The sequence below is a fragment of the Hordeum vulgare genome, chromosome 1H (genome assembly GCF_904849725.1).
Source record: "Hordeum vulgare subsp. vulgare chromosome 1H, MorexV3_pseudomolecules_assembly, whole genome shotgun sequence".
Lineage (NCBI taxonomy): Eukaryota > Viridiplantae > Streptophyta > Magnoliopsida > Poales > Poaceae > Hordeum > Hordeum vulgare.
In genome coordinates this window covers 67,605,001-67,677,089 of record NC_058518.1, presented here as the reverse complement: position 1 = coordinate 67,677,089, position 72,089 = coordinate 67,605,001, and the positions used below count along the sequence as shown (strand labels likewise).

General features: G+C 44.2%; 4 protein-coding genes across 5 annotated transcripts; 1 reads left to right on the top strand and 3 right to left on the bottom strand.

Annotated features, from left to right (window-relative positions):
* The first annotated feature begins 33,685 nt into the window (after positions 1-33,685).
* LOC123424500 (subtilisin-chymotrypsin inhibitor-2A-like) lies at positions 33,686-34,306 on the top strand. Its single transcript, XM_045108123.1, has one exon. The coding sequence runs from the start codon at positions 33,825-33,827 to the stop codon at positions 34,050-34,052; it is 228 nt and encodes a 75-aa protein (XP_044964058.1). The 5' UTR covers positions 33,686-33,824; the 3' UTR covers positions 34,053-34,306.
* Positions 34,307-34,476: 170 nt separating this feature from the next.
* Positions 34,477-39,216, bottom strand: LOC123424489 (ribosome biogenesis protein NOP53). Its single transcript, XM_045108112.1, has 11 exons — positions 38,910-39,216; positions 38,274-38,464; positions 38,097-38,192; positions 37,878-37,958; positions 37,618-37,728; positions 36,735-36,841; positions 36,167-36,283; positions 35,955-36,077; positions 35,306-35,372; positions 35,163-35,239; positions 34,477-34,865 (listed from the first exon to the last, which is right to left on the bottom strand). The coding sequence occupies exons 1-11, from the start codon at positions 39,133-39,135 to the stop codon at positions 34,847-34,849; spliced, it is 1,215 nt and encodes a 404-aa protein (XP_044964047.1). The 5' UTR covers positions 39,136-39,216; the 3' UTR covers positions 34,477-34,846.
* A 4,926-nt stretch (positions 39,217-44,142) lies between these two features.
* On the bottom strand, positions 44,143-44,917 carry LOC123424480. Its single transcript, XM_045108101.1, has one exon. The coding sequence runs from the start codon at positions 44,852-44,854 to the stop codon at positions 44,162-44,164; it is 693 nt and encodes a 230-aa protein (XP_044964036.1). The 5' UTR covers positions 44,855-44,917; the 3' UTR covers positions 44,143-44,161.
* A 563-nt stretch (positions 44,918-45,480) lies between these two features.
* On the bottom strand, positions 45,481-51,266 carry LOC123424461 (mitogen-activated protein kinase 14). Of its 2 annotated transcripts, none has more exons than XM_045108090.1 (10): positions 51,110-51,266; positions 49,671-50,076; positions 48,708-48,835; positions 48,562-48,621; positions 47,758-47,907; positions 47,523-47,678; positions 47,210-47,421; positions 46,744-46,845; positions 46,478-46,638; positions 45,481-46,352 (listed from the first exon to the last, which is right to left on the bottom strand). In XM_045108090.1, exons 2-10 carry the CDS (start codon positions 50,065-50,067, stop codon positions 46,069-46,071), a joined length of 1,650 nt encoding a protein of 549 aa, XP_044964025.1. In that variant the 5' UTR covers positions 50,068-50,076; positions 51,110-51,266; the 3' UTR covers positions 45,481-46,068. The 2 variants fall into 2 exon arrangements, with proteins under 2 accessions (XP_044964025.1, XP_044964018.1); XM_045108083.1 differs by lacking the exon at positions 51,110-51,266 and adding an exon at positions 50,593-50,766.
* Between the last annotated feature and the right edge of the window lie 20,823 nt (positions 51,267-72,089).

Here is a 72,089-nt window from a genome sequence, read left to right as displayed (position 1 = left end):
TAAATTTTGACCGCTGCTAGTGATTCAATCATGGATCACTCTCTGTACCTCTCAACAAACTTTGAGTCAAGGCACACATCAGGTGCGGTACACAGCATGGCATACTTTAGATTCTACGGCTAAGGCATAGAAGACGACCTTCGTCTATTCTCTTTATTCTGCCGTGGTCGGGTTTTGAGTCTTACTCAAATTCACACCTTACAACGCAACCAAGAACTCCTTCTTTACTGATCTATTTTGAACTCCTTCAAAAACTTGTCAAGGCATGCATCTTGTTGAAACTTCTATTAAGCGCTTTCGATCTATCTCCATAGATCTTTGATGCTCAACGTTCAAGTAGCGCAATCTAGGTATTCCTTTGAAAAACTCCTTTCAAACAACCTTGTATGCTTTACAGAAATTCTACATTACTTCTGATCCACAATATGTCAACCACATATACTTATCAGAAATTCTATAGTGCTCCCACTCACTTCTTTGGAAATACAAGTTTCTCATAAACCTTGTACAAACCCAAAATCTTTGATCATCTTATCAAAGTATATATATTCCAACTCCGAGATGCTTGCACCAGTCCATTGAAGGATCGCTGGAGTTTGCATACTTGTTAGTATCCTTAGGATCGACAAAACCTCCTGGTTGTATCACATACAATGTTTGCTCAAGGAAACCGTCGAGGAAACAATGTTTTGACATCCTACATGCAATATTTCATAAATAATGCAGCAACTACTAACATAACTCTAACAGACTTTTAGCATCGCTACGAGTGAGAAAGTCTCATCATAGTCAACTGTTTGATCTTGTCGGAAACATCTTTGCGACAAGTCGAGCTTTTCTTAATAGTGACTAATCACCATCATCGTCTGTCTTCCTTTTAAAGATCCATCTCTACTCAATAGTCTTATGACCGTCAAGTAGTTCTTCCAAAGTCTACACTTTGTTTTCATACATGGATCCTCTCTCGGATTTCATGGCTTCCAGCCATTTGTCGGAATCTGGGCCCACCATCGCTTTCTCCATAACTCGTAGGTTCACTGTTGCTCAACAACATGACCTCCAAGACAGGGTTACCGTACTACTCTGCAGCAGTACGCGACCTTGTCGACCTACGAGGTTTGTAGTAACTTGATTCGAAGCTCAATGATCACCATCATCAGCTTCCACTTCAATTGGTGTAGGCGCCACAGGAACAACTTCCTGCGCCCTGCTACACACTGGTTGAAGTGATGGTTCAATAACCTCATCAAGTTCTACCACTCTCCCACTCAATTCTTTCGAGAGAAACCTTTCCTCGAGAAAGGATCCGTTTCTAGAAACAAACACTTTGCTTTCGGATCTGAGATAGGAGATGTACCCAACTGTTTTGGATATCCTATGAAGATGCATTTATCCGCTTTGGGTTCGAGCTTATCAGACTGAAACTTTTTCACATAAGTGTCGAAGCCCCAAACTTTCAAGAAATGACAGTTTAGATTTCTCTAAACCTCAGTCTATACTGTGTCATCTTAACGGAAATACGCGGTGCCATATTTAAAGTGAATGTGGTTGTCTCTAATGCATAACCCATAAACGATAGTGGTAATTCGATAAGAGACATCACAGCATGCACCATACTAAAATAGTGCGTGGCTATGACGTTCAGACACATCATCACACTATGATGTTCCAGGTGGCATGAACTGTGAAACAATTTCCACATTGTCTTAACTGTGTACCAAAAACTCGTAACTCAGATATTCATTTCTATGATCATATCGTAGACAGTTCATCCTCTTGTTACGACGAACTTCACTCTGAAACGGAATTGAACTTTTCAATATTTCAGACTTGTGATTCATTAAGTAAATACTCCTGTATCTACTCAAGTCGTCAGTGAAGTAAGAACATAATGATATCCACTGCGTGCCTCAGCACTCATTGGACTGCATACATCAAAATGTATCACTTCCAACAAGTTACTATCTTGTTTCATCTCAATGAAAACAAGGCCTTGCTCATGTGGTATGATTTGCATGTCACTAGTGATTCGAAATCAGGTGAGTAAAGATCCATCAGCATGGACCCTCTTCATGCAATTTATACTAACATGACTCAAGCGGCAGTGCCACAAGTAAGTGGTACTATCATCATTAACTCGTATCTTTTGGCACCAATGTGTAACACTACAATCGAGATTCAATAAACCATTGAAGGTGATTATTCAAGCAAATAGAGTAACTATTATTCTCTTTGAATGAATAATCGTATTGCAATAAACACGATCCAGTCATGTTCATGCTTAACGCAAGCACCAAATAACAATTATTTAGGTTCAACACCAATCCCGATGGTAGAGGGAGCGTGCGACGTTTGATCATATCAACCTTGGAAACACTTCCAACATGTATCGTCACCTCGCCTTTAGCTAGTCTCCGTTTATGTCGTAGCTTTTATTTCGCGTTACTAATCACTTAGCAACCGAACCGGTATCCAATACCCTCGTGCTACTAGGAGTACTAGTAAAGTACACATCAACATTATGTATATCAAATATACTTCTCTCGATTTTTGCCAGCCTTCTTATCTACCAAGTATCTAGAGTTGCTCCGCCTCAGTGACTGTTCCCCTTATTACAGAAGCACTTAGTCTCGGGTTTGGGTTTAATCTTGGGTCTCTTCATTAGCGCAGCAACTGCTTTGCCGTTTCACGAAGTATCCCTTCTAGCCCTCGCCTTTCTTGAAACTTAGTGGTTTTTCAAACCATCAACCATTGATGCTCCTTCTTGATTTCTACTTTCGCAGTGTCAAACGTCGCGAATCGCTCAAGGATCATTGTATCTATCCTTGATATGTTATAGTTCATCACGAAGCTCTCAAAGCTTGGTGGCAGTGACTTTTGGAGAACCATCACTATCTCATCTGGAAGATTAGCTCCCACTTGATTCAAGTGATCGTCGTACTCAGACAATCTGAGCACACGCTCAATGATTGAGCTTTTCTCCTTTACTTTGTGGTCAAAGAATCTTGTTGGAGGTCTCGTACCTCTTAACAAGGGCACAAGCATGAAATCACAATTTCATCTCTTTAGAACATCACTTATGTTCCATGACGTTTTAAAACGTTTTCGGTGCCTTGCTTCTAAGCCATTAAGTACTTTGCACTGAACTATCGTGTAGTCATCAGAAACGTGTATGTCGGATGTTCACAGCATCCACAGACGACGCTCGAGGTGCAGCACACCGAGTGGTGCATTAAGGACATAAGCCTTCTGCGCAGCAACGAGGACAATCCTCGGTTTTACAGACTCAGTCTGCAAAGTTTGCTACTATTAATTTTCAACTAAATTTTCTCTAGGAACATATAAAAAACAGTAGAGCTATAGCGCAAGCTACATCATAATTCGCAAAGACCATTAGACTATGTTCATGACAATTAGTTCAATTAATCATATTACTTAAGAACTCCCACTCAAAAAGTACATCTCTCTAGTCATTTGAGTGGTACATGATCCAAATCCTCTATCTCAAGTCCGATCATCACGTGAGTCGAGAATAGTTTCAGTGGTAAGCATCTCTATGCTAATCATATCAACTATACGATTCATGCTCGACCTTTCGGTCTCATGTGTTCCGAGGCCATGTCTGCACATGCTAGGCTCGTCAAGCTTAACCCGAGTGTTCCGCGTGCGCAACTGTTTTGCACCCGTTGTATGTGAACGTTGAGTCTATCACACCCGATCATCACGTGGTGTCTCGAAACGACGAACTGTAGCAACGGTGCACAGTCGGGGAGAACACAATTTCGTCTTGAAATTTTAGTGAGAGATCACCTCATAATGCTACCGTCGTTCTAAGCAAAATAAGGTGCATAAAAGGATTAACATCACATGCAATTTATAAGTGACATGATATGGCCATCATCACGTGCTTCTTGATCTCCATCACCAAAGCACCGGCACGATCTTCTTGTCACCGGCGTCACACCATGATCTCCATCATCATGATCTCCATCAACGTGTCGCCATCGGGGTTGTCGTGCTACTCATGCTATTACTACTAAAGCTACGTCCTAGCAAAATAGTAAACGCATCTGCAAGCACAAACGTTAGTTATAAAGACAACCCTATGGCTCCTGTCGGTTGCCGTACCATCGACGTGCAAGTCGATATTATCTATTACAACATGATCATCTCATACATCCAATATATCACATCACATCGTTGGCCATATCACATCATAAGCATACCCTGCAAAAACAAGTTAGACGTCCTCTAATTTTGTTGTTGCATGTTTTATGTGGTGACCAGGGGTATCTAGTAGGATCGCATCTTACTTACGCAAACACCACAACGGAGATATATGAGTTGCTATTTAACCTCATCCAAGGACCTCCTCGGTCAAATCCGATTCAACTAAAGTTGGAGAAACCGACACTTGCCACTCATCTTTGAGCAACGGGGTTACTCGTAGCGATGAAACCAGTCTCTCGTAAGCGTACGAGTAATGTCGGTCCAAGCCGCTTCAATCCAACAATACCGCGGAATCAAGAAAAGACTAAGGAGGGCAGCAAAACGCACATCACCGCCCACAAAAACTTTTGTGTTCTACTCGAGAAGACATCTACGCATGAACCTAGCTCATGATGCCACTGTTGGGGAACGTCGCATGGGAAACAAAAAATTTCCTACGTGCACGAAGACCTATCATGGTGATGTCCATCTACGAGAGGGGATGAGTGATCTACGTACCCTTGTAAATCGTACAGAAAAAGCGTTAGAGAACGCGGTTGATGTAGTGGAACGTCCTCACGTCCCTCGATCCGCCCCGCGAACAATCCCGCGATCAGTCCCACGATCTAGTACCGAACGGACGGCACCTCCGCGTTCAGCACACGTACAGCTCGACGATGATCTCGGCCTTCTTGATCCAGCAAGAGAGACGGAGAGGTAGAAGATTTCTCCGGCAGCGTGACGGCGCTCCGGAGGTTGGTGATGATCTTGTCTCAGCAGGGCTCCGCCCGAGCTCCGCAGAAACGCGATCTAGAGGAAAAACTGTGGAGGTATGTGGTCGGGCAGCCGTGAGAAAGTCGTCTCAAATCAGCCCTAATTGCTCCATATATATAGGAGGAGGGAGGGGGGCCTTGCCTTGGGGTCCAAGGACCCCCAAGGAGTCGGCCGAGCCAAGGGGGGGAGGACTCCCCCCCCCCCCAAACCGAGTTGGACTTGGTTTGGTGGGAGGAGTTCCCCTCCCTTCCCACTTCCTCCCTCTTTTTTTTTCTTTTCCTTTGATTTCTTATTCTTGGCGCATAGGCCCCCTTGGGGCTGTCCCACCAGCCCACTAAGGGCTGGTGTGTCTCCCCAAAGCCTATGGGCTTCCCCGGGGTGGGTGCCCCCCCCCCCCCGGTGAACTCCCGGAACCCATTCGTCATTCCCGGTACATTCCCGGTAACTCCGAAAACCTTCCGGTAATCAAATGAGGTCATCCTATATATCAATCTTCGTTTCCGGACCATTCCGGAAACCCCCGTTACGTCCGTGATCTCATCCGGGACTCCGAACAACATTCGGTAACCAACCATATAACTCAAATACGCATAAAACAATGTCGAACCTTAAGTGTGCAGACTCTGCGGGTTCGAGAACTATGTAGACATGACCCGAGAGACTCCTCGGTCAATATCCAATAGCGGGACCTGGATGCCCATATTGGATCCTACATATTCCACGAATATCTTATCGTTTGAACCTCAGTGCCAAGGATTCATATAATCCCGTATGTCATTCCCTTTGTCCTTCGGTATGTTACTTGCCCGAGATTCGATCGTCAGTATCCGCATACCTATTTCAATCTCGTTTACCGGCAAGTCTCTTTACTCGTTCCGTAATACAAGATCCCGCAACTTACACTAAGTTACATTGCTTGCAAGGCTTGTGTGTGATGTTGTATTACCGAGTGGGCCCCGAGATACCTCTCCGTCACACGGAGTGACAAATCCCAGTCTTGATCCATACTAACTCAACTAACACCTTCGGAGATACCTGTAGAGCATCTTTATAGTCACCCAGTTCCGTTGCGACGTTTGATACACACAAAGCATTCCTCCGGTGTCAGTGAGTTATATGATCTCATGGTCATAGGAATAAATACTTGACACGCAGAAAACAGTAGCAACAAAATGACACGATCAACATGCTACGTCTATTAGTTTGGGTCTAGTCCATCACATGATTCTCCTAATGATGTGATCCCGCTATAAAATGACAACACTTGCCTATGGCCAGGAAACCTTGACCATCTTTGATCAACGAGCTAGTCAACTAGAGGCTTACTAGGGACAGTGTTTTGTCTATGTATCCACACAAGTATCGTGTTTCCAATCAATACAATTATAGCATGGATAATAAACGATTATCATGAACTAAGAAATATAATAATAACTAATTTATTATTGCCTCTAGGGCATATTTCCAACACCGTCAACAAGAAAGATCCATCAGTATTGAGTTTGACCCGTCCTTTGTTAGGTCTCAACCAAATAGCAGGTTGCCTCGCTGATGGTTTTTTTATCCAACTCCTAGGTACAATCGTATAATGCCTACATGCATCTTCATAATGCAGAGGTAGGGCGATCCTCCTTTAAAAAGAACTAGGTATAGTGGTAAATCCACAACCTAATATAGGAGATTCCACCTTAATAGGATCCTTCTCCGGCTCGTTGGTAACTGCCAAAATGGACTGAACATAACTTTGGAGGAAACATACAGAAACCTCTACAAGATGCGGGTGAAGAGCTCCTGCGTGACACATTTGACGTGAATTGGAAAGATAGCGACGCCGTTCATGAAAATAGCTAACATGCATCATTTTAGATGGCAATGATAGCCCCTATGCGACCAGGTGGTTAAAACGAGGGGAACGGTTGTCAACGGGAAGTGTGGTTATGTTAAAGGAGGGGTTAAAGTAATCACTGCAGCTAGTGATGGGTCCCACTTCGCAGTGCATCGAGGTTAATGTTTCCCCATGACTGAACCCGTCATGTTCCCGTGCTCCCTTCTTCGTTGTGAGCGATAGAGCTTTCGGTGTGGGCTACGTCGTTGGTGGCGCTTTCGTTCACAATTGCCTCGGCCTATGTGGTGAGTGTATTCGGCACCCTACATTACCCTCCGTCTTGAATTAGATCTGACCAAGTGGGTGGCCTTTGTTTTTGACGGGATCTAGATTGGGGGGTGGAGGCGGTGGTGTTAGACTACCCAACTAGATGGAGCCGTCAGTGACTAGCTAATGTGCACCCTTTCCAACCTATGCGATGTGTGCCTCGTCTATTTTCTGTGCCTCTCACTGCCCGCCATTGACAAACAGTGGTAATGGTGCTCTGACATTCGAATTCACTGTTGAATTTGTTTCCATCTAAGGCGAAGCTAGTTGATGCTAGTGTGCGGTACATATAAAGAGATACAATTGTGAAATGGGAGGTTAAATTTGCACAGATTGGTCCACAAAAAATTTAGAGCATGGAAGAGAGGGTCGTGAAGAATGTGGTCGCGAACATTAGGGAGAGGATTTTTGGGGGTCTGGAGCAACAGGTAGCATTGTTAAGACTTGATAATCGAAAGGGTGCATATGTGACAAGTGCATATGTGAGAGTTGAGAATGTGAAAGTGCATTCATGCCCTTAATCGAGTTTTGGTGTTAATGACAACACATACATAGGAAACTAATCTTATTTGTTGAGTGTATCTCAGGATGGCTTTTCAAGTACTCTTAGTAGATCGAGAATTATGTGCCAAGGTGGCTTGAAAAGATCGGGACTTATATGTCAAGAAGGCTCGGGAATGAGAAAAGATGATGTAGCCTATCCTTTAATTTACTATTCTTGAGTATAGGGATCCCGCACTATTAAGAGGGGATCAGGGGTTTTTGCGATGAACTTGCTCAAACTACATCTCTACTTTTTTGCTCATACTACATCTCCACTGCTCTGCTTTGATCTCAAAACAGAACCAATGCCTTGGACATCCGGCTTCCTCCGGACGTCCGAGGGCCGGACGCCCGACCACTTTGGAAATCCGGAACCCTATACCAGAGCCAAAGTCTCGGACATCCGGCTCCCTCCGGACGTCCGAGGACCGGATGCCCGACCACTTCGGAAAACCGGAACCTTGCACCAGAGTCAAATACCTCGGACTTCCGGCCTTCCCCTGTCGTCCGAGGGCCGGACGTCCGACCACTTTCGGAAATCCGGTGCCCTTGAACAGAGCCAAAGTCTCGGACATCCGGCTCCCTCCGGACGTCCGGTCCCTGTTCGACTACACAGTGGCCAACTCATATGAACACTCCTTCGGTCGTCCGACGCCTGTCGGACGTCCAGAAACCGTCGGACGTCCGATCACTGCCAGACTTAAGTGACCCCAACGGTTACTTTAGTCTCCCCACTATATATATCTCCCTCCCACTTCGTGAGAGGGGGTTCAACACAGCAAGAACACTTACAAGAACACCTTCTTCCTCACTCACTCTTGCCTACACCCAAACTTAGATCCCAAGAGCATTTGTGAGCCCCTTTGAGTGTTGTTCCAATCAAAAGATAGATCGTCTCCTTCTCCTCCTCTCCACCAAAGAGATTTGTGATTTGAGCAAGTTTTGAGCAATCCCCGTGATCTTGTTACTCTTGGAGGTTGGAGACTCCTAGGCGGTAGGAGTCTTCAGAGAGGAATCAAACCTTTGTGATTACCCCCCGAAAAGTTTGTGAGGGTTTGGAAGCCACCTCAAGGCTTACCACTAGTGGTTGAGAAACGCCTTCGTGGTGTTGTCTCAAAGGGAGAATAGGGTGAGCCTTCGTGGCGTTGGTGTGCCTTCGTGGTAACATCCGCCCCTCTAACGGTGACGTAGCTTCCCTCCAAGGAAGTGAACACCGGGATACATCCTCGTCTCTCTTGGAGTTTTGGTTATCCCCAACCCTAACTCTCTAGTTGTGTTAATCCTTATTACGTACTTGCATTTGATTATAGTTTACCGGTTGCCTTACTTTACTCTTTGTCTTTGCAATTATTAGGCTCACTCTCATATTCCGCACCATTGCCTAAAATTGCTAAGTAACTATTATAATTTGGAAGTGTACCTATTCACCCCCCCCCTCTAGGTCCATCTCGATCCTTTTCAATTGGTATCAGAGCCTTGTGCTCTATTCTTGTGTCTTAACCTCCCTAGAGCGAGATGGACGGGACTCCCATTACTGTAGCTCCAGTGGAGAAGGACGGGACTTCCACGAAAGTCAGGTCCTTCACCTCTGAGGACCTGGAACAGGCCCTTGCCATGCAAAAAGAGGAGCATGATGCTTCTCTTGAGGCCTTGGTCCAAATGAGACTGGACTCATTAATCACGGGGACAACCATGTCTCCGAGGGCCTCAGGGCAAAATGTGCCCGGTTCTTCATTTGGCCAACAACCTCCAGGCAATAACCAAACCAGTGTTCCATGGCTTTATGCTATATCTCAAGTTGAGAAACCTAAGTACAATCCTGGAGGAAAACCTCCTTTGCTTGATGACAATTCCGATTTTGCTTTATGGAGAGTTGGTATGCAGGATCATCTTAGGTACGCCAATGATGAGATGTTGGACATCCTCGAGCATGGCTACCTCCCTGTAGATCCAAGGTGCCTCACTCCCAGAGAAACTTATGACAAGCATCTCAACGACACTACGATCACATGCATAAGAAAACGAATGAATGACAAGCAACGGAGACCTTACATACACATCACAAGCGCCATGGAACTGTGGGATAGCATTATAAGGACCAAGACCGGTACCTCCACTCTTCGGCTTGCTCAATATGAAATTGCCAAGGGGCAATTGCAGAACTTCTGTATGGAAAAGGGTGAATCTCCCAAGCAACTGCTAGAACGGCTCATGACTCTCGCCGCAGACATTGCGTCTTGTGACTGTGACAAGACGCAAGATGGTTTCAACCTGACCAAGAGATTTCTCGTGGACAAGTTACTTCATGCCCTTGCTTCGTACCACCATCAAATGGTATGGGACATAAGGCAGCACCATGGGTTCAAAGAAATGACCCCAAATGACATCATATCCACTTTCCAATTATTTGAAGAGTCAAAGGCAAATGCAACAAAGCACCTTGCCATGCATGGTACTTCAACATGAAATATCAATCTTGCTTTGAAAGCCAAGCATGAATGTGACGAAGAAGAAAGTGAAGAAGAAGAGGGTGATGAAGACTGCGAAGATGGTGATGATGCTGACTCTGATGAAAGCCCATCTTATGAGGACATTGCTCTCTTTGTAAAGAAGTTCAGTGCAGGAAAATTCAAGGGAAGATTTCCAAAGAAGAAAGTAAGAAAATGCTATAACTGTGAGGAAACCAACCACTTCTCCAATGACTGCCCTTATGAGAAGAGAGAAGATAAACCAAGGTTTCCGAAGAACTTTGTAAAGAAGAAATTGACAAACCCTATGAACTCCAAGCTCAAGAGGAAAGATGGAAGAGCAATGGTTGCACAAGAAGAATCAGATCCAGAAGACGTTGGTGGGGTTGCCGGAGTAGCTCAGGATACACAAAAGACCTTGAGGCTCGTCAACAAAAGTGGCTATGTTGTTCACTACAACTATATGAAAGACTACAAGGGAAACGCCCACAAGTGTTTCATGGCAAAGACTGCCATAGAAGATGAGGAAGACCAAAGCTCCCATGATAAGGTTAAGGTAACTCCCCGGTTAAACTCTTTCAGTCTAGTTTCTACCTCATCTGATGAGTACCTTGATGCGGAGGATCACTATGAGGACAATGACTTAGATCATCCTATGTTTGCCAAAATAAACAAATTTATGTGCTCTCTTAAAGGAAAGAAGCTCACAATGTTTCGCATACTTATGGAAATGGTGAGTAAGCACACAAATACCATCAAGGAACTCGAAACCCTCGTCACCGAGGAGAAGGAAAGGAATGAAATCCTTGAGTAGAAAATCCTGTATGAGGAAGCACAAAATGATGCATTATGCTCAAAAGTTGGTGAAAACCTTGATAAACATGCTAACGATCTTGCCTCCTTGAAAAAGGCTGAATCTGTGTGCAAAGAGTTATTAAATGATAAAAACAGACTTGTGAATTCTCATGCTTCTCTTTCTAAGGACTGTGAGCGCCTATCCTTGTCTCTCAAGGACAAGGAAGAGAAACTCACTGTTCTTACAAAGAGCTTTGAGGCACTCAAGGTTACTTACCTTGACACTCTAGCTAAGGCTTACTCCTCACCTATTATTAATGTTGATACCTGCACTGCTAACTCTAGTAGTGAACTGGCATCTATTCTTGAGGAAAACTGTTCGCTAAAGGCATAGCTAGATAGAGGTCTCATGACATGCGCACAAGGACAAAAGACTCTCAATGAGATCTTAAGTCAAAACAATGAGGTTTTTGCCAGGGAAGGGCTTGGATTTAATCCGAGCACCGACAAGAAAAGTGTATCTCCTCTCAAGTGCACCACCCTGCTTAAAGAAAAATTTGTACGGGAGGGACACAAGGAGAAAGGTAAGGTTGTGAGTGGGTCGGCCACTAGGGGTTTGCCCACTCTCAACAAGACAACAGAGTCCATGCCTCCATCCTATGTACTTCGCAAATCAAAGGAAGGAGAGGTTTATGCTAAATTCGTTGGTCCCCGTAATGCATTTCGGTTTTATGCTATTTGGGTCCCTAAGACTCTTGTAACTAATGTGAGAGGCCCCATGACGAAATGGGCACCTCAAACCAAGTCTTAATTCGTGTACATGCTGTTTTCTCCGGAGGAGTCAAATGGGTGATCGACAGGGGATGCACCAATCATATGACCGGAGATAGTAACTTGCTCTATGACTTCATGCAAGCCATTCGACCATACATGAGCATTGTATTCGGAGGAGGGTCGAAAGGGCAGGTAATTGGGTTGGGCAAGGTGGCAATCACTAATGACATGTCTCTTGCAAATGTCATGCTTGTCCAATCTCTTCAATATCATTTGCTTTCAGTTCGTCAATTGGCTTCCATTGGTTATGACACACTATTTGGACTAACGGATGTTAAAGTATTTAAGAGAGACACTCTCGAAGTGGCCTTTGTTGGAGAGTTGGATGGCAACCTTTACATGGTTGATTTCTCGAAAGAGAGCACTTTCCATACAACTTGTCTGATGGCCAAGGCTGACATGGGATGGCTGTGCCATCGCCGGCTCGCCCATGTCGGCATGAGAAATCTTCAAAATCTCTTAAAAGGAAATCACATCCTTGGACTAACTAATGTATCTTTTAAGAAAGATCGTGTGTGCAGTGCATGCATAGCTGGGAAGCAACATCAATCAAAACACCCACCCAAGAATATTGTATCCACCTCAAGGCCTTTAGAGCTCCTTCATGTGGATCTGTTTGGGCCTCCTTCATGGAATGGTCTTGGTGGGAAAAAGTATGGACTAGTCATTGTTGATGATTACTCAAGATACACATGGGTATTCTTTCTCAAGTCCAAGGACGAGACAAGATCACTTTCATTGATTTTTCCTAACAAGTCCAGCGCAAGTTTGACAAGGCCATCAAGGCAATAAGAAGTGATAATGGCTCCGAGTTCAAGAATTACACCCTAGAAGAATTTCTTAGTGATGAGGGAATTGAACATCAGTACTCCGAACCTTACACCCCTCGGCAAAATGGTGTAGAGGAGAGGAAGAACCGGACACTTGTGGAAATGGCAAGGTCCATGTTAGATGAATACAAGTCACCACATAGTTTTTGGGTTGAGGCTGTCAACACAGCATGTCATGCATCAAACTGGCTTTTCCTTCGACCAATATTGGAAAAGACTCCATATGAGCTCCTAACCGGGAACAAGCCCAATGTCAAGTACTTTCGTGTATTTGGATGCAAGTGTTTCATCCTCAACAAACGGGACCGGTTAGGAAAATTTCAATCCAAAACAACTGAAGGGATTTTTGTTGGCTATGGATCAAACTCTCACGCCTACATAGTCTACAACAAATCCAATGGATGTGTTATAGAAACCTGTGATGTGACGTTTGATGAATTTAACCTCCCATGGGGAGCAAGTTGATCTAAGTGATGCAGGTGAAGAAGATTCCTCGCAAGATATCTTGAACATGGGTGTAGGTGTACTTCTTCCCACGGAACAAGAACCCCATGATGATGATGAAGATGATGAGAGTATTTCTCATCCTCAAGACAGTTCACTGCCTGTACCTCCACAAGATACTAGCACACATATCATGTCAGTTGTTCAGGATCAAGTGGGAGAACATGTCTCTCACCCTGATCACACTCAAGAACAAGTTGACCTTCAAGAGCAAGACCAAAGTATTGATATGGTTGATGCTGAACCTCAACAGGTGCAACGCGAAGAGGAATATCTTCCACCGCACGTTAATGATCCATATGTTGAGGACGTTGATGATGGAAACAAAGTCGAACCTCGTGAAACCCTGACCTCCATCATGCCACGTGTGGTCGGTCGTGTTGATGTTGATCAAATCCTCACCCACGTGTCGGAAGGTAGAGTGACTCGTAAACAATTAACAAACTTTTGTGCTCACTTTTCGTTTGTCTCTAGTACTGTGCCACACAGGGTTCAGGATGCATTGTGTGACAATGACTGGCTCCTTGCTATGCAAGAAGAGTTAAACTGTTTTACATGCAACGAAGTATGGTCATTGGTAGAACGACCAACTGAGGAACACAATGTCATTGGAACTAAATGGATCTTCAAGAACAAGGAAGATGAGAATGGGACTGTCCTCCGCAACAAGGCAAGGTTAGTAGCACAGGGGTACTCCCATGTTGAAGGTTTGGACTTTGGTGAGACTTTCGCCCCTGTTGCTCGTCTTGAATCCATTCACATTCTATTGGCCTATGCTACTTTCAATGGTTTTACTTTGCATCAAATGGATGTGAAAAGTGCTTTCCTTAACGGTCCTCCACAAGAAGAGGTATACGTATCACAACCATGTGGGTTTGTTGACCCCAATCACAAAGACCATGTGTACAAACTTCACAAGGCTCTGTATGGCCTCAAACAAGCACCCCGTGCTTGGTACGATCATCTTAAGAAGTTCTTACTCGATGATGGCTTTGTGAGAGGGGTAAGCGATCCCACTCTTTTTACTAAGAGGGAAAACGGTGATTTGATCTTATGCCAAATCTATGTGGATGACATCATTTTTGGTTCTCCTAACATCCATTTATGCAAGAAGTTTGCGGCCTCCATGACCAAGACCTTTGAGATGTCACTCAACACAGACTTGAAGTTCTTTCTTGGGTTTCAAATACAACAATTTCAAGAAGGAATTTCCTTGTCTCAAACTAAATACCTCAAGGACATTCTAGAAAAATTTGATATGACAAATGCTAAACCAATGAAGACACCCATGGCCACAGATGTTGTTCTAAATGAAGACACCAACAGTATTCCTTTTGACCCATCTACTTACCGCTCTATGATTGGTTCGTTGCTTTATCTTTGTGCATCTAGACCGGACATCATGTTAAGTGTAGGCATATGTGCTAGATTTCAAGCTTCCCCTAGGGAAAGCCATCATACGGCGGTTAAGCATATTCTTAGATACCTTGTTCATACCCCAAAGTTAGGCCTATGGTACCCTAAGGATGCAAAGTTCGATCTCATTGGGTACTCCGATGCGGATTGGGTTGGTGACAAAGTGGGACGGAAATCCACTTCCGGTGCATGTCAGTTTCTTGGACGTTCCTTGGTAAGTTGGTCCTCAAAAAAGCAGAATTGTGTTTCTCTCTCCACGGCCGAGGCCAAATATATTGCAGCCGCAAGCTGTGCAACCCAACTGCTATGGATGAGGCAAACCCTAAAGGATTATGGCATCACCTATCGACACGTGCCTCTTCGCTGTGATAATGAAAGTGCGATCAAGATCTCCGAGAACCCCATTGATCACCCTCGCACAAAATACATTGATATTATGTACCATTTCTTGAGAGACCATGTGCAAAAGGGTGACATTGATATTGCTCATGTGGGTACCGACATGCAGCTCGCTGACATCTTCACCAAGCCGTTATGCGTAGCAAGATTTTGTCAACTTAGGCGTGAACTTGGTATCTTGGAGCTTGATAACATAACTTGAAATCCTGTACACATGCACACACTCACATTATGTTCTTGTCTTGACGTCGGCATGCATTTAGGGGGAGACACTAGCACTCACGTCATAACTTTTGTTTTAACCCTACAATATGCATAAATCAACTACCTTCCACAGGTAGTATATATAGTTCGTATAGGCAACACTGTTGGGTGTCCCTTGTGATAAACCATGTCAAATCACCTCATCATTAAGATCCCAGAAATTGCCTCTGCCTACTTCCATCTCGGTCGTCCGACGCATCTCGGACGTCCGATGGCTGACACACTCCGGACGTCCGGCACGTGTCGGTCGTTCGACGGCTGATGCCCTCGGGACGTCTGACGCATCGGGAGCCTATATAAATAGAGGGGCGCGGGCTAGGCCTTGCCCTAGCCACCACGCGCCCTCTCCCTCTCCCTCCACAGCCGCCGCCAGCCGCCATAGGAGGTGTACCCCGCGATTTCCTCTTCCGGTTGCCCTTTTCCTCCGCGGGATCCTTCTTCCGGCCATACCCTTGGCTGATTCCATTCCTTTCTCCTTCCGATCTGCACGTAAATCTCGGTTTCCCTCTTGATTGGTTACCCTCCTCACTAGTTCATGTGTTCGTTCATGTGTCTTGACCGTGACCGTTCCCCATTGGGTTTCCAATCGTGTAGGCTTTCCAATCATGCCCAAGATTAAGCACACTGCCCAGAAGAACTCTGCTGGCTCATCCGCTCGTGCCGCTCCTGGCACGGGGTCGGATGACACCGATGTACCACGTCGTCCCTTTAAACGGCTCGCTCGGCGTCCTCCTCCATAGCCCAGCTCCTCGTCTGATGGTTCTGACTTCGAGGATGAGCTTGCAGCGGAGGAACGTGCTGAATACGTTGCCGTTCCGAAGACTATGCCGAAGTCGGGGACTCGCAGGCCCTCATATATGCCATCGCCTCCTCCTAAACAGCCAGCAGGTGATGCTCGCCGTATCTCCTTAGAGCCTCCTCCCTCCTTGGGCCGTGAAGTCACGGACTTCACCAAAGAACCTAAATCCGCCTATTTTACTTTCCGTAGAGATGTCAACCAATTCGATGTTGAACGTGATTCTCTGGATTCACGGTTTCACACAAATGTCCAAGCGGACGTTTTCTCTACAGTCATAGTTCCTAAAGGTATTTCAGTTCATCATTGAATTGACCTTGAGCACATCCGCACTCACCCGGCGAAATATCCGGGTGCCATTGAGCTTCTTGAGTCCTCGGGGCTAGCTGCTCCCCTTGCCTTTAAGTGCGATTTTCACAGTGGTGCCATCCACCAATTCTATGCCACTTGTTACTTTCATTCTGATGACTCTGTTAGCTGGATGACCTCTGGTACGGAGTTTAGGGCCTTCCGATCATGCGGAGTTTGTTGCCGCTCTGGGTTTTCCCGACACCGGTTTCAAAATTCACAAAAGTCACCCTAACCATGCTCCCAAATCCATTGCGGCATGTGGTTGTCTTCTCAAACCACGTCATGAACTTGATGCTGATGAAAAACAGAAAGATCTCAACCAAGTGTCTATCTGGCAGTCTCCATACTTTATCATTTTTCAATGCCTTATTCGCACCATCTACCCCAAGATGGGTGACAGGGGAACCTGCAGCGGCTACTGCATTGATATCATGTCACACTTGCATGATTTTCCCAAGCGCAAGCTAAATGTGCCTCACTTTTTGTGGCATGAGATTCGGCTCGCTAGTCTTCAATACAAGCGAGCCTTCCCTCATGCCCCCTTCATCCAGGCCTTCATCAACTTTATTGTTGCTTTCCCGCTTGCTCCTACTCACACGCACCACAAGTGGGTCATCCCCACTCATATGGCGGATGACTATGCTCCTAGGAAAACCCCATCCACCTCCACTCATCGTGCTACTTCCCGGTCAGACACTCCTTCATCCAGCTCTGCCCCTCTCAGTCGCTTTGCCAAATTCATTGGCAAAGCCCATTCTGCCATGATGAAGGCATTCTCCTTCCAGTGCGCTCAGAACCACGATGTGGTTTCGCGCTTGATCTCCTCCAAGAATGCCCTCAAGGCTCGTCCGAGAGACTCGGGCACTCTTGATGTCAGTGATGATGAGGCTATTCCTGCCATTCCTCCTACTAATTTTGGCTTCCCATCTGGTCCTCAGTGGGCTGATTTTCTTGACGAGGCTGGTGGTAGTGGTTTGCCTGAGGATGAGGATGATGAGGATGATGGTGCTGATGATCTCTGAGCATGGTTATGTTTTCTGGTGCCTCCCTTTTCGGTACTTGATGCCAAAGGGGGAGTAATGTATCCTAGTTTTAGTCTTTGGAGTTTTAGCTTTTGAACTCAATTTGCATGTTTGAATAATGTAATGGATAAACGATTGTGATGCACCATGTATTGCTACCTATGAATGTCGTGCTTGCTATGATATCATCGTATGTTATTATGTTTTGTTCTATTACTTCATATGATGATCGGTTGCCATATGATGATCTATTATCTCTACTAAGTCACATGATATCTTCGATACACACATTAAGGGGGAGCTCCGTTATTTTTACCATGCACATACTAAGGGGGAGCTCCGTACCAAACCTCTCCAAAGCTAAATGTATGTTAAATCTTTTGAGAGCTATGTATATGTTGTCATCAACTACCAAAAAGGGGGAGACTGAAAGTGCGATAATGCCCTTAATCGAGTTTTGGTGTTAATGACAACACATACATAGGAAACTAATCTTATTTGTTGAGTGTATCTCAGGATGGCTTTTAAAGTACTCTTAGTAGATCAAGAATTATGTGCCAAGGTGGCTTGAGAAGATCGGGACTTATATGTCAAGAAGGCTCGGGATTGAGAAAAGATGATGTAGCCTATCCTTTAATTAACTATTCTTGAGTATAGGGATCCCGCACTATTAAGAGGGGATCAGGGGTTTTTGCGATGAACTTGCTCAAACTACATCTCTACTTTTCTGCTCATACCACATCTCCACTACTCTGCTTTGATCTCAAAACAGAACCAATGCCTCGGACATCCGGCTTCCTCCGGACGTCCGAGGGCCGGACGCCCGACCACTTTGGAAATCCGGAACCCTATACCAGAGCCAAAGTCTCGGACATCCGGCTCCCTCCGGACGTCCGAGGACCGGACGCCCGACCACTTCGGAAAACCGGAACCTTGCACCAGAGTCAAATACCTCGGACTTCCGGCCTTCCCCTGTCGTCCGACGACCGGATGTCCGACCACTTTCGGAAATCCGGTGCCCTTGAACAGAGCCAAAGTCTCGGACATCCGGCTCCCTCCGGACGTCCGGTCCCTGTTCGACTACACAGTGGCCAACTCATATGAACACTCCTTCGGTCGTCCGACGCCTGTTGGACGTCCGGAAACCGTTGGACGTCCGACCACTGTCAGACTTAAGTGACCCCAACGGTTACTTTAGTCTCCCCACTATATATACCTCCCTCCCACTTCGTGAGAGGGGGTTCAACACAGCAAGAACACTTACAAGAACACCTTCTTCCTCACTCACTCTTGCCTACACCCAAACTTAGATCCCAAGAGAATTTGTGAGCCCCTTTGAGTGTTGTTCCAATCGAAAGATAGATTGTCTCCTTCTCCTCCTCTCCACCAAAGCGATTTGTGATTTGAGCAAGTTTTGAGCAATCCTCGTGATCTTGTTACTCTTGGAGGTTGGAACTCCTAGGCGGTAGGAGTCTTCGGAGAGGAATCAAACCTTTGTGATTACCCCCCGAAAAGTTTGTGAGGGTTTGGAAGCCACCTCAAGGCTTACCACTAGTGGTTGAGAAACGCCTTCGTGGTGTTGTCTCAAAGGGAGAATAGGGTGAGCCTTCGTGGCGTTGGTGTGCCTTCGTGGTAACATCCGCCCCTCTAACGGTGACGTAGCTTTCCTCCAAGGAAGTGAACACCGGGATACATCCTCGTCTCTCTTGGAGTTTTGGTTATCCCCAACCCTAACTCTCTACTTGTGTTAATCCTTATTACGTACTTGCATTTGATTATAGTTTACCGGTTGCCTTACTTTACTCTGAATAGCTTACTCTTTGTCTTTGCAATTATTAGTCTCACTCTCATATTCCGCACCATTGCCTAAAATTGCTAAGTAACTATTAAAATTTGGAACTGTACCTATTCACCCCCCCCCCTTCCCCCTTTAGGTCCATCTTGATCCTTTTTAGAATGGTCAAGAGATAGTCGATGAAATCGATCGGCAAGACGGCTAGGTAAGCAAACGTACTACCTTTTATGCGGAGCTCATTGAGCTGAAATTAGATTGTAAGATTGGATATGTGTTGTCGAAGTTGGCTTCGCAGATGGTAGATGATGATTGGACTTCACAGAGACATATAACGTCCATGTGTATGGGAGAAGTGGCATTAATAGAGGGGTTGATGATGCACAAGATGGCTATGATGGTGCTGCAAGGGTTATTTTGGTTGATTGGAATTCAGTGGAATTAGAAGACACTACTGATTTGGTCATTGCAGAAATGGGTGACATTGAGATGGCCAAAAAAATTGGCATTCGAGTAGATGATCAAGATAAGGAAGAGAGGGATAAATCAAGCTTGCCTACTGATTCTAACAAAGATGCATGTTAAGATGTGTATGAAAAACTCATGAAAGATGTTGTAGATGACACACATGATGATGATCTTCTAAATGTCTATGATAAAGAAAATCACGTTATTGAAGTACGCAAGTTGTTCCCAAACATGAATGAGTTTAGAATGTGTTTCGATACTTATGCAGTCAAATATGAGTTTTATTCCAAGACTGCCTGGACAGATAGGAAGAAGTTTTATGCAAAGTGTAGAGGTTTTGATGGAAGCGTCAAGCCTTGCAAGTGGTACATATCTGCTAGACTTCAACCTGTTGGAAGTACCTTCAGGGTTAATCAAATCACACATTAGCATACTTGTATTAAAAGTTCACACAGTATCAACCATGACATCACAGCTTTGGATTGCAGAAAAGATCACTCCTATTTTAGCCAAGAAACCAAACACCACTCCAAAGAAACTGAAAGTAGACTTGGAAAAGCAGAGTACCCAATAAAGGTGAAGTATACCACAGTGTGAAAGGCAAAATAAAGGGCAATGAAACAATTATATGGTGATTGGGCAAATACATTTAGGATGCTTTATAACTTCAAAGCAGAGGTGGAGAAGAGTTCACCTGGCAGTGTTGTGGAGATAGACGCAAAGGTAACATAGGATGGCAGAGTCCTTTTCTCCAAGTTCTTTATGGCTTTGAAGCCTTGCATCGATGGATTCAAGGCAGGGTGTCGTCCATATTTGATCATATACTCATCTTTTTTGACTGGAAAATGGAATTTCAATTGGCTGCATGCAATGCTTTAGATGGACACAACTGGATGTTCCTTATTGCTATTGGTTTGTTTCAGACAAAGAACGAGGTTTCCTGGACATGGTTCATGATGCAGTTGAAAAGATGCATAGGGCCAGTGTCACCTTTGGCAGTACACACATATGCATGCAAAGGGCTAGAAAATGCAATCAAGAATGTTTTTCCCATTGTGAGAAAAGGGAGTGCTTTGGTCATATATGGATGAATTTGATTAAAAATCAGAGGAGAAGAGTTTGGCAGAATGTAGCCAGTAGCAAGATCTCACACCAAACAGATACATTCATATCATCTTGATAAGATAAAGACAACATGTAGTGAGTTTGGTCCATGGTTGAACACCTACCATTCTCTATTATGGTACATGTCAGGATTTAATGATGTCGCCGTGTGATCATATGAACAACAACTTGGCAGAATGTTTTAACAACAAAATAGAGCAGTTAAAGAACTTGCATGTGCATGACATGGTTGACCAAATCGGGATCATGATCATGCGCATGTGGAAATTTAGAAGAAGTATTGGTGATTGTGTGCAAGGGGATAAGCTTCCTGCAGTGGCACAACGGGTGGTGAACAGGAGCAGAAATCTTACACATTGTGTGTCGAAAAATATTCATTGTGGGGTGCTGAAGTTAGGGATACCAAGACTGGAAGGAGGCATGTTGGTAACACTGAGTTGCATGACTACACTTGCCTCGAGTGGGAACACACCGGGAAACCATGTGACCATGCCATACTTTTCTTGGCCTTCCAACCCAAGATAAGAATGCACCCATATTTGCATGAATACTACTCGGTGTCAAGATTCAGGGCTGCATATGCAACTCCAATTCAGCACTTACAGATCAATCTCAGTGGCCTGAAGTGTAAATTAAATTTACCATGTGTACTCTCGTACTAAAAAGAAAGGCTCGCAGGCCTAAAGAGAGAAAAATCAAGGCATAGTTTGAGAAGGGTAGGAGTGGTAAAAAGGGGAAGGGAAAGAAGGATACAAAGCCACAAAGGTCCCAAAAAGGTCACAAAATAGATGCATGTTATGCCTGGAACTTGGGAACCGAAAAGGATCTCCAAAATATCGTTACACTCTAGAAAGGCAAAAGTATGTTTATGTTTGTGTTTTTTATTTGGATGTTAAGGGAGTCCAAGAATAAGGGCTCCTTGGGACGCTTACCTATTTTCATGGGTCGGACTCCTAGGCCGTCTGGTAATCATCATTGGAATCCGTACTAGAAGACAACAATGTATGTAAGACAAACTCTTTCGAAGACTTGACGTGCACCCCACGGCCACTTGTTAATCGACATGTTTTCTCTTCTATGTAACTGACATTGTGTAACCCTAATACCCCTGGTATCTTTATAAACCGGAGGGTTTTAGTTAGTAGGATAGGTTAAGATCATGGCTCCTAAGGTTTAGACCACAACATACGATCTCGAGGTAGATCAACTCTGTACTCGGTACTCCATCATAAATATAAATAAGAGCAGGACGTAGGGTTTTACCTCCATCAAGAGGGCCCGAACCTTGGTAAACATTGTCTCCTTTGTCTCGTGTTACCCATCGATCCAAGGTTCACAGTGCAGTACCCCCTACCTGAGATCTGCCGGTTTTGACACCGACATTGGTGCTTTCATTGAGATTTCAATTGTGAGATTGCTAGAGAATCAATGGCCTATTTAATCATCAGCGACAACATCTGTAATAAGGACGTTTTCGTTCCTGGACAGATCTTCGCGATCGGCAGCGTCGTGCTGCATGCTGATCCAACCGGTCACCTAGACCGGATCAGAAACCTTGCCCCAACCAAGAGATCAGGTTAGGGAACTTAGAGTTCGTCGCCAACTCCTGGGGGGTCTTATTCTGACTAAGCTTTCCACTCCGACGCCCTGACATCGGGAGCAGTGGATCTCTCCCTTGAGATGGCTTTCTCCCTAGCTCTGGCCCCAAGGTCTGAACCGCACGAAATATTTAGATCATCTTCAGATGAATGCTACCTTGATGCGACTCCAAGTATACTCACAACTGCGGCACTACGGGTCGACACCATGAATTCCGAAAACATGGACGCCACAAGTGTCATGGAACAAAATGAGCTGCTCGACCAAATTGAGGACATGGGAATGTCCAACAACCAACCATCAGTCTATGAACACATCAACATTAAACCCGACGATAGGGAAATCCACATCCCACCTATCACGCACTTGGTTGCCACCATCGAGAAACCAGCTGAAGGTATGCCTTCCCAACCGCCGGAGCTTAGAACCGTCTATTTTCTGATCTCCAATAATCGGGATTGCCCCACTAGTTCGGTATTCAAGTTCCGCCCCGAACATAATCCGGGGTGCGATCGGTCATGTCCGGACAGTAGGTTGGACTCCAAGCCTAGCGTGTCGGACTCTACAATAGTGTTAGACACAATCGCCAAAACCGAGAATCCATATCCTACTAGGACACCGAATGTTTTCCCACCCATCTCCCAATTTAAACGCTCTCTCAATATATTGGAGAAGCCTAACATATGGGACCTAATGTGCATCAAGAAAGGGTCGGGATAGATAGCCCAACACTTTTGGGCTAGATTCCTCCTGATAATAAAACAAATACCAGACTACAATGGCCAAGAAATTATGGAAATCTTCCAGCATAACTGCCATGATGAAAGAATCTTAAATGCCCTTGCTCGTTGCCACATACACACCTTCGCCGAGCTCTCTACACTGACACGCAAATACTGTGGAACGAAAAGTACGTGGCACACTCAACAAATGTGAGTGGAATCAATCAATGTTGAGCAATGCACAGGAGGTCGGAGGAAGCGCACACCCCAACAACGGCCGGACGATCAAGGACCCACTAGGAAGAAGAATAAGCCCCTTGATGGATCCTGAACTGTCCTTTATAAAATATTAGACATCACATGCCCCATCCACTCCACACTGACCAACACTATCCCGACCCATAGCCTTCGAGCTTGCTAGGTCGTTAGGCAAATAGCAAAAAGTGGAGAGCCTATCCTCAGGGTCCAATCATCGAAAAAGTGTACATCCACACTGCCAAACAACAACATTGACATCTTCACAATTTATGAGACGTTCTCCTCAAATAATTAGAGGAAAAGAGCTTTCGAGAACTCGACCATGTATTCTAGGTGGCAGCAACGAACTCATGGACAATTACACCCATAACTTTCGGCGAGGAGGACCGGTCAGGAATTTGTTCTAGCCGAACACCTGTCGCTTTAGTCCTCAACCCCATTATAGACGGTTTTAAACTATGCGATGTACTAATGGGCGGCGGTAGCAGATTACACCTCATTTATGAGGATACCTTGGAGAAAATGTAGTTTGACCCATCTCGCGTCGAACAAAGCAGCACAACCTTTCGAGGGATTATCCTCGGAAGAGAAGCACGATGCACAGGATGAGTTTCTCTCGACGTGGAATTCGATACCCATGAGGACTACATGTCCGAAGAACTCGTCTTCCATATTGTACCCTTCCGCAGCACTTATCATGCTCTTTTGTGATGTGAGGCCTTCACTACATTTTAGGCCATAGCACATTACGGGTACATGTAGCTCAAAATACCTGGGCCCAATGGTGTCATTACACTTACAAGTGACCCGCACAAAGCTCTTTGGGTCAAAAACAAAACTTCAGCGCTCTCCCTCGAGGCACTTTCCGAAGCTCTTGCGGCTGAGGAATTAACCGAATTACGATCAGTGGTTGATAAGGATGACGAAACCCTCAGCAAGAGGCCCAAGTCCACATCCTTCAAGCCGGAGGACGAAATACTCAAATTTCAAGTACATCGAACGAATCCCAACAAAACAGCATCCATCAGAGCACAGCTGGACCATGTGGTCGATGAAGCATTGCACACAATTTGACAAGAAAACTGGGATATATTCGTCTAGCACCCTTCAGACATGCCACGAATCCCACGAAGACTGGCAGAGCATAGCTTGAATATAATTGTTGGCTTTAAGCCAGTCAAATAGAGGTTATGCTGATTTTCTGAACCCAAGCGTCAAGCCATGGGTACCGAACTAGCAAAATTGCTTGAAGCCATATTCATCTGAGATATCAAACACCCCGAGTGGTTGGAAAATTTGGTCATGGTACCGAAGAAGGATAAATCCTACAGGCTATGTGTCGATTTTAAAGGCCTAAATAAAGCATGCCCTAAGGATCCCTTTCCCTTACCCCGCATAGACCAAATAATTGACGCCACCGCTGGACACAACTCATTATGCTTCCTTGATGCCTACTCTGGATACCATCAGATCAAGATAAAGGAATATGATCAGGCTGCAACCGCCTTTGTCACTCCCTATGGGCCATTCTGCTTCAACACAATGCCTTTTGGGTTAAAAAATGTAGGCGCCACATATCAACGCATGATTCAGACATGCTTAGAAAAGAAAATCGGCAAGACAGTCGAGGCATACGTGAACGACGTGGTCACTAAAACTAAACACGTCTACGAGCTCGTGGACGACCTTCAACAAACCTTTGACAATATCCGGGAATACACTATACGGCTCAATCCGGAAAAATGTGTATTCGGAGTTCCCGCGGGTAAACTTCTCGGCTTCATCGTCTCCCATAGAGGAATAGAGGCCAATCCGGCTAAAATATGAGATCTATCCCATCTGGAAATTCCGTCGGAGTTAAAACACGTGCAAAAATTGGTTGGCTGTGTGGCAGCTTTGAGCCGCTTCATCTCTCGCCATGGCGAAAAGGCACTACCGCTCTACAGACTAGTGATACGTCTCCGACGTATCTATAATTTTTTATTATTCCATGCTATTATATTATCTGTTTTGGATGTTTTATATGCATTAATATGTTGTTTTATATTATGTTTGGGACTAACCTATTAATCTAGAGCCTAATGCCAGTTTCTGTTTTTCCATGTTTTTGAATATTGCAGATAAGGAATATTAAATGGAGTCCAAACGGAATAAAATCTCCGGAAAGATTTTTCTTGGACGAGAAGACACGCAACCGACTTGGAGTAGGGGGCAAGGCAATTGCCAGGAGGCTACAAGCCTGCAGGGCACGCCCTGGGGGGTGGTCGCGCCCCCCGTGGCTTGTGGGCCCCCTGCAGGTCTCCTAACCATAATTCTTGGCCTACAAATTCCCAAATATTCCCGTATCGCAAAAAAGAGGAACGAAAATACTTTTCCACCGCCGGGAGCCTCTGTTTCCGAGAGATCCAATCTGGGAGCCTTTTCTGGTAATTTGTTGGAAGGGAATTGATCATGGAGAGCATCTACATCAACTCCATTGCCCCTCTGATGATGTGTGAGTAGTACACCACAAACCTACGCCACATAGCTAGTAGCTAGATGGCTTCTTCTCTCTCTTTGATCTTCAATACCATGTTCTTCATGATCTTCATGGAGATCTATCCGATGTAATACTCTTTTGCGGTGTGTTTGTCGAGATCCAATGAATTGTGAGTTTATGTTCAGATTATCTCTGAATATTATATGAGTCTCTTCTGAATTCTTATATGCATGATTTCATATCTTTGCAAGTCTCCTCGAATTATTTGTTTGGTTTGGCCAACTAGATTGGTAATTCTTGCAATGGGAGAAGTGCTTAGTTTTGGGTTCAATCTTGTGATGTCCTCACCCAGTGATAGTAGGGGTAGCGAGGCACGTATTGTATTATTGTCATCAAGGGTACAAAGATGGAGTTTTCATCATATTGCTTGAGTTTATCCCTCTACATCATATCATCTTACTTAATGTTTTACTCTGTTCTTCATGAACTTAATACTCTAGATGCAGGCAGGAGTCGGTCGATGTGTGGAGTAATAGTAGTAGATGCAGAATCATTTCGGTCTACTTGACACGGACGTGATGCCTATATGCATAATCATTTCCTTGGATATCTTCATAATTATTTGCTTTTCTATCAATTGCTCGACAGTAATTTGTTCACCCACCGTATTATTTTCCTTTATGAGAGAAGTCTCTAGTGAAACTTATGGCCCCGGGGTCTATTTTCCATATTATATTTTCATATCTATAAACCAAAAATACCAAAAATACTTTGCTGCAATTTATTTACTTTAGTTTTACTTTCAAATCTATCAATATTTTATATCTATCTATATCAGATCTCATCCTTGCAAATAGCGTTGAAGGGATTGACAGTTGCTTTATAGCGTTGGGTGCAAGTGTTTGATTATTTGTGTAGGTACTACTATTGGAGCCTTGCTTGTTCCTTCTACTGGATTGATACATTGGTTCTCAACAAACTAAGGGAAATTCTTATCTACTTCGCTACATCACCCTTTCCTCTTCAAGGGAAAAACAATGCAAGCTCAAGAGGTAGCAAGAAGGATTTCTGACACCGTTGCCGGGGAGGATACATAGCAAGATCACGCTTACCAAGTACCCACAACAAACTCATCTCTTGCATTTACTTTATTTATCATTTGCCTCTCGTTTTCCTCTCCCCCACTTCTAAAAAGATTTCCAGAAAATACCAAAAAGATTTGCCTTTTTATTTGCCCTTTTTTCCGTCCGTGTTTTCGTTTGCTTCTCTTTTGCTTAGGTGCTAGATCGCTTAAACTCATGGCTCGCCTTGCCACTATCGCTAATATTCATGAGAATGAAGTTCTTAATTTTAAGCAAAGGGAGGGAGAAAAGTTAAAGGATGCTTGGTATAGAATTTGCAATGCTCAAAATAGATCTATTCGTAGAAAATCTACTACCGTTCTCCGTCGGAATTTCTATGTGGGTGTTTCTCCTTGGAATAGATACGTTTTGGATACCATCATGGGAGGAAATTTCTTGGGTAGCCACACATTTGATTCTTCTAATGCTATGACAAATCTGGTAGGTTCACCAAGGGCTGGAATTCAAGTCGAGTCGAGCCAACTCGGATCGACCCGCTAGAACTTGTTTCATTAACGAGCTAGCTTGACTTGGCTCGTTACTATAACGAGCTTAAATCCGAGATTGGCTCGACTCATGTAGCTCGCGATCTAGCTTGTTTAGCTTGTTAAGCTCGTTATGGATATGAAAATAAAACCTTATGAATATGATACACAATTATTAATTGGGAATGTAATATGTACATATTAAGCATGTACGGTGTTCACAAACAATTGTGAGTGGCTTAACTTATAATTGTTTCTACCTGATACATCTTCAACGTATTTACTTTTCCTAACACTTTTCCTCTTGTTTTGGGCTCTAATTCGCATGATCTGAATGAAGCTAACCCTCGACTGACGTTGTTTTCAACAAAACTACCATGGTGTTGTTTTTGTGGAGAAATAAAAGTTCTTGGAATGGAATGAAACTTTGCAAGGATTTTTTATATCAATAAAGAGAATTTCTGGAGCCAAGAGCCACCTAAGGGGGGCACCTGGGTGGGCACAACCCACCAGGGCGCGCCTGCCCCCCAAGCGCACCCTGGTGGGTTGTCCCCACCTGGTGGGCCCTATGACCCTGAAACCGACGCTATAAAATCACATTATTCCAGAAAAAAATTCAGGGAGAAAGAATTATCACGTTTCACGAGACGGAGCCACCGCCGTCTCGTGTTCTTCATCGGGAGGCCATATCTGGAGTCCGGTTGGGGCTCCGGATAGAGGGATCTTCGATCTTCGTCATCACCAACACATCTCCATCACCAATTCCATGATGCTCCCCGCCAGGAGTGAGTAATTCCTTCGTAGGCTCGCTGGTCGGTGAGGAGTTGGATGAGATTCCTTGATCCCTAGTATCCACTATGTTCTGAGATTGATGTTGCTATGACTTTGTCATGTTTAATGCTTGTCACTTTGGGCCTGGGTGCCATGATTTCAGATCTGAACCGTTTATGTTATCACCATTATATCCATGTTCTATATCCGATCTTGCAAGTTATAATCACCTACTACGTGTTATGATCCGGCAACCCCGGAGTGAGAATAGTCGTGACCACTCCTGATGATGACCGTAGTTTGAGGAGTTCATGTATTCACCATGTGTTAATGCTTTGTTCCGGTTCTCTATTAAAAGGAGGCCTTAATATCCCTTAGTTTTCAATAGGACCCCGCTGCCACGGGAGGGTAGGACAAAAGATTTCACGCAAGTATCAATCAGCTGCTTTAGTTGCTTGCCCATTTTCTTCAATTCACACTTGAGTTCAGCACTTTCCATCATCGGATCTGCTTTATGTGCCAAATGGGGGGTGTTCAACAGCAAGCGGCCCCCCAAAATTGAGCTCTTGGGTTGATGCCTCCAATTTCAACCTCTCAATGTACTCATCGAGCCACTCAAAATTCCCACATTTCTTCAAAACCTGAAAAACAGAGGTCGGCGGCGCATGCACCCTAGATCCACTGCCCAAATTCGACGAAAAAAAGAAAGAAATCGGGAGAAATTAGACCATGCGATTGATGGAGTACGCACATCTAACTTGCCCTGGTTGTGGCATGCTCAAGCATTGCATGAACTTGTGCCCACGGTTGCCATTTTCTTCCTTCACACAAGTCAAACACTTTAGAGGTTCCATGCGCGGGTAATCGGGACATCTTGCCAATGGCACTGGACCATACTGCAACCATGATTGGCGGGAGCCCGAAGTCGAGCTAGACATCACTCGTTGGGGGCGTGCTTCATTGCCGGAGAACAGGAAGAACAAGATGGGGTAAAGGAAAGGGGAAGGGCAAGCAATGGAGCTGGCTCGGGCTCCTGGCTGGCTCCGATCGGGGCACGCTGATGAGCACGGGCATGCTTATGTGGATTAGTTGTGGGTCCCACACGCATGTGAGTAAGTCGTGGATCCCATGTTGATGTGGATAACTGATGGGTCCCGCGTGTCATAACTCAAATCTCTAACCCGTAGTCTCTTGCATTTCATGGTTAAACAAGTCATGTCGCATAGGAGCTATAGTTGGCTTCAAAGATGTCGCACGAGAGCCATTTTTGTCAACTACGTCGTACTCTTTCCAATTCACCTCAAAGATGTCGCATAGGAGCTATTGACCCACAGGAGGCGCCGACTTATCGTGAACCATCTCATTTCGAATGTACCATATTCTCCATAATAGCATGCATGATTAGGAATAGGCGTTGCTCATCAGGTAAATTTCAAAGTGTTAGAAGGATCCACCCAGGTCGGTGTATTCATCATCTTTTTCAGGTTCAGCAGAGGCCAAACTTCACACATGGTGCACCACGGATTACATGCATTTTGACACCGACGCAAGACACGAAATGTGTCTTCTTTCTCGGTTGCACGTAGGGGGCACAAATCAACAAGCTCAAGTTTTCAAGTGTCTGTCTCTCCCACTTTAATTGAATCAGTTTCGACATAGGCGATCCTTGTAGAAGGTTAAATAGCAACTTGAATATCATCGTTGTGGCTTTGTGTAGGTAAGAATGGTTCTTGCTAGTTGCCCATAGCAGCCATGTAAAACATAGAGGACATCTAACTTGTTTTTGCAGGGCATGTTATGATGCGATGTATGTGATGTATGAGATGATCATGTATTGTATAGATTATCACGACTTGCATGTCGATGAGTACGGCAACAAACAGGAGTCATAGGGTTGTGTTTAATTTATTTGTGCCATTTGCTTTACTTTATCGCTATGACTAAGCAATAGTTGTAGAAGAAATAGTTGGTGCGACAACCACATGACGACACGATGATGGAGATCATGGTGCCATGCGGGTGACGATGGAGATCATGTCGATGCTTTGGACATGGATATCAAAAGCACAAGATGATGATGGCCATATCACGTCACTTATATGATTTGCATGTGATTTTTATCTTTTATGCATCTTATTTTTCTTAGAACGATGGTAGCATTATAAGATGATTACTCGCTAAAATTTCAAGATAAAATTGTGTTCTTTCGAAGTGTGCACTGTTGTGAAGGTTTGTCATTTCGAAGCACCTCATGATGATTGGGTGTGATAAACTCTATGTTCCCATACAGCGGGTGTAAGCTAGTTTTGCACATGCAGAACAGTTGGGTTAAACTTGATGAGCCTAGCATGTACAGACATGGCCTCGGAACAGGGGGGACCAAAAGGTTGAACATGAGTCATATAGTAGATATGATCAACATGGAGATGTTCACCATTGAAACCACCTCATCTCACGTGATGATCGTACTTGGGTTGGTGGATCTTGATCATGGCACACTGAGAAAACCTGAGAGATGTTGATTCGAGTGGGAGTTCTTTAGTAATATGATTACTTGAACTCATTATCATGAACATAGTCAAAATGTCTTTGCAAACTATTTTGTAGATCAATAGCTCGCGTTGTAGTTGCCCGGTATTTTGACACGTTCCTAGAGAAACTAAGTTGAAAGATCAGAGTAGCAATTATGTAGACTAGGTCCGTAAACTGAGGATTGTCCTCATTGCTGCATAGAAGGCTTATGTCCTTGATGCACCGCTTGGTGTGCCACCCCCTCCAGTGTCACCTATGGATGTTGTGAACGTTTGGCAAACGCATGTCGATGACTACTCGATACTTTAGTGCGCCATGTTGTACGGCTTAGAATCAAGACTTCAAAAGCTTTTTGAACGCCATGGAGCATATGTGATGCTCCAGAAGTTGAAGTTAGTATTTCAAGCAAATGCCCGAATCAAGAGGTATTAGACCTTCGATAAAGTCTTTGCCTACAAGATGAAGGAGAATAGTTCTGTCAGTGAGCACATACTCAGAATGTCTGGGTAGTACAACCGTTTGACTCAGTTGGGAGTTGAGCTTCCACAGAGACGGTCATTGACAGAGTTCTCAAGTCACTGCCACCTAGCTACAAAGGCTTCGTGATGAGCTATAACATGCAAGGGATGAACAAGTCCATCTCCGAGCTATTCGCGATGTTAAAAGTCACGGAACTAAAAATCAAGAAGGATCAACAAGTGTTGATTGTGAATAAAACCACTAGTTTCAAGAAGGAAAAGGGCAAGAAGGGAAACTTCAAGAAGAACGGCAAGCCAGTTGCCACTCCCGTGAAGAAACCCAAGGTTGGACCCAAGCTTGAGACTGGGTGCTTCTATTGTAAGGGAACTGGACACTGGAATCAAAATTGCCCCAAGTATATGACCGATGAGAAGGTTGGCAACGTCAACAAAGGTATATTTGATATACATGTTATTGATGTGTGCCTTACTAGCTCGTGTAGTAGTGCATGGGTATTTTGATACCGGTTCAGTTGCTCGTATTTGTAATTCTAAATAGGAACTACGGAATAAACAGAGGCTGGCAAAGGATGAAGTGACGATGCACATCGAAAATGGTTCCAAGGTTGATGTCATCCCATCGGCACGCTTGCTCTTTGATTACCATTGGGATTAGCTATGAACCTAAATAATTGTTATTTGGTGCGTGCGTTGAGCATGAACATTATATCTAGATCTTGTTTAATGCGAGACGGTTACTCATTTAAATGAGAGAATAATGGTTGTTCTATTCATATGGGTAACCTATGTTTTATCGTCATGCACCCAATGAGAATGGTTTATTCTTTTTGAATCTCGATAATGATGCTACACATGTTCATAACATTGATGCCAAAAGATGTAGACTTGATAATGATACTACCACTTTCTTGTGGCACTGCTGCTTAGGTCATGTTGGTGTAAAACGCATGAAGAAGCTCCATGTTGATGGACTTTTGGAATCACTCGATTTTGAATCGCTTGATACATGCGAACCATGCCTCATGGGCAAGATGACGAAAACCCCATTTTCCGGTACAATGGAATGGGCAAGTGACTTGTTGGATATCATACATATACTCATGTGTGTGGTCCAATGAGTGTTGAAGCGCGCGGTGAATATCGTTATTTTCATATCTTCACTAATGATTCGAGTACATATGGATATATTTACTTGATGAAACACAAGTCTGAAACATTTGAAAAGTTCTAGCAATTTCAGAGTGAAGTTGAGAATCATCGTAACAAGAAGATAAAGTTTCTACAGTCTGATCATGGAGGAGAATATCTAAGTTATGAGTTTGGTATGCACCTAAGACGGTGTGGAATTGTTTCACAGATCATGCCACCTGGAACACCACAGCGTAATGGTGTGTTTGAACGTCATAATCGTACATTATTAGATACGGTGCATTCTATGATGTCTCTTGCCGATTTGCCACTATCGTTTTGGGTTATGCATTAAAGACATCTTCATTCACTTTAAATAGGGCACCATGCAGATTATGTTGCGACGACACTGTATTAATTATGATTTGACAAGAAACCTAGGTTGTCGTTTCTTAAAGGTTGAGGTTGCGACGCTTATGTCAAAAGGCTTCACCCTCATAAGCTCAAACCCAAATCTGAGAAGTTTTGAGGGGAATAGGAAGTTGGAGTAAAAGAAAGTATCCCTTAACGTTTTTGGGGATCGGCTAGGTCCGTCGTAAGGGAATAAACCAAAAAAAATACTCTTTTATGACCTTTTAGGGATCGGTTAGAAATTCTCTAAGGGATATGAATCCCAAAAAATATGAAGCATTTTGCAGGAAAAGCCGTCAAGTTTTGATGCATCAATAAAAAAATAGTTTGATGCATCGATACAATGTTTGGTTCTTAAAAAACAACTTTGCTAAGGCCAGTTGGAGATAGTTGACCCGCGAGGTGTAGCACGTCAGTTCGTGTAAGCCAGCATGTGGTCAGGTGAGCATGAGCTGTATATACGACTAGTAGCAAGCCCTAATTAACTGCCTAGGTTGCTTGTTAGAATTATACTATGCCCTAATTAGCTTTTAAAAATAGCTTTAAGACCTAACTAATTGTTTAGGCTGCTTGTCTGACTTGCTTTTTTACATGATAATATGTATCTCATTTATAGAATAAGATCAAGTTACAAGACACGTAAACATCGATCTTATAAAACTGAAAAAATATATAAAATATCATCGCAAGTCCCTCTCTTTGAACACCACCAAAGCGAATACCAAAGAAAAGAAGTCAGATCACCTCTTTACCCGAACTCGACGCTGCTCCATCGCTGATCACCAGCTTTACGGACCTCCAAAGTAGTTTGACAGAAGCAAAATCATTATCGTCTGGACATGTCATCGAACTCCAGATCTGACACCACTTTGATCTCTCCTCCAATGATCGACGAAACATGAACCATGTACCTGTATATTTGACTGATTTGCTCCCCCCCCCCCCCCCCCCCCCAACACGCGCGCGCGCTCCCGGCGACTATATCCAAAAGAGCCAAGGTTAGCTCAAGGTCAACTGCAACCCTTTGATCATTGCTACAACCTGGTACTCCAGTCAGTTATCGATTGTCCGATCGCGGTGGTGCCGTGCGTGCGACGATGAGCTCCACGGGCAACGGCTGCAAGAAGGCGTCGTGGCCGGAGGTGGTCGGGCTGCCGGCCGATGAGGCCAAGGCCGTCATCCTCAAGGACAAGCCTGACGCCGACGTGATCTTGGTGCCTTTCGGGATGGGGGTGCAGCAGGACCTCAGGCTAAACCGCGTCCGCGTCTTCGTCGGCACCATCGCCAGCGTGGTGACCGTCGTCCTCACCCCCCAGCCTGGCTAGCTAGGGAGGTACGGTTATAGCTGTAGCTCTACATGTTCGTCTCGTGTTTGCTCCTCGCTCATGAAATAAATTCATAAACTGTGACCATCTTGCAAGTTGATTTCATGTATGTGCTACCCTATTGTTCAATGTTTATTTGTGAGCTTCAGTTCAAGACATGTAATGCTGGACACATTGAATTTGCACCTGACTGCAAGGGCAATGCATTGTACTTGATCATGATCCAGAAACAATCAAATACAGCTTCTCTTCCAGTTTACATTCCCTCGTCATTTTTCTCTTCTAATATTGACCACTGACTTAGCTGATGAGTCATAGTATACCCTAAAAATCATGATTGAATATGCATTCATAAAGATGTTCACGAGGTATATCAGTTTATCAACACAACTCGTATTGAAGTTAGACACGAGGCGAAGGCATATGGATTTTGACATTTTTGTGTCACCAACGTCAAAGAGCAGTTGGCAACAACTATGAGTTGATATACTTTCGCTCAGAACATAATTATCTATTACAGTCGATACAGAGATAGCAAGTCTGATGTACGAAATCTGCCCGAATGGCACCAAGGCCATTTTCGGGCAAGACATGCGGGAACATTCAAGCGATGCGACTCTTTTAACTCCCTCATCAATACTAACAAGGCAAAATTGTGCTGGCCTCCAGTCTATTTGTAGAACTACATTTTCCATCGCATTGTCAGCACTGGTCTACTCCATCAATTCAAGTCGTTTTGGACTTCCCAGCGAGATTGCCATGTTCCTCGCCGTGTTGGAACATGCACCCTGCATTTAGCGGCGAGGGCGCTTGCTGCTCATGGACAAATAACTGTGTCAGCACATCTTTTGCGAAGTACTGTACTAGCTTGTTGCATAATAAAGAGAAGGGGAACATATGGTTATGCTTAAAAAATGGAGTGCGGGGCATTTTAGACCTAGAGCTAACAAATGGACATGATAACAAGAAAGGTCGCTCAAGCTTTCTAATCAGTTGTTTTGTCCTTCAGGCAAACCAAAGGAGATAACAGTGCTTGCCAATACTTTGTAATCAGCAAAGCTACTGCAACTTTCAATAAATTACATGCAAGACTAGCAAAGAAAGACAGACCTTAATTTCTTGTTTGGTGCAAGTATGCCACGTTTTTCAATGCTCTTATAGCGATCCCTCGCTAGATTGCAGCACCCCTGCACAAAGATATAGCAGTTAGCCCCTACAGAGTTCTAGACATCAACAAAACAAGAAAATCTTACCTTCAGCTTTCTGAGCGAACCACTAATCTCCTCTGTCAACAGAACTTGAACGGGAGCAGGTTCAAACCTGTTGAATTCATATTTTAATTATTGTTGGAAAATCAAATATTCCTCGTCAAATATGACACCATGTGCAGAAAAAAATATACTTCAAAAAATATACCCCCAAAAAAAATAGTAACAGCATCAAATTTTACAGCATGGAACGTGTGGTAAATACAAAGACTCAATGAGCAGATTAATTATAATTTAAACCTCTACCAAAGCAAAACAGATTACGCTGTCAATCATAAGTTTCATGAAAATAGCAAACTAAGATATGTAGTCCAGACTTGTAACTGTTTGCAAAAAAAAACTGTCATAAGATACAAGACGAGCAATTATTTAGATGCACAATACCAGAAAGAGAGCTTTCTTGAATGAAATAATATCACCTTCATTAAGAAAACGAAAAATGAACTACTACTGAGTCTTCTGGAAACATTTGGCTACTAACTTGAATGTGAACCAATAACCTACTGTTTGATGATATAAACTAAGATTTCCGAAATCTCAAAGTCATTTTCCCCAGAAAAAACTCAAGAGAAGCATAGCCACTGTTATCAAGTCTATTCAAGACACAAGAATCAAATCCGTGTTAGAAATGTACTTGTGTCTACCCAGACGATGTGGGGCTGACTTGAGTCTTTCCTGCTTAGCCACAGTTCGCCTTGTGTGTTTTAACTCCTTTTCCTTGTCCTCTTTCGCTATCTCCTCTAATATATTTGGCAAGCTGCAAAAACAATAGCAAAAATATTGTAAGCAGACAGCTAAAGGGGGACCATTCTTGGGAGCTTGATGACACAGGAATGCGAAACCTGCCTATCTATTTGCTTTGAAAGAACTTCCAGTTTCTTTGCATCTGCTTCTGTCCTTAACCTCTCTTTACGACGAGCCCTTTTGTTCAGTTCCACTCTCGTAACTCTTTTTGTTTTCTTCCTGAAAAATAATAAATCATACAATTAAAAAATATAATCTATAAAGATAAACTGGCCACAACAGCTATTCAAATAATATTTTGCAAATTGACACTAAAGCAATCAACTTGAAATGTCAAAACAGAATGTTCAAAAAAGCACAAAATCTTCCAGTCGGCTTCTAAATGCGAGCTGCAATCCTGCTGCTGGACACTGCTAGCTTTCTAATGCTACCAGTGGAAGAATAAGATAACACTTAGCAGCACCCAACTTTCTGAAAAACTAACTCATTTAGCAGAATATATGAACATCTCAAATATAGTGAATGGCGGTGTGACACTAAGCTTCAACCATCATTAGGATGTACTACTCACACAAGCCGTCAGAATAGAAGTATGATGTACTGAAGCCAAAATGGTACAGCTTTACTTCTTAATAACTATAAATTTTTCATAACATAGTCAGACTGTAACCTCTCTCCAGTTAGAGAGTCAGCGTCCTGGTCTCCATCGCCTTCTGCAGCATCTACATCTCCATCAGCAGCAGCATCTCCATCATCAGCAGCATCAAGAAAAAATTTCTGCAGGCCAGTTGAAAGAAAAAAGGATAAGCATGTCAAATTACAAGAACACAATTCAATAATACAGCATGGAACGATACTATACTGTTCCGAGACTAAAGTTAGCAGCTGACAAGTACTCCGAAGTGGTTTTGATAAAATAAGGATAAAATTCCAACATATACACAGGTCATATGATTTGCAGAACATAACTTCCAAAAATGAATTTGTGCATCTTCTATTGATGTCTCGTTTTCAATATTCTTATAAATAAGATTTGTGCATTTCTTGTATAGTTAAACAAATTTAATTCAAAAAATATATATCCATTAACAGAATTCACGTTAAATTGCTTACATAGCTCGTTGCAGCCTAGATGGCATGATCCTGGGTATGCATATATGTGGATCGGACAACTTGTCATTTCATGACATACTTACCAAACACCTCTATAGACTAGAATGAAAAATCTCAGAAGGAAGTAGACACTGAGATAGCACCTTAAATACTAGATGAATTATCTCAGCCTGTATACTAATGTTAATCGTGCCCCGATGACAACCTTCGTCATACTACTTGGTGCAAGGTAGACCTCCGAGAATACGAAGGCCTCTTCCTTGGAACCTAACTCTCTAAAAAAATCATACCGTGTCTATGTTCATCAGAAGCAATATACCAATATAACGAGTGAGAAAGTATTCAAAAGCAGATATGGCTTCAAATAGAAGGTTGGGACATTGTCCAAATTCCAGTTATCTCCTGGAGGAGCTATGTGTAAGACGGGTCGTAGAACTTACGTCTTCTTCAGCTACTGCTTGACCAAGAACAGTAAGTGGCACTGGTGTGGGGCCTAACTCTTTCGTGTAGATCTTGCGCATTTCATCAGCAACGGCTAGAGCAAGAGCATCCTACAAACACCAATACAAACAACATGAGTAAAAGAACTTATTACTAAAAGCTCCCACAAATCCAACAGCCAAAGATTTTAGCAATTAAGAAGTGGATAATACTACAAATACAAATATCCTGAACTTAGAACATATCTTCAAGCGCATACTTGATGGGCTTCATGTGGAGGATTAAACGAACATCCTTGAGGCTCAACTTCAACCGCAGGAATCACAGATGTGGTAGACCTCTGCAAGAAGTAATCCATTAAAGCTGGACATTTTAAGCCCGACTGAAACGCAGAAACTACCAGATGCAGCATTTGGCACGAAAATATGTTTGTAAATTGGCACAATTATGACTGCAAGCTGTACACATTCAGACTTACATTTTTATTAAGCCTTTTCATTCCCTTTTTGGGCAAAGTTGCCCCTTTAGCATCTCCACCCCAGATGTCGAGGTTCGTCTCAGTTGAATCCTCTTCCTGTAAACGAAATAAATCCAGCAATTAGCAAGCTGGGCCTCAAAGAGAAAGGAAGTTGCACAACTCTCCAACGGTTAATACCATGGGAACACTTTTTTCTTCCCGTGACTCCTGCAGTTGCTTTTTCTTTGCGTGCTTCTTGAACTTCTTCTTGTCCTTCTTTGACATCAAAGAAGATGGAATTGGCTGTATATAAGGGTTCCGCTTCAACACGCTCTCATGGTGAAGGACCTTCTCCCTGTTTTTTTCAATCTTCCTTTTGACAGGGACATCTACAAACAACAACAAAAGTTCAGCGCCACGCCACCAGATGCATTAGCAGTATAACCACTGTAAGACATATGCAGCAATAGAAATAGCGATTTGGGCGATGTTTCGCCGCTTGTTGAACATTGCAACTTCTACAATACGGTACATCGAACATATCATGCAGTGATGCGGACATTTAGCCCCAATAGGAAACTGATGTAACAGCTCCATCATGGATACCAAGTACGAAGTGCTTAACATTGAAAGGAGTAGCTACAAGACTGGTAACTAGGCTAACAAACTAACAAAATCATAAATGATCAGCATTTTTCATGTCACTGCACTCTAGCATCACAAATTTACCCTCGAATTCGGGACTGATGCCTCAATCCTAGCCCGGAGCTAGATCGCCAAACCTCAGACTAACGTCGAGAGACGCAGAAGCACAGAGTTGACTGGCTGACTGACCTTTTGGGGCCGGGTCCGAGGCGTTGGCGGCGGAGGAGGTGGACGCGGAGGCGGAGGCGGGCTTGTCGACGAAGAAGAGGGAGTCGGACGGGATGGAGGGGATGGCGGCGGCGCCGGCGTGGGCGTCGCGCGTCTGCTTCTCGTAGAACTCGTCGATGTCGTCGGTGCTGATGTTGGAGCGCCACGCCTTCTTCCCTTTCCGCGAGCTCTTCGACGCCTTCCCCATCGCCGCCGGTTGCTCGCTCGCTCGCTCGCGCCGCCGCCTCGGGGAAGCGGGAGGGGTCTTGGAGGGAGGCGGGGAAGTTATTAGGGTTTCTGGCCTTCGTCGGGTTGGGTTATTTGGAGAGGGCTGGTGTTCTGCCAGGTGGGGTCCCTGGGCTGCGGGCCCGGCTCTGTGAGGCACCCTTTTGTTCACATTGAAAATGAAGGAAACACGTAGCAGTAGAAAATTTTCTTATGGTTTTTCCATAAAAGAAAGGAGAATTTCTTACGATGACACTATTTAAGCCTTTGGTTTAAAGGAACTAGATAATGCCCGACGCGTTGCTGTGGAAAACTTGCTAAAAGAATCATGAAAGTTGTAAAAAACATCTACAACTTATAAAAAAGTATGTAAGCTCACAAATGAAAAAATGTTAAAAAATGCATTAAAAAGAATGTCATTTTTAACAAAAATGTGAATGTGAACTACATATATTATCAATACAAAATCTAATGCAAAAAGCAGCTTAAGAGTAACATGCATGGATTAATAATGTGATCCTTGCATGCATAGAGTAATAAAAAATATTATGACTTACATTCATGAGTTGTTCATGTAACATACTTGCATGTGTAGAAAAATAGCTATTTAAAAATAAAAGATACAGTATATAGCAAAGAAAATGAAAGAAATTTTCCTTCGATCTCAGTATCAAAGGAAGAATGCAGGAATTCTATAATTCACTTGGACCTTTTTTTCATATTTCTATCGCATGAAGAACAAGATTAAGTTCCTTAGTGTTATATAGGGGCATGCTAATTATACCTTTCCATGTGGTTTGAGTTTGTTTTGGCTAGACATTTGTTAGGATACCGGTGTTTTTCCCTGTTCCTGTAAGCTAGGCATCCAAGTGTGCAAAATTCTTATGTTTTTTCAGTCCTTTGTTTTATACATGCATTTCTATTCAATTCTTCGTTTTTCCTTTCATGCATTTCTTTAGAACCATGTGAATCAAAGGTGGCCTTAGAAGGGGAAAAACATCATGCATTTATTTTGAAAACACTTGGAACCAAATGTTGAAAAACGATTAGATGCAACTGCAATGTTATAGATGGTCTGCGTCCGCCGACTGATCGAGTGAATGGATCAGTTGGGTCACGTCGCTCGTTCACACAAACGGCTTTCTTTCTTTCCTTCCACGTGTCACCTCTCTCGTACACCGACAAATTGTCATTGTTGATTTTGTGTTTCCTCTTGCGGCTCCACTATTGCTGCACATCCATCTTAATCTGCCAACTCCGCTCCCTCGTTGCTGTCCTCCCAACCTCGCGGATGGTGGTCCTTGGAGCTCACTGTATCACAACGGACACGACCACGATGCAGCTTAGATTCGAGATTTTCACCGTGCCAAGCCCGGGGAAGATGGTGGAACGAGGGTATCAGATTCGACGAGGCTTTGGCGAGTTGGATTCGTTGTCGACGAGCTCAATCAGTAAAGTTGATTCTAAAAATAAGGAAAATCATTCTGGTTAACCGACTGATCACGTGCAGCGGTGGGCGTAGCCATTGGATTCCATCTGATCCAACTGCATAGTTCACATCCGTTTTTGCTAGCCGTGACTAGCCATGTGATCTCATCTCGGACGTCTTATACAACAAGACTTATGTTACAAAAAATAAATCTGCAACAATACCTCTGTTATAAAAAATATCTGTAACAAGACCTCTGTTACGGAAAAAAATCGAAAATTGCAAAATGCTTCTCGCAACACGACTTGTGTTGGAAAAGTGTGAACGATGCTTAACCACAAGATCGTGTCAAATCTGATGGCTTTGTACTAGACGGATCTTTTAAAAAGATTCATCGACCCGACGCGTAGCACACTCTTAAAAATAAGGTTAGTGATTTGCATTTTTTTAAATTTATGTGTTTTCTTGACACGTTGCAAACTCGGGGTGAAACGTGTTGCAGTGACTTCATGGTGTCTACTTCAAACATTGTGTTTTTGTTATGCAGGGGATGAGACGTTTTGCAATGATTTTATGGTGTCTACTTCAAACATTGCGTTTTGAGTCAATTCCACTGCTGGTGTTACAAGTTGGCATGAATGTTCACTTTGATGCTATAAGTTGTGGGATACATCAAAGTAGTGAATTAACTTGGCTCGATTATGCATGTATGGTGGTTTTTTCAGTTTCATACCAACCAGACTAAGCAAGACGGCGTGGCCAGCGTGGCATGAGCTTTTACAAATAAGCCCGGCTTGGCTGTACAGGGTGGCGTTTTTTTTACGGTTCTGACATATTTCTCTTGCCTCGATTTCTCGTCTTATTTCTCTCCCCTCGATCATGTGAAGACCGTGACGGCGACGATCTGGAGGGTGTCGTTGACTAGCGGCATCGATGATGGAGCCCTGCCGGCAAGCTCCCGGCGAGACAGGCCCTGTATACGGTGAGCACGGCTTACACTTTCTCCATACACATCCCCTCGTCTCTCATAGGCAGCCATGTACATGTAGTGTGTACGGACCTGTATATGGTTCAATGACAATTAACATTAGATGGCGTGATGCTAAAAGTCTTGCAATGATATCTCCCTACAAAGTCATATGTAGTGCGCACAATCCATATGATTTCACAGTTTCACTTATCTAAACTTTTCGACAGTTGTTAACTGAAGATATGGACACTAGTTAATTGAATGTTTTTTACATTACGTAACTGAATTTATCGACACTTGTTAACTGATTTTTTTCGACGCTAGTTAATTAAAAAAATTAACACTTGTTAACTTGCGGCTTCGACAATGGAGCCCCGCCCGCTGCTCACGTGGACGAGGAGGAGCGGAGATAAGTCGTGTTCGACCTCGTCGTCGGGGTCGGTGGTGGCTGTTGCGTTCTTTGCCATTGTCGACATGTTCGGTGCGCGGCGGGCGATCAACTTCAGGGTGGTAGGCTGTTTTTTCTTTACATTTGTTAAGTGAATTTTTTCAACATTTGTTAACTGAAGATTTGCACAATTGTTAACTGAATATTTAAACAAGTTAACTGAATATGGGTGAACACACTATGTAGGTTGTGCTCTGTTCAGCTTTAACATGACTGGAAACTAGCTCTTTGCACTATATTTTTTGAACTGAATACTAATTATAATGGAGTGCTCATTGTTAACTGAATATGCTTGTGCATGTTTATCTGAAATATTTTGGCGCTACATGCATTGTAGGTGATTTTGATGGACTGTTCACTGTTGAGATTCATCACAAGGGATTTTCCTATGGAGCTGGCAGCAACATGACCTACGTGGACTATGAAATTGATTGGTTTGACAATTGTGATAGTGACTCTATACAGTTATGGATCTTGGACCTCTTCTAGAATCTGCTTTTGTTACAAATGCTAGAGATACCATACCTCCTCCCAGGGTTACAACTGCTATGGCAACATGCAGTGTTAGAAAAAGAGGAGTGACATAAGACATTCCTGAAGATGTTACGAAAGCAAGCTACCAGGCAACTCAAAATGCAAGAGGGAGAAAGAAGAGACCAACTAAAACAAGAAGGGGAAATGTCGTGGGAGTAGGCAGAGTGCCTGGGAGAGGAGTATGGAGAGGAAATGTGAGAGCGACTGGGATAGATAGTGGCAGAGGGACCGGGAGAGGTAACACTGGAGGAAGGACAGGACCAGGAGCTAGGTTGTGGAACATCATGTTTCCACCAGATGAACCAAGATCATATGTGCAAGCTGAAGAGTTCCCAGTGACACAAAATGCACGTCAAGAGGAGTGGCCTGATGATTTTCAGGCCTTATAGACCAAGCTGCATATCTAATTAGTTCATGAATGAACTGAAATGCAATCAAGTTCATGTATGTACTTTTGTAATCTACATTCTTATAACTAAATTACCTCTTTGCTTAAGATGAAACATGTCATGAGCTGAACATATGTTTTGCTTGGATGTTTAAATGAACATGTATGAGTTTGTTATATGCTTTTGAAGATGACCAGTGTTGGAATCTCTTAATGTGCACTATATGGTTTCTCTGAAATTGATTTTTTTCTGAAATTTTACTTCATTTAGTATTGACTCTTATTGTGCACTTTCTGATACAAACCTTGCTGTGGAGTTTCTCACAAAAATTATTCAAGATGCAACAGTTTTAGCAGTACGTGATGAAATGATCAAATGTATCACTTAATTTGTTTAGCAGCTATGCATATATATGTCATGTTCAGTGGTGTTTCACATCTGAATTTTAGACAGTTGTTAATTGGATTTTTCGACACTTGCTAACTGAATTTTTCGACACTTATTAACTAAAATTTTCGGCACTTGCTAACTGAAGATTTTGACCCTTGTTAACTGAAGGCGGTTTGGGTAAAAGCTCATGCCATGCTGGCTTGCTTAGTTAGTGCATGGTTCGTATCAAACTGAGAAAAGCACCGTACATGCACAATCAAGCCAAGTTTTTTCACCAATTTGATCTACTCCACAACTTGTAGCATTTTTTTTCGAGAAAACGCAAAAGAATTTGCGTTTCATTGCATTGAACAGGAAGAAGACATCGGGGGTACAACCTCGAGAAAGGAGGGACACACACACAGACACACACACACACACACACGACCGTCCTCACCAAGCGACTACAACTAGGTAAGGAGGTGCCCTCAGCTACAGACACACAACGATATTAGGCCTCGCCCTGCCGCCATTGCAAGACACCTCTAGGAACAATTGCAGCTCCAGGACTGCCCAGGCCAACGTACCTCACACCCATGTGCCTAGGATCGGCGGGTGAAAGGCAGGGCCTGATTGGAACTGGTGTAGCAATCGTTGGGGGAGGGCCGGCGCTGGCAAACAACCTGCTCCCTGTTCAGCCGTCTACGCCAACGGTGCATCACCAGCCACCATCTGCCGCATCAAGTACTCCGCTTGCAACCAAAGTAGCGCCCTCAAGAGGGTAACGACGTTGAGACGCCGCCACTGCCCGGTCCAGGAGGCCGGACCTAGGATTTCTCCCGATGCTTGAGGAGGAGGTCCGGTCAAGGGTCATGCCAACGCCTCCAAGGAGGTGACGGCACCCTCGGGCGTCGCCGTTGACAGCGCAGGCCGACGCTGCGCGGGGATTTCGCCCCGACCCATGAGCAAGGACCTCAGATGCAGATGCAGACCGGACATGACGAAGAACGTTGGAGAAGATGGAAGCACATGGATCGGGAAGCCTAGGAACGTCGATAGTCGCAGGTTTGGGCACCGGCCAGCGCAGCGCCAACAGGCCGGCCACCACCGGGAGCGCGTCCAGGAGGCGACAACGATCACCTGCACCGCGCCGGCCCGCAGCCTCCGCCGCCGGGATTCGCCGTGGCACATCATCGCAACAACCGTCAGGGTCACCGCGCGCGTGCACAACCCAGCGGCAACCACCGGCGGCGGCTGGGAGGGGTGGGAGGAGGGAGAAGGGTGGGTGGGGGCAGAGTGGTTGACTCGGGCCAAGGCGGGCCCGCACGGCCCAGATCTGGGCGCCCCCAGCTCTGCCGCTCGTTGCAGCGGCCGGCAACCGCCGTAGCAGCGCCTCCGCGCACACGCACCGCGCCATCTCGACCTCTCCTGCACGCGGACAGCTTTCCGGCGCGCCACCACACGCCCCAGCGCGCGAGCACGTTCCCACCGCTCCAGCGCGCGAGCATGCGAACAAGGGCCCCGCCACCGCCGTCCACCGACGAGGGCTTCGCCCACCAGCATCCTCCGGCGGCGGCGAGGGGAGGGAGGGGAAGGAGGGGGCTTGGGTGGCGGCTAGGGTTTCGCCGCCCGAGTCGCCCCAGGGAGCGACGCGGGGGCCGACGGGGGCTCAGTAACTCTCTTTTCTCATCCACCCACAACTTGTAGCATCAAAGTGAACATTCATGCTAACTTGTGACACCAGCAGTGTAAGTGACTCTTGCGTTTTTGTTATGCAAGTGTTTTTCCTATGATGTAAATGTTTGCTCCCATCCTAGGTACACACGACAATTTGCTGCGACCAAGTGACACCTTAGTGATTGCTCATATGTTGCCAAACAGTTTTTTTTTCTGGTAATATGCAGTTCATACTTTAAACACATGAATTTCAAATGAATTCTACTCCCTCCGTCCCGTAATACAATAACATTTTTAACACTACATGTTCTTATATTATGGGACGTAGGGAGTACAAAGGAAAAAAATGCATTAAAACACACTACAGATTAATGGAATTGGAGAGATGGGCCAAACTCCAAAGCATCGGTAACCAGGAAAGCTTCTACTTGACATGCTAGAAACGAGGCACTAGTTAATTTCTAATTTCTTGAAAGACAGGACAGCAAACATGTTGTGCAATTCAAGAAACATCGGTCGCAACTCCGTTTTTACTCGGGCTACTAAATTACTGCATACATTATTACAAATTCCGCACAAAAAACCTGGGGGTTTCAATAGCGAGCAGGGTCCAAATAATGTGTTATCAGAAATAGCAGTGTTCAATAGTTCAATACTACAGCTGGATGACAGACTACAAGCAACAAGAACATACTTTAAAGTCAATTAATCAACTCCGTGTTACAACATTAGATAGTGTACAGTGGGCTCTCAGAACCTCCCTCAGGACCACCAGCTTGAAAAAACAAATTGAGGAACACCATCAGTAAGGTCAGTAACAGTCCCTTGTCGCGAATGCCGCTCGAAGCTTCAGTTTTTGGTTATACTTGTTGAACAGCTGAACTGGATCTACCCAATTGCAGGTAACCAGAGCAGAGTTTGAGCTTAACAGGAGACTAGCCTGCCGCAACGACTTAGCATGCGGTTCTATCGTCTCCGGGAGATGTAAGCGTGACAGATAATATAACTCTGTACAGAATGCCATGTTTGAAGGTGTGCCCTTGGAATGAGTAACCCTTCCTGATCCAGTGACAAGGATTTTCTGACATTGGAAGAGAAGTCTACCAGTGCCCGTTGCGGCCATCCACGGTTGCAGGTAGTTTATTTCCTGTATATGGCTTTGGTGGCCCAGCTTGGCTCACGTCGATCCTTTCAGCTTCACCTGTTTCGCTCTTGCAGGTGTTATTTCTTCTAGGGTATGAGCTGCCTGAAGGAACGCCGTTTGGAACAATTCCTTGGCCTGTGATAACCCTTCGCTGTTCATATTGCTCAGTACCAGATGTTGAACAGTTACCATAACGAAGTGCCGAACCAACCACTTTACCAGGTCTTGCGACAGCAGCACCTGTATGATGAAGTGATGTATCAAGTTAGTCTTGAGTTAGAGGCCCGATAGATACAGTTAGTGATACAGTCATGCAGGCTTGTTTGCAGATTCAAAAGTAAGTATTGGATGGCCCAGGTGCTTACCTTGAGGAACTCTGTTTGCACCAACTGAAGCAGTATCTCTGCGTGGCTTTTGTGTATTATCTCTGATTATACACCTGGAAAGGTCATCGGTAATGTTGGCTGCACCCTGTGGTCGGCTATCTGAACCCTGTGGTCGGTTATCCGAAAAGATAACACTAGGCCTGTTAACAGAAAAAAAATAGATAGTCAAGAACCAGACGTCCAATTTGTGGCTAGAAGTGACATCAGTCCATCCATACCAGGTCAAAGCAAAGTCAATATCTTACCTTGGTAATGAATTATGTTGCCTCTCAGGCGGTGCTGCTGTTGATCCCTTTGCATAATGCTCTTCAAGGAATGTGAATTGTTTTTTGAAATGATCTACTGCACTGAAATCCAAATAGAGCAAACGATGTTAGTTCGATGAATTGGTCAGTATCTTATGCAGTGCCTGACTGACTCCAAGCAACACACAGAATAGGTATGCACTACCTAATCAACAATAAACATAAAACAAATTTTGCAAGCTTTATTTATCAATATCACCGTCACCAAAAGAGTAGGAAAATAACCATAATAGTGTCTGTATAAACACTTAATATTTATTCATGAACCTGCACAGACATTAATGGTACATTTTTTTTTAGAAATTCAGACAAAACTAGACTGGCTGGCAAAAATAATGTCACAACATTGTCTCAGGAATTAAACTAGTGAAGAATGTTAAAGTAATGATGAAAGAGAAGTTCTCACCTTGGGTACATGAAACCAGTTGGCTCAGCCCCCTCAAGGAATTCCCTCAGCATGTTTGGATGATATTCCAGAATTTCTCTGTATATGAGTTCCCTTATGTCGTCCTTCGTAATTCTTCGCCTCTCAAACTCGAATTCAAGCTTAGTGATGGGCTGTGCAGAAGGCTCCCTATCCACACTAGCTATGTTCTTGAAATAAAGATCAGCAAGAGCCTGTCAACATGCCTAATACATTAGCTAGTGGTATTCAAGGTTATAAGTAAAGAAGAAACACAGGGAAAATTGTCGGCAGGCATGGTACTAAAACAAACTACCTCTTCAGCACTTGGCCGGTCTTTTGGATCAAATGCTAGCATTCTCTCCAACAAATTTAATGCAAGTGGATCTGCATTCGGAAACTTCTGCGTAAACGGTACAGGCTTTTTCCGCCTCATGCTGCTCAAGTAGCGCCTGGCCTTCTCATTTCGAATCTGTAGGATAGCTACAAACATCAGAGGATTACATTGGAAACAACACGTTGTTTTATGCCAACCACAGTACCATACTGACCCTAGCAATTGTTTCTGGAGAAGGCGTTCCCAGGAGGTCTGTGATTATGTCAAGTTGATGCACCACATTTTTCCCAGGAAAAAGAGGTTTGCCAGTTAGAAGTTCCGCAAATATACATCCAATACTCCATATATCTATTGCTGGTGTGTACTGCAAGGTATTGAAGAACATAATGTTATACAGCGCTCAAGATATTCCAGAACATGTTTAGCTGGATTAATCAAACCTAGACATAAGAGTACTTGAGTTACAACTAGAGATGCCCTTGTTTCTTTGACAGCTTAATTACGAAAAGAAATACAGAAAACAAGATTATTCATCAATGACATTGAAGCACTATGATTACCATGAACACAAGAACAATATGCACATTAAAAATTATTTGATCCGTTAGAGGGTGGAAGACAAAAAAAAACCATGAACTGTGCCCGATGTTGGAATGTGTTCTTAAACATTTAATATTAAACCATGCTGCCTGATTGGCATTGTTTTGCATAGCTAATATATATTTGAACATAACCTGTTAGGAAATACTCCCTTCGTCACAAAATAAGTGTCTTAAGCTTAGTACAAATTTGTACAGTACTTAAGATAGGACAAAGTTTAGACAGTAATTTTGGGACAGAGGGAGTAGGAAAAGAACTACTAAGGAAATGCCAGGGGGAGATTACTTTGCTTTGTGGTCACATAGGACAAAGCCTTAAACAGTAAACAAAGTAAATCAGATTATTGGAATAATGACGGGGAAAATAATGACAAATGCTGTTGATACCACGATTCATATGAAATTTAACATATACAGACCTTGGAGAAAAAAGATCCACATAGTTCAGGTGCTCGGTACCACCTTGTTGCGATATAATCCTAAAAACAGGATAAGAAATTAGCTGCTGTTGTCGATATTGAGTAACTAAAAGAAATGGGCAGCATGGTAGGGGGAATTGTAATACCGTCCAAAATATGGCAGTTGGAGTATCACTTATAGCTACCCTTGCAAGACCAAAGTCACATATTTTGAGCTTACAATCAGCATTAGCCAAGATATTCTTTGGTTTGAGATCGCGATGAAATACATTTGCTGCAAGAAGCTATTGGAAGATGCATCAGCCAAAATGATTTTTTTCTAAGTCTTATTTTATATTATTGCCAATCGACTCCTAATGCCACATTTGTATCTGTAGCAAAAGTACTTATACTCATTTGTTTAAATAATGTGAACAATAGGGATGCCAAAAAAAAGAACTGAAAAATACCTACTTGATCACAAATAGGTTATTTATATTTTAAAAGTTTAAACAGAAGTTTCTCTAGCCTCAAACATGCTTCACAAGTTAAGTATGCCTATCTAGTTGCTGTCTTTTGGCACAAAGAACAGCACCAATAGCATCCTCACTAGGACCACAGTTCTGTTGTAGCATCACAAGAAGCTTGGGAGCTACTGTAAATGATTAGCAGTAACTTTTCATCACAGCATTCACCAGTTACTAGGTGATTAAAAATTAAAAATAGAAGTATAGAACACACAACTCAGGCAAGTTTGCACAAGTTCAAGAAATTCACATGAAAGATCTGGATTTCCAAAGAATTCTCTGAGCACTATAGCAAACTGTGTGACCTGTATCAAAGTACTACACAGGTCCATATTTGTTCTCTTGACTATAAAGTTTGTGGAACATACTATAAGGTTTTAAAGCTTTTCACAAATGCCAACATGACCAATACATCGTCGTTAGCTACTGACATGTGTATAGTTTCGAATTTGACATGGTATTGTTATCCACTGACATGTGTATCACTTGTAAACACATTGACCATTCATGGCTGCTGCAGTTATTAGTAAAAATTGAGAGCCTGACATCCAGCTGTTGAAACATGCAAAAGAACCATCTTTGATGTGAAAATAAATCAGTTACCTGTATGTATGTATTTCAATCCCCGGAGCAACTGATACAAGAAAAACTGATAATGTTCCGGAGTCAAGTCATCATTTGCCTTTATAACTTGGTGCAAATCAGATTCCATGAGTTCAAAAACAACGTATATATCCTTGAACTCTCTCCTCGACGGAGGAAGTAGAATATGTTTAATTTCCACAATATCGGGATGTCTTAGGAGCCTAAGCAACTTGATCTCGCGGAGTATCCGTGTGGCATCAGACACATGCTCAAAGATGTCATTGATCTTCTTGATAGCAACTTTCTCACCCGTGTGAGTATCCAAAGCAGAGCAGACCACGCCATAACTCCCCTTTCCTATAACCTCTTCTATCTTGTATCTGTTCCCCTCACCATACTCGGTAAAAAAGTCCATTTGAGATGTCTGTGTCACAAAAAACAGAATATGGGTCAGCTTGAGCACTGATGATTTGTGTTCTTTAGTATGATATGGTGAGATGGTGACACTCAAAATAGATATTAGAGTCATAATTTGGCAAGCGACGAGGACTATGTACAAAAGGACACTAGCCAAATAGTAAGCCAAAATGACCACATGGGAAATCAAGTTCCATGGAGAGATCATACATCGCAAACTATAGCATGATCGAAACATAAAGTAACAAATTTTATCTGAAAAGTTGCTTGGAAGCAAATTAACAGCACTAGAACCACATGATGCAGCGAGGACGTCTAGGGGGCATTCCTTTCGTTCCCGAAAACAAGATGAAACTTTTTGCCCAACCGATGGAATTGTTGGGATGGCATGAAGCATGCGTACTGCCGCACAGAGAGGTGGGTAAAGATATGAAGACGACAGCATAACTACTCAAGTCAAGGCCTTAAACAAAGTTTGGCTCATATAGCTCGAACTGAGAGGGTTGAACAGTAGCACCATTACTGCCGGGCATCAGTTTACAAGAGGAACCGGCGAGGCCTGCAAAACCAAGCAGCCGGCGCCAGTTCTTTCCACCAAAAAGCACTCCAAATCTCTCGTAATAAAGCAACCGAAACTCCAAATCGAGTAGATCCGTCTAGCCGCCGGGTTCTACAGCGGGGAACAAGCCTGCGGCCAGGACAGCGCGGCTTCGCGGTTCGGCGAGCAAAAGCTCCGGACTGACCAAGATCCCGAGCCAAGAAGACCACCAATCCACTCCAAGAAAAGAAAGAACGCTGCTACTAACTCCCGGCACGGCGCTGGAGCGTGGGGGCCGGCGGCAGGGGCACTCGGCGGAACGGAGAGGGGGGCACGGCGTGCTTCCTCCGCGCCTGCCGCGCCCTCCCGGCAGATCTCTCCCGGGAGGAGAGGGGATCTTTCGCGCGAGAAAGGCGAGATCTTCGAGCACGCCCGATCCAGCAAGAAAGGGGGGAGGAGGAGGAGGAGAGCGGGGGCGTGGGGATGGGGGAAGGGAGCTCACTCGCTCACTCGCGCGCGCGACGAGGGGGAGGGGGCCGCGGCCGAGGGAAGGAGTCCTCGTCCAGCTGCGCTGCGCTGCGATCCAAGGCGAAGCTCGAGGACAGAGGGGAGGGGAGGGGGGCGGTGGTAGCTGGGCAGTCAGGAGAGAGAAGGCCTCCGCTTTCAGAATTTATATCCCGGGGTGTGTTAATTTCCTGACTAGATTTCCGGGTGGTTTGCTTCTGTTTATCTGCTTATCATATTTATTTTATTTTTATAAAAAGGGGGAAACGAAATCGCTTGGCCTCGTTTGGTTTGGAGGCGCGGCCCACTCGGATGGGGAGAGGCGGCCGTCAGGACGGTTCCCCTTTCCCGTTTCGCGTGCCGTTTGGCTGGCGAGGATGGAGGAGAAGCCCCGGGTATTATTATTTTTGTTGATTGATGACGACGGCTCGTTCGCACGGTTTGTTACTTTTGTTATTAGGTTGGAGGATGACGTGTCTTTGGCTTTCTGGTGAGGAGGAGGAGGTGTGATTAGGGGGCTGTGTGGATGGCAATTGGGGAAGTGAGATTGGGGTCGTGTGTGTGATTGAGCTTCTTGTCTTACTCGCTTTGCCCACCGTATCAAGTAAAGTGGATCGTTTATAGGTTGTTGTTAAGGCACGATTCGATGATTGATCCGTTCTCCGTTTTGTGTTCTGTTATTGCTGTTTGTGGTTGATTGATGGTGCGTTTACATAAAGCCGTCGCCAAACCAAAAAAAAGAGAAATACACGTGCTGGTGAGTCGGACGTGGTTTTGAAGAGTTAACCAGAAGGAAAATAGCCACTGCCTTCTAATTTTGTAGTGCAAATAAGTTCAAAATTTCCTAGATTGCTCCACGGAACATGGTTACTGGTTCTTTTTTGTTAAATATCAGATTTTAAACAAGTCATTCGGGGATTTATCGAGTACTGTACAAGCTAGTGAATAGTTAAATATCTCTAAAAAAGTTACGATGCCAAACCTTCCTTAATACATAAATTAGACAAAAGAAACAACGAGACAGATAAGATAAAGACAATCATTCTATACTTTCATGGTGCACATGTACTTCTTGTATATGATAGGACGAAGACCATGGCTTGTAAGGTTATTATGATAACGAACCATACTCCCATCATCATGATCGAAATACAATACATATCTGCATGCAAGCCATTCTCAATTGAACTTACCTAGTACGAGCATGAAAAACTAGAGTTAGAAAACTGAAGTGTCTTCAAATCCATCTGATGTAGACTTATAATCATCCGGCAGCGAACGGGCTGGACGACGATGTGGTGCCATCCTCGGGAACTCGGTGTGTGTGTGTGGGGTGGGGGAGGCGTGGCGGGCTTCCTGTTAGTATGTTGTGTCGCCTTCTTTTGGCGACTAGGGCTCGTAGAGGCTGGCCCAAATGAGGAGACATTGTGTGAGTTGGCTCGTGAGTCATGACCACGCACGAATCTGTGTTTGGGCTAAGGAAGTTGACACTTTTCTGGGTTCAAGCAATTTCTAGCAGGTTGGGAGTAGCAGTAAAAAGAACTAACTTTCGAGGGCAGGCTTGAGCCTACTAAAACTCGACTAGTAGATTTGTCGATGTAAAAAAGTAAGAGTTCTAGCTTGGGGTCAAGAAAAAAGTACCCAAAAGAGTTTTTTTTAAACACCCCATATATTGATTAAATAAACAAAAGGTTATTACAATCATTCATTACAACATACACCACGCAGGGCGGAACAGAGTTGACCATCAACCCGTCGGACCTACTACTAAAACTAACTTAGCAATATGAGGTGTCACCTCATTGACACGCCGATTTATTTTTGAGCAACTTAAATTTTGGAACATCTTGGCAATACTCAAAGCCTCTTTCTTTAGGTCAACGAGAGGGGATCTATGAAGCTTCTTACTTGCAAGGAAAGAATATATGAAGAAAGCACAATCAGCCTCGAAAATAATAGACTGGTGAAGGGTAATGCCAATATAAAGACCCTCTAGGCAGGCACGGAGCTGAGCTTCATTGACACTAGCACACTGACTAATAAAATCCCACGAGGACATGATAATTACGCCAGACGAATTCCTAGCAACAACTCCCACACTCACAACATTAATGCTCTCCACAGAACTAGTATCAACATTGATCTTGATATAATCCGCGGGAGGTGACTTCCACACCACATGCTCTTTCACCGGTGCATAATCCGCAATAACACCTCCCGCCTTTTTCTTACCTTTTTTTGCGAGAATCCAACTGAATAGCGTCGTGATTGGCCGTTTAAGAGGACCAATAATTTTATAAAATAAAACAAATTTTATTTGGGGAAAATGCTAAAGGCAACTTGGTGAGAGAAGAAAACATTTATATAAGAAAAAATACAGGAAATTAACATATCTTCTTTAGCCCCTTATCTTTTCACCAGATTAACTTTTGGGTTTTTTCTGCTTTTATTTTGTGATAACTATTATGTTCTTTTTTGTATACCTATAGTTTTTGTATGCTTGACCGTAACACTACTTCTTGGTGTTTTGTTGAGGACACATCATTTGCCCAATTTGTTAAGTCCAAGCACCATGTATCTTGGCTTTATATTAAACAAGTGTGTCAAAGTATGATGAAAAACTTCTTTGGATTGTAATTGAAGAAGTAAAATGTGTTCATGGTTAGACTTCTCATGGCGCTCACTTTGGTCACTATACAAAAAAATGCAAAAACAGTCTATTAATGCACGATACAATCATTGCCTCATTTTCTGTGTGTATTTTTGTTGATTGTCACATCCCTAGTTTTCAATTGAAGTTTAGCAAGTGCTCATGTTTTATTATTGCATTTAAAAGTGCAAATAGAAATCAAAGAAAAAAAAACTAGCACTTCTATATTTAACTAAATTCCAATAAAGCAAAAGTTCAATGAACCCAAAATGGTTTTCAGAAAAGCCCACCCTTTTTGATAAATAATGGAAACAATATTTCAGGGTGGAACTTATTTTTAAAATACATTTAGCATTTTATTTAAACCACAAAAGCCACTAGAATCACCCAAATATGTGATTTTAAATATTTCAGAATTTCATAAAATGTTGAATTATTTATAGGGGCTTGAAAATATTCCAAATAACACCCCAGAGTTTTATTCCCTATTTATAGGAATAGTTTGGAGCCAAAATAAAATCAAACAAATGTCAGAAATGATTTAACAGAAATCAAAAAAGAAAGAAAAATGGAAAAAGCTTACCTCACGCTCACCTTGGCCCAACCCATCTGCTCCTGTCGTCTTCCCCTCGCCAGTCGGCAGCAGGAGGTGGCCGCCGCTTCCTCCGGCGCGGCCACGCACCAGAGTGCCTGCCTGGCCACTCCGCCGCGCTAGTCGCGGAGGGATAAGCCTCCCGAGTCCATCCCAATCCTCTTCCTCTCCCCATTCGCTCTCGTGCCTCCCCTCATCTCGGCCGCCATTAGAGCCGAGCTCGAGGTAGCCGTCACCTCTGGCCACCGCAAGCTTCCCCGAGCACGCCATCCTCTCCGCCTCGATGCGCACGTCATCCACGCCAAAGAAAACGAGCCCCCGAGCCCTGCACCACCCTCGTCACCGTCGTCTTCCACCTTCGGCCGCGGGCAAGTCGTCGTCGATTCACCAGATCCAGCGCCTTCCCGAGCAGCCTGAGCCTCTCATCGACATTGCCGTGAGCTCCGGAGTGTCCCCCCCCATCTACCCCTCCCTCTCCTGCTCTCTAGCCCCATGGCCGTCGAACTCGATCTCCGATGGCCGCCATGGCTCGTTGCCGGTGCTCTCGGCCACCCCTAGCTCCCCTCACTGCCCCTGTTAGATGAGGTCGAGCCTGGGCTTCCTCCAAGTGCTCTCGGCACTCAAATCCGAGCCTCACAGCACGTTTTATAGCAACTCCGGCGAGGATCTGCCGTGGGTTTGGTCGCCGCCGGCGAGGCTCCGGTGGGGGCCGACGTGGACAGCTCATTAGAGCCTAATCCACTACTACGACAACAAAAGTTCTTCCCTGACAATGGTGCCAGAAATCCTTCCGTCGTCTCTTGAGCTTGCGTTGGTTTTTTCCTTGAAGAGGAAAGGGCGATGCAGCACAGGAGCAGTAAGTATTTCCCTCAGTTTGAGAACCAAGGTATCAATCCAGTAGGAGAATCTCGTCAAGTCCAGAGTACCTGTGCAAACACAAAAGAGCTTGCACCCAACGCTATAAAGGGTTGCCAATCCCTTCAAGATTGATTGCAAAGTTAGATCTGAAGGCGGAAAGTGCAACGAAGAAAAAGTGTAAGGCTGAAAATATGGTGTGGAGTAGACCCGGGGGCCATAGTGTTCACTAGAGGCTTCTCTCAAAATAGCAAATATTATGGTGGGTGAACAAAGTACTGTCGAGCAATTGATAGAACCGCGCAAAGTCATGACGATATCTAAGGCAATGATCATACATATAGGCATCACGTCCGAGACAAGTAGACCGATACTTTCTGCATCTACTACTATTACTCCACACATCGACCGCTATCCAGCATGCATCTAGTGTATTGAGTTCATGACGAACAGAGTAACGCCTTAAGCAAGATGACATGATGTAGAGAGATAATCTCAAACCAATGATGAAAACCCCATCTTTTTACCCTTGATGGCAACAACATGATGCGTGCCTTGCTACCCCTTCTGTCAGTGGGTGAGGTCACCGCACGGTATGAACCCAAAACCAAGCACTTCTCCCATTGCAAGAATCATAGATTTAGTTGGCCAGACAAAACCCACAACTCGAAGAGAATTACAAGGATATGAAATCATGCATAAGAGAGATCAGAAGAAACTCAAATAAGATTCGTAGATAATCTGATCATAAATCCACATTTCATCGGATCTCGACAAACACACCGCAAAAGAAGATTACATCGGATAGATCTCCATGAAGATCATCGAGAACTTTGTATCGAAGATCCAAGAGAGAGAAGAAGCCATCTAGCTACTAGCTATGGACCCGTAGGTCTATGGTGAACTACTCACGCATCATCGGAGAGGTCATGGTGTTGATGAAGAAGCCCTCCGTATCCGAATCCCCCCTCCGACAGGGCACCAGAACGTGCCCCAGATGGGATCTTGTGGAGACAGAAGCTTGCGGCGGCAGAAAAGTACTTTCGATGATCTCCTGATTTTTTCTGGGATTTTAGGGAATTTATAGGCGAAAGTCCTAGGGCAGAGGTGGCCTAGGGAGCCCACAAGCCAGGGAGACGCGCCCCCCTGGCCACGGCTGGGGGGCTTGTGGGGTCCCTGCAGGCCCCCTGCCGTGATTCTCAGGCTTCCCGGTCTTTTTCTCTTTCGGAAAAAATCTTTTTGGCAGTTTCGTTCCGTTTGGACTCCGTTCAAAATCCTCCTCTGAAAGGGGTCAAAAACATGGAAAAAACAGGAACTGACACTTGGCACTGAGTTAATAAGTTAGTCCAAAAAATATACAAAGGACATACAAAACATCCAAAGTTTGACAAGATAATAGCATGAAACCATCAAAAATTATAGATACGTTGGAGACGTATCAAGCATCCCCAAGCTTAACTCCTGCTCGTCCTCGAGTAGGGAAGTGATAAAGACTGAATTTTTGATGTGGAATGCTACCTAGCATAGTTGTCCTTTGCAACTTCTTTCATGTGGCATGAATGTTCAGATCTGTAAGATTCAAAACAATAGTTTGCTATTGACATGAAAAATATAATACCTCATGCAAACAAACAAGGTAATCATGAACTTTCAAAATAACAAGGCCAATGGAAAGTTATCCCTACAAAATCATATAGTCTGGCTATGCTCCGTCATCCTGACACAACTAATGTAAATCATGCACAACCCCGGTATTGGCCAAGTAATTGTTTTCACACTCTTACTTTCTCAAACTTTTTATAACTATCACGCAATACATGAGCGTGAGCCATGGATATAGCACTATAGGTGAAATAGAGTGTGGTGGTGGTTGTGAGACAAAAAGGAGGAGATGGTCACATTGACTCGGCGTATCAAAGGGCTATGGAGATGCCCATTAATAGATATCAATGTGAATGAGTAGGGATTGCCATACAAGGGATGCACTAGAGCTATATGTATGTGAAAGCTCAAAAGGAGAACTAGTGGGTGTGCATCCAACTTGCTTGCTCACGAAGACCTAGGGCAATTTTGAGGAAGCCCATCATTGGAATATACAGCCAAGTTATATAATAAAGATTCCCACTAGCATATGGTAGTGACAAAGCAAGAAGCTCTCAATCATGAAGAACATGGTGCTATAAAAAGATAGTAGCATTGTCCCTTCTCTCTTTTTCTCTTTTTTTTATTTGGGCTCTTTGGCCTCTTTTTTTATTATTTTGGGCTCTTTGGCCTCCTTTTTTTTATTTCCTCGCATGGGACAATGCTCTAATAATGATGATCATCACACTTTTATTTACTCGCAGCTCAAAGCTCAAAATGATGATGACTCTATAGAAAATGCCTCCGGCAGTGTACCGGGATGTGCAACGATCTAGCTTGGCGTATGACGTTGAAACATCTCGCTAGCTATCTTACGATCATGCAATGGCAATATGAGAGTGACGACACAAGTCATGAGACGGAACGGTGGGAGTTGCATGGCAATGTTGAAAGTGCATGCTATGCCCCTAGTTGTCTTTTGGTGTTAATGACAACACATACATAGGAAACTAATTCTATTTGTTGAGTATATCTCAGGACGGCAAGTACTTTAGTAGATTAAGATTTATGTGCCAAAGGTTACCTGGAAAGATTGATGATTTATATTTTGAGAAGGCTCAGGATTAAGAAGAGATGCTGTAGAATAGTCTTTTGAGTTTACTGATGTTGAGTATAGGGATCCCGCACTATTAAGAGGGGATCACAGGCTTTGCGATAAACTTGCTCATACCACATCTCTACAACCATATCAAACACCACATATTGTCCACTGTCTACAATTCAATATATGTCCAATTACCTCGGACATCCGGCTCCCTCCGGACGTCCGAGGGCCGGACGTCCGGCTGGCTTCGGAAATCCGCAGCCGGACACCAGTAGTTTGTAATGCCTATATCTCGGAAATCCGGCTTCCTCCGGACGTCCGAGCGCCGGACGTCCGGCCAAGCTCCGGAAATCCGTATGTCAACACCAGTAGTTTGTGTGCACTATATCTCGGAAATCCGGCCCCCTCTGGACGTCCGAGCGCCGGATGTCCGACACACATCGGAAATCCGAAAGCCACCACCAGTAGAAATTGTGATGTATAACACGGACTTCCGGGCCACTCCGGACGTCCGTAGGCTGATGAATTCAAATATGTTCAGGCACATCTACAGGCCTCAGACGATCGTCCCCTGTCGGACGTCCGGCCGCTGATGAATTCAGAAGAGTTCCAGGCATGCCTACAGGTCTCGGACGTCCGACCCCTTGCGGACGCCCGGACTTTCGACAAGTGTCGGACGTCCGGACCCTGTGTGACTTATTGCACCTCCAACGGCTGGATTTCACTCCACACTATAAATACTCTTCTCCCACCTCGTGAAAAGGTGTTCAACACAGCTAAGATACATCCAAGAACACCTTTCCTCTCACTCACTCTTGTCTACACTAAATCCTAGATCCCAAGAGCATTTGTGAGTCCTTTAGAGTGTTGTTCCAATCAAAAGATAGATCGTCTCCCTCTCCTCCTCCCCACCAAATTGATTTGTGATTTGAGCAAATTTTGAGCAATCCCCGTGATCTTGTTACTCTTGGAGGTTGGAGACTCCTAGGCGGTAGGAGTCTTCGGAGAGGAATCAAACCATTGTAATATCCCCTGGAAAGTTTGTGAAGGTTTGGAAGCCACCTCAAGGCTTACCACTAGTGGTTGAGAAATGCCTTCGTGGAGTTATCTCAAAGGGAGAATAGGGTGAGCCTTCGTGGCGTTGGTGTGCCTTCGTGGTAACATCCGCCCCTCTAACGGTGACGTAGCTTCCCTCCAAGGAAGTGAACATCGGGATACATCCTTGTCTCTCTCGGAGTTTCGGTTATTCCTAACCCTAACTCTCTACTTGTGTTAATCCTTATTACATACTTGTATTTGCTTATTGTTTACTGCTTGCCTTGCTTCACTCCTAATAGCTTACTCTTTGTCATAGCAATTATTAGGCTTACACTTATATTCCGCACTTTAGCCTAAAATTGCTAAGTAATTGTTAAAATTTGGATTTGTACCTATTCACCCCCCCTCTAGGTCCATCTCGATCCTTTTCAATTGGTATCAGAGCCTCGTGCTCTATTTGTGTGGCTTAACCGCCCTAGAGCAAGATGGACGTGGATCCAGCTGCAGTAGCTCCAGTGCAGAGGGACGTGACTTCTGCGGAAGTCAAGTCTTTCACCTCTGAGGACGTGGAACGGGCCCTTGCCAAGCAAAAAGAGGAGAATGATGCTTCTCTTGAGTCCATAATTCAAATGAGATACCAGCACTAACCACGGGGACAACCACGTCCCCGAGGGCCTCAGGGCCCCACGTGCACGGTACTTCATTTGGCCAACCTCCTCCGGAGAGGAACCAAACCAGTGTTCCATGGCTTTATGCTAAGTCTCAAATTGAGAAACCTAAGTACAATCCTGGAGGAAAACCTCCCTTGCTTGATGACAATTCCGATTTTGCTTTGTGGAGAGTTGGTATGCAGGATCATCTTAGGTACGCCAATGATGAGATGCTGGACATGCTCGAGCATGGGTACAATCCTGTTGATCCAAGATGCCTCACGCCCAGAGAAACTTATGACAAGCATCTCAATGACACTGCGATCATGTGCATAAGAAAGGGGATGAATGACAAGCAATGAAGACCTTACATTCACTTCACAAGTGCCAATGAATTGTGGGACGGCATCATAAGGACCAAGACCGGTACCTCCACTCTTCGGCTTGCTCAATATGAAATTGCCAAGGGGCAATTACAGAATTTCTGTATGGAAAAGGGTGAATCTCCCAAGCAACTACTAGAATGGCTCATGACTCTCGCCGCAGACATTGAGTCATGTGACTGTGACAAGACGCAAGATGGTTTCAATCTGACCAAGAGATTTCTTGTGGACAAGTTACTTCACGCTCTTGCTCCATATCACCATCAAATGGTATGGGACATGAGGCAGCATCATGCTTTTAAAGAAATGACTCCAGATGACATCATATCCACTTTCCAATTATTTGAAGAGTCAAAGGCTAATGCAACAAAGCACCTAGCCATGCATGGCACTTCAACATCAAAGATCAATCTTGCTTTGAAAGCCAAGCATGAGTATGACGAAGAAGAAAGTGAGGAAGAAGAAGGTGATGATGACTGTCAAGATGGTGATGATGTTGACTCTGATGAAAGCCCATCGTTTGAGGACATTGCTCTCTTTGTGAAGAAGTTAAGTGCAGGGAAGTTCAAGGGAAGATTTCCAAAGAAGAAGGTAAGAAAATGCTATAACTGTGAGGAAACCAACCACTTCTCCAACGACTGCCCTTATGAGAAGAGAGAAGACAAACCAAGGTTTCCAAAGACCTTTGTAAAGAAGAAGTTACCAAACCCTATGAACTCCAAGTCCAAGAGGACAGATGGAAGAGCAATGGTTGCACAAGAAGAATCAGATCCAGAAGATGTTGGTGGAGTTGCCGGAGTAGCTCAGGATACACAGAGTACCTTGAGGCTAGTCAACAAAAGTGGTGATGTTGTTCACTACAACTATATGAAGGACTACAAGGGCAACACTCACAAGTGTTTGATGGCAAAGACTTCCATGGGAGATGGGGAAGACCAAAGCTCCCATGATAAGGTTAAGGTAACCCCACGGTTAAACTCTTTCAGTCTAGTTTCTACCCCTTCTGATGAGTATCTTGATGCGGAAGATCATTATGAGGATAATGATTTAGATCATCCCATGTTTGCTAAAATGAACAAATTTATGTGCTCTCTCAAAGGAAAGAAGCTCACTATGTTTCGCATACTTATGGAAATGGTGAGTAAGCACACCAATACCATCAAGGAACTCGAAACCCTCGTCACTCAGGAGAAGGAGAGAAATGAACTCCTTGAGCAGAAAGTCCTTTATGAGGAAGCACAAAATGATGCATTATGTTCAAAAGTAGGTGAAAACCTTGATAAACATGCTAATGATCTTGCCTCCTTGAAAAAGGCTGAAAATGTGTGCAGAGAATTACTAAATGATAAAGACCGACTTGTGAACTCTCATGCTTCTCTTTCTAAGGACCGTGAGCATCTATCCTTGTCTCTCAAAGACAAGGAAGATAAACTAACTGTTCTTACAAAGAGCTTTGAGGCACTTAAGGTCACTTATCTTGACACTCTAGCTAAGGCCTACTCCTCACCTATTATCAATGTTGATACCTGCACTACTAACCCTAGTAGTGAACTGACATCTATCCTTGAGGAAAACTGTTCATTAAGGGCACAGCTAGACAGAGGTCTCATGACATGTGCACAAGGACAAAAGACTCTCAATGAGATCTTAAGTCGACACAATGGAGGTGTCGCAAAGGAAGGGCTTGGGTTCAACCCAAGTACTGCCAAGAAAAGTGCATCTCCTCTGAAGTGTACCACTCCTCTTAAGGAAATATTTGTACTAGAGGGACACATGGAGAAAGGTAAGGTTGTGAGTGGATCGGCCACTAGGGGTCCGTCTACTCACAACAAGACAACCGAATTCATGCCGCCATCCTATTTCCTACGCAAATCAAAGGAAGGAGAGGTCTATGCTAAATTCGTTGGTCCCTGTAATGCATTTCGATTCTATGCTATTTGGGTCCCTAAGACTCTTGTAACTAATGTGAAAGGCCCCATGACAAAATGGGTACCTCAAACCAAGTCTTAATTCTTTACAGGCTATTTTCTCCGGTGGAGCAAAATGGGTGATCGACAGTGGATGCACCAATCATATGACCGGAGATAGTAACTTGCTCTATGACTTCATGCAAGCCATTCGACCATACATGAGCATTGTATTTGGTGGAGGGTCGAAAGGGCAGGTAATTGGGTTGGGCAAGGTGGCAATCACTAATGACATGTCTATTGCAAATGTCATGCTTGTCCAATCTCTTCAATATCATTTACTTTCAGTTCGCCAATTGGCTTCCGTCGGTTATGACACACTATTTGGACTAACGGATGTGAAAGTCTTTAAGAGAGACACTCTTGAAGTGGCTTTTGTTGGAGAGTTGGATGGCAACCTTTACACGGTTGATTTCTCGAAAGAGAGCACTTTCCATACAACTTGTCTAATGGCCAAGGCCGACATGGGATGGCTGTGGCATCGCCGGCTCGCCCATGTTGGCATGAAAAATCTTCAAAATCTCTTAAACGGTAATCACATTCTTGGACTAACAAATGTATCTTTTAAGAAAGATCGTGTGTGCAGTGCATGCATAGCTGGGAAGCAACATCAATCAAGACATCCACCCAAGAACGTTGTATCCACTTCGAGGCCGTTAGAGCTCCTTCATGTGGATCTATTTGGGCCTCCTTCATGGGCAAGTCTTGGAGGGAAAAAGTATGGCCTAGTCATTGTTGATGATTACTCAAGATATACATGGGTGTTATTTCTCAAGTCCAAGGACGAGACAAAGGTCACTTTCATTGATTTTGCCAAACAAGCCCAGCGGAAGTTTGACAAGGACATTAAAGCAGTAAGAAGTGATAATGGCTCTGAGTTCAAGAACTACACCCTAGAAGATTTTCTGAGTGATGAGGGGATTGAACATCAGTACTCCGCACCTTACACTCCCCAACAAAATGGTGTGGCAGAAAGAAAGAACCGGACACTTGTGGAAATGGCGAGGTCCATGTTAGATGAATACAAGTCGCCACATAGCTTTTGGGCTGAGGCCGTCAACACAGCATGTCATGCATCAAACCGGCTCTTCCTCCGATCAATACTGGAGAAAACTCCATATGAGATCCTAACTGGGAACAAGCCCAATGTTAAGTACTTTCGTGTGTTTGGATGCAAATGCTTCATCCTCAACAAACGGGAACGGTTAGGAAAGTTTCAATCCAAAACAACTGAAGGGATTTTTGTTGGCTATGGGTCAAACTCTCACGCCTACAGAGTCTACAACAAATCCACTGGATGTGTTATAGAAACCTGTGACGTGACGTTTGATGAATTTAACCGCTCCCATGGGGAGCAAGTTGATCTAAATGCTGCAGGTGAAGAAGACTCCCCACAAGATATCTTAAACATGGGTGTAGGTGCACTTCTGCCTATGGAACAAAGACCCCATGATGATGATGAAGATGATGAGAACATCTCGCATCCTCAAGACAGTTCACTACCCGTACCTCCACAAGATATTAGCACACCCATCATGCCAGTTGTTGAGGATCAAGTGGGAGATGACACTCAAGAACAAGTTGATCTTCAAGAGGTAGACCAAAGTATGGGTATGCTTGATGATGAACCTCAACAGGTGCAACGCGAAGAGGAATATCTTCCTCCGCACATAAATGACCCATATGTTGAGGACATTGATGATGGAAACGAAGTTGAACCTCGTGAAACCTTGACCTCCATCATGCCACGTGTGGCCGGTCGTGTTGATATTGATCAAATCCTCACAGGCGTATCGGAAGGTAGAGTGACTCGTAAACAATTAACAAACTTTTGTGCTCACTTTTCGTTTGTCTCTAGTACCGTGCCACACAGGGTTCAGGATGCACTATGTGACAATGACTGGCTACTTGCTATGCAAGAAGAGCTAAACAGTTTCACACGCAATGAAGTATGGTCATTAGTAGAACGACCAACTGAGGAACATAATGTTATTGGAACTAAATGGATTTTCAAGAACAAGGAAGATGAGAACGAGACTGTTCTACGCAACAAGGCAAGGTTAGTAGCACAGGGGTACTCCCAAGTTGAAGGTTTGGACTTTGGTGAAACTTTCGCCCCTGTTGCTCGTCTTGAGTCCATTCGCATTTTATTGGCCTATGCTGCTTTCAATGGTTTTACCTTGCATCAAATGGATGTGAAAAGTGCTTTTCTTAACGGTCCTCTACAAGAAGAGGTATATGTATCACAACCACCTGGGTTTGTTGACCCTCATCACAAAGACCATGTATATAAACTTCACAAGGCACTTTATGGTCTTAAACAAGCACCCCGTGCTTGGTACGATCATCTTAAGAAGTTCCTACTCGATGATGGCTTTGTGGTGGGGGTGATCGATCCCACTCTTTTTACTAAGAGGGAAAATGGTGATTTGATCTTATGCCAAATCTATGTAGATGACATCATTTTTGGTTCTCCTAACATCCATTTGTGCAAGAAGTTTGCGGCCTCCATGACCAAGACCTTTGAGATGTCACTCAACACGGACTTGAAGTTCTTTCTTGGTTTTCAAATACAACAATTTCAAGAAGGGTTTTTCTTGTCTCAAACTAAGTACCTCAAGGACATTCTTGAGAAATTTGATATGACAAGTGCTAAACCAATGAAGACACCCATGGCCACTGATGTAGTTCTAAATGAAGACTCAAACGGTATTCCTTTTGACCCATCTACTTATCGCTCCATGATTGGTTCGCTGCTTTACCTTTGCGCATCTAGACCGGACATCATGTTAAGTGTAGGAATATGTGCTAGATTTCAAGCTTCCCCTATGGAAAGCCATCACACGGCGGTTAAGCACATTCTTAGATACCTTGTTGACACCCCAAATTTAGGCTTATGGTACCCTACGGATGCAAAGTTTGATCTTATTGGGTATTCTGATGCGGATTGGGCCGGTGATAAAGTGGGACGGAAATCCACTTCCGGTGCATGTCAGTTTCTTGGACGCTCGTTGGTAAGTTGGTCCTCAAAGAAGCAGAACTGTGTTTCTCTCTCCACGGCCGAGGCCGAATATATAGCAGCCGCAAGCTGTGCTACTCAATTGCTATGGATGAGGCAAACACTGAAGGATTATGGTATCATGTATCGACACGTTCCTCTTCTCTGTGATAATGAAAGTGCCATAAAGATCTCCGTAAACCCCATTGATCACCCTCGCACAAAACATATTGATATTAGGTATCATTTCTTGAGAGACCATGTGCAAAAGGGTGACATTGATATTACCCATGTGGGTACCGACATGCAGTTAGCCGACGTTTTCACCAAGCCACTTAGCGTAGCTAGGTTCTGTCAACTTAGGCATGAACTTGGTATCTTGGAGCTTGACAACATATCTTGATGTGCACATATATTTAGGGGGAGTGCGTAGTAATTCTATGTGTTTTTAAGCTTACCACGCACGCACAGATCATTTCATGCATGTAATGCTTCTAGGAAATAGTGCTCATCGTTTGTTTTTATATACCATGCAAGTCATCATCATCAAAACATCCCTCTCCTCTATCTCTCGGACGTTCGGCTCATCTCGGACGTCCGGCGCCAGAACATCCTCCGGACGTCCGACACCTCTCGGACGTCCGACGCCTCTCGGACGTCTGACGCCTCGAGGCCCCTATATAAAGCTGGGCGCGGGGCTGGGCTTTTGACCTAATCCCCAGCGCCCCCATTTTCCCCAGCCGCCGCCGCCAGCCCTGGGAATGGCTCGAGGAGCACCTCCCCAGCGCCACCACCCTCGAGATCGAGCCGATCTCCTCCGCAGATCCCCCACTTCTCCCTCCGTATTCTTCACGGGATCCGTCCTCAGGTTGCTCTTCCGTCTCTTTTCGCGTTGGATTTGATTTCTCCCGGTTATCTCCATGTTCGTTCCTCATTTGGGGATTTTTCATCCGCGTAGGGCTCCATGGGCAAGACCAATAACACCGCTCGGAAGACCGTGGCCGGCTCATCCTCTCGCATCCCTATGAACACGGGGTCGGAATCGGATGAGCCACACCGTCCCTTCAAACGGGCTGCCCGGCGTTCTCCGCCCTGGCGGTCGCCGTCTCCCTCGCCGTATGATGATGCTGACCCCGACTTCGAGGAGGAGCTTGCCGCCGAGGAACTTCCTCAACCCGTCGCTCGAAGGTCCAAGCTCGGGTCTCACAGGGCATCCTACATGCCACAACCGCCTCCTGCCCAGCCTGAAGGTGAAGCTCGCCGCATCTCCTTAGAGCCTCCTGCCACGTTAGGTCATAATATCACAAACTTCACCACACTTGGGGCAGCTTCCTATCTTACTTTCCGCCGCGACGTAAATCAATACGAGGTCGGCAGTGATTCTACAGATTCACGTTTTCGCACAAACGTCCAGGCGGACATCTTTTCCACCGTCATAGTTCCTAAGGGGTTATCTAATCATCTTTACATTGATATTGAGCATATTCGCAAGCACCCGGCGAAATATCCGGGTGCGATTGAGCTTATTGAGTCATCGGGGCTTGCCGCCCCGTTTGCTTTTCATTGCGACTATAATCCTGCTGCCATTCACCAGTTCTATGCCACATGCCATTTTGGCTCCGACAACACTGTCACCTGGATCACCTCTGACGTTCGCTTCATAGCCACTTATGCTACTTTTGTTGCCGCACTGGGTTTTCCCCATTCCGGTTATAAAATACATAAGGATGATCCTAACCATGCGCCTAAGACTATTGACGTGTGTGGACACCTCCTCAAACCACTACGTGAGCTTGATGAGGATGAGCGCCTGAAGGACCTTAACCAGGTATCCATCTGGCGCTCACCTTTCTTCATTATCTTTCAGTGTGTCATCCACACCATCTATCCCAAGATGGGTGATAAGGGTTCTTGCAGTGGCTATTGTATCGATATCATGTACCACTTGTTCGAGAACCCCAAGACCAAAATCAATGTGCCCCATTTCCTATGGCATGAGATTCAGCTTGCTAGCTTTCAGTACAAGCGAGCCTTTCCTCATGCTCCCTTCATCCAGGCACTTATTAACCACGTTGCTGATTTCTCTGTGGCTACCACTCACATCCATCGCAAGTGGTCTATTCCCGCTCACATGGCAAATGATTTTGCTCCCAAGAACGCCCCTTCTTCCTCTACTACCACTCGCCGCACTGCTGCACGGGCCACCACCCCTTCATCTAGCTCCGCGTCTCTCGGTCGCATTGCCAAATTCCTTGGCAAAGCTCACTCTGCGTTGATGAAGGCTGTTTCCTTTCAGTGTGGTCAAACCCATGATGTGGTTTCCCGCTTAGTTTCCTCCCAGAATGCCCTCAAGGCTCATCTGAGAGACTCGGGCACTCTTGATGTGAGTGATGATGAGGCCCCTCCTGCTGCTCCTTCCATTGATTTTGGCTTCCCTTCTGGTCCTGAGTGGTCTGAGTTCTTTGACGAGGCTGGGGGCAGTGGTTTGGCTGATGATGCTGATGATGATGGTGATGAGCTCTGAGTTTGGTTGGTGCTATTGATGGCTCCCTTTTTGGTACTTGGTGCCAAAGGGGGAGTAATGTATCGTAGTTAAAATTTTATCCTCGTCATTTTTAGTCTTTGGAGATTTAATGTAATGGATAAAACTCATGTATGGCTACTTATGAATGGTTGTGATTTGCTATGTTATCATCATAGACTATTATATCTTGCTCATTTACTTCTATGATGATCTATCATCCTTCCATGTTTGATCCATTTGGAGCTTTGATTTCTTTAGCATGCATATCCTAAGGGGGAGCTCCGTACTAAATATCTCCTAGACTATAATGTATGGTTAATATTTTTTTTGAGACCTATGTATATGTTGTCATCAACTACCAAAAAGGGGGAGATTGAAAGTGCATGCTATGCCCCTAATTGTCTTTTGGTGTTAATGACAACACACACATAGGAAACTAATCCTATTTGTTGAGTATATCTCAGGACGGCAAGTACTTTAGTAGATTAAGATTTATGTGCCAAAGGTTACCTGGAAAGATTGATGATTTATATTTCGAGAAGGCTCAGGATTAAGAAGAGATGCTGTAGAATAGTCTTTTGAGTTTACTCATATTGAGTATAGGGATCCCGCACTATTAAGAGGGGATCACAGGCTTTGCGATAAACTTGCTCATACCACATCTCTACAACCATATCAAACACCACATACTGTCCACTGTCTACAATTCAATATACGTCCAATTACCTCGGACATCCGGCTCCCTCCGGACGTCCGAGGGCCGGACGTCCGGCTGGCTTCGGAAATCCGCAGCCGGACACCAGTAGTTTGTAATGCCTATATCTCGGAAATCCGGCTTCCTCCGGACGTCCGAGCGCCGGACGTCCGGCCAAGCTCCGGAAATCCGTATGTCAACACCAGTAGTTTGTGTGCACTATATCTCGGAAATCCGACCCCCTCCGGACGTCCGAGCGCCGGATGTCCGACACACATCGGAAATCCGGAAGCCACCACAAGTAGAAATTGTGCTGTATAACACGGACTTCCGGGCCACTCAGGACGTCCGTAGGCTGATGAATTCAAATATGTTCAGGCACATCTACAGGCCTCGGATGACCGACCCCTGTCGAACGTCCGGCCGCTGATGAATTCAGAAGAGTTCCAGGCATGCCTACAGGTCTCGGAAGTCCGACCCGTGTCGGACGTCCGGCCCCTCGCGGACGCCCGGACTTCCGACAAGTGTCGGACGTCCGGACCCTGTGTGACTTATTGCACCTCCAACGGCTAGATTTCACGCGACACTATAAATACTCTTCTCCCACCTCGTGAAAAGGTGTTCAACACAGCTAAGATACATCCAAGAGCACCTTTCCTCTCACTCATTCTTGTCTACACTAAAACCTAGATCCCAAGAGCATTTGTGAGTCCTTCAGAGTGTTGTTCCAATAAAAAGATAGATCGTCTCCCTCTCCTCTTCCCCACCAAAGTGATTTGTGATTTGAGCAAGTTTTGAGCAATACCCGTGATCTTGTTACTCTTGGAGGTTGGAGACTCCTAGGCGGTAGGAGTCTTCGGAGAGGAATCAAACCATTGTGATATCCCCGGGAAAGTTTGTGAAGGTTTGGAAGCCACCTCAAGGCTTACCACTAGTGGTTGAGAAACGCCTTCGTGGAGTTATCTCAAAGGGAGAATAGGGTGTGCCTTCGTGGTAACATCCGCCCCTCTAACGGTGACATAGCTTCCCTCCAAGGAAGTGAACATCGGGATACATCCTTGTCTCTCTCGGAGTTTCGGTCATTCCTAACCCTAACTCTCTACTTGTGTTAATCCTTATTACATACTTGTATTTGCTTATTGTTTACTGCTTGCCTTGCTTCACTCCTAATAGCTTACTCTTTGTCATAGCAATTATTAGGCTTACACTTATATTCCGCACTTTAGCCTAAAATTGCTAAGTAATTGTTAAAATTTGGATTTGTACCTATTCACCCACCCTCTAGGTCCATCTCGATCCTTTTCAAATGTATCTCGGAATGGCTATGAAAATGCCATAGTAGGTAGGTATGGTGGTTGTTTTGAGGAAGGCATTGGTGGGTTTGTGCACCAGCGAGAATTGCGCGGGACTAGAGAGGATAGCAATGGTGTAAGGTGAAAGTGCATCTATATCATGGACTCACATTAGTCATGAAGAACTCACATACTTATTGCGAAAGTTTTTATTAGTAATCGAAACAAAGTGCTAAACGCATACACCGAGGGGAAGGGTTGGTAGGTGTTAACCTTCGTGCGATCCCGACCTCAACACAAAGGCTGACAATCAATAGATCAATTATGCTCTGACTTCCTAACATAGCGGTTCACCATACGTGCATGCCACGGGAAGCACTAACTTCAACACAAGTATTTCCAGATTCACAACACCTTACTAACATAGCTCTTAATATTACCAATTCCACGTCTCAAAACTAATTGAGAGGAATCAAGACTTCTCTTTCTACTCAATTCATATGAAGATGGAGGTTTTTGTATCCTCTTTGGGTACCTATCACCTTTCAGACTACTTTCATAGCATAAGCCAACTACCAAGTCACGCACCGCCGTGCTCTAAAAGATCTAAGTGAAGCACATAGAGCAAAATTATCTAGCTCAAAAGATATAAGTGAAGCACGATGAGCATTCTAGCAAAATCACGATGAGTGCATGTCTCTCTCTAAGGGTGTGCAGCAAGGATGATTGTGACACAACAAAAAGAAAAGACTTCTAATATACAAGACGCTCCAAGCAAAACACATATCATGTGGTGAATAAAAATACAGCTCCAAGTAATGTTACGGATGGATTGAAGACGAAAGAGGGGATGCCTTCCCGGGGCATCCCCAAGGTTAGGCTTTTTGGTGTCCTTGAATTTGGCTTGGGATGCCTTGGCATCCCCAAGCTTGAGCTCTTTCCACTCCTTATCTCTTTGTCCATGAGAACATCACCCAAAACTTGAAAACTTCACAACACAAAACTTAAACAGAAACTCGTGATAACATTAGCACAAGAAAACAAACTACCACCTATTTAGGTACTGTAGCAAACTTGAATTCTATTTATATTGCTGTTGGGATACTGTATTCTCACTTTTCCATGGCTAGTACCCCCCCAATACTATCCATAGTTTCATCAAAACAAGCAACCAACTCAATAAAACAGAATCTGTCAAAAACAGACCAGTCTGTAGAAATTTATATACTTCATATACTTCTGGTACCTCAAAAATTCTAAACAATTACGAATGCCTGAGAAAAAGTCATATCAACCAGCAGAAAAAAGAATCAACTCAAAATCTCTTTCTAAATAAAAATGAAAAATCATCTCGTGAGCGAAAAGTTTCTGTCTTTTTCCAGCAGGATCAAACAAACATCACCAAGACTAGTCATAAAGGTTTTGCTTGGCTCAAACACAAAAAGAAAGACAAAAAACACAATCACAACAGAATTATGATGGTGCGGACGCAACAAAACAGAAAGAAAAAGAAATAAATTCTTTGGGTTGCCTCCTAACAAGCGCTATTGTTTAACGCCCTTAGCTAGGCATAAGGCGATAGAATCACGTATCGTCGTCTTTGGTGCTCAAACCATAAGTGGCCCTCATCATGGATTCATGAGGCAATCTTATTTTCTTTCTAGGAAAGTGTTCCATGCCCTTCTTTAAAGGAAATTGAAATCTAATATTCCCTTCCTTCATACCGATGATGGCACCGATAGTCCTTAGGAAAGGTCTACCAAGAATAATAGGGCAAGTAGGATTGCAATCAATGTCAAGCACAATGAAATCCACAGGTACATAGTTCCTATTTGCAATAATAAGAACATCATTGATCCTTACCATGGGTTTCTTGATAGTAGAATCCGCGAGATTCAAATTAAGAGAACACTCTTCAAGCTCATTAAAATCGAGAACGTCACATAAAGACTTTGGAATCGCGGAAACACTAGCACCCAAAATCACACAAAGCATTGCATTCATAGTTTTTTATTTTGATTTCGATAGTAGGTTCCCACTCATCATGAAGCTTTCTAGGGATAGAGGCTTCCAATTCAAGTTTCTCTTCAAGAGATTTTATCATAGCTTCGACGATATGATCGGTAAAGGCCTTGTTTTGGCTATAAGCGTGTGGAGAGTTTACCATGGATTGCATCAAGGAAATGCATTCATTCAAGGAGCAACTATCATAATTGAATCCCTTGAAATCCAAAGTAGTAATTTCATTACTACTCAAGGTTTTAATATCTTCTACTCCACTTTCAATGCTTTTAGCATCAAGATAGTGTTGGGGAACGTTGCATGGGAAACAAAAAATTTCCTACGCGCACGAAGACCTATCATGGTGGTGTCCATCTACGAGAGGGGATTTCCGATATACGTACCCTTTGTAGATCGCACAACAGAAGCGTTAATAAACGCGGTTGATGTAGTGGAACGTCCTCACGTCCCTCGATCCGCCCCGCGAACCGTCCCACGAACCGTCCCGCGATCCGTCCCATGATCCGCTCCAATCTAGTGCCGAACGGACGACACCTCCGCGTTTAGCACACATATAGCTCGACGATGATCTCGGCCTTCTTGATCCAGCAAGAGAGACGGAGAGGTAGATGAGTTCTCCGGCAGCGT

Coding starts and splice junctions, on each gene's coding strand:
- LOC123424461 (XM_045108090.1), bottom strand. CDS start 50,067: ATGGACTTTTTTACCGAGTATGGTGAGGGGAACAGATACAAGATAGAA. Junction 48,622..48,707: donor CAACTGCCATATTTTGGACG/GTATTACAATTC, acceptor TCCTGTTTTTAG/GATTATATCGCAACAAGGTG. Junction 47,679..47,757: donor CTCCAGAAACAATTGCTAGG/GTCAGTATGGTA, acceptor GCTATCCTACAG/ATTCGAAATGAGAAGGCCAG.
- LOC123424500 (XM_045108123.1), top strand. CDS start 33,825: ATGAGCTCCACGGGCAACGGCTGCAAGAAGGCGTCGTGGCCGGAGGTG.
- LOC123424489 (XM_045108112.1), bottom strand. CDS start 39,135: ATGGGGAAGGCGTCGAAGAGCTCGCGGAAAGGGAAGAAGGCGTGGCGC. Junction 36,078..36,166: donor CTTTCAAAGCAAATAGATAG/GCAGGTTTCGCA, acceptor TTGTTTTTGCAG/CTTGCCAAATATATTAGAGG. Junction 35,240..35,305: donor GTTCGCTCAGAAAGCTGAAG/GTAAGATTTTCT, acceptor ATCTTTGTGCAG/GGGTGCTGCAATCTAGCGAG.
- LOC123424480 (XM_045108101.1), bottom strand. CDS start 44,854: ATGCTGGTGGGCGAAGCCCTCGTCGGTGGACGGCGGTGGCGGGGCCCT.